Source organism: Myotis daubentonii, chromosome 4 (genome assembly GCF_963259705.1).
Source record: "Myotis daubentonii chromosome 4, mMyoDau2.1, whole genome shotgun sequence".
Lineage (NCBI taxonomy): Eukaryota > Metazoa > Chordata > Mammalia > Chiroptera > Vespertilionidae > Myotis > Myotis daubentonii.
In genome coordinates this window covers 36,407,744-36,479,147 of record NC_081843.1, presented here as the reverse complement: position 1 = coordinate 36,479,147, position 71,404 = coordinate 36,407,744, and the positions used below count along the sequence as shown (strand labels likewise).

The following is a 71,404-nucleotide window of genomic DNA, read 5'->3' as shown; positions in this document are numbered from 1 at the left end:
AACCCTTAGGTCACTGGCTGCACAAAACAAGTGAGTAGCAGGCTGCATGTGGCCCAGTGGCGGAAGTTTGCTGATCCCTATCTTAGACTATCATTGTCGAGAGTTTATGGTTAAAGGCCTCAGAACTTTTCTTGCTCTCACTCCTAGCAGTGCCTCCCAGTGCTCATTTTTGTCCATAAGGATAAGGATTACTGGTTTTGCCGCCCTCATGCAACTTCCAGGACATGCCATGGAAATTTAGACATTTATGAATTGCCTTGGAACGGGGTAGCAGTGATTCCAAGAGCTCCTGCCAAGTTCTACCCTGAGGTGGAACAAGTTGTTGATTGTTCTCTTTCCCTGGCTTTTAACCAAGGTGATAAACGAGTGCAGTGGGAAGAGATCTCTGGGAAAGGTGGGAGCCCAGACTCCCAGGCCTTGCGCTTATCTGAGTGAGAACGTCTGCCTCCTGCAATGAAGATTGTTCTAAGTAGGCCATTACCTGTGTAGTCTCAGTTTTCAAATCATCAGAGAAAACAGTGCAGGGGCAAAACCAGGGTTTGGCAGTAAAAAGAGCTGCTTCTGCCGCTTATTAATGTGTATTTGGGGGGCAAGTCAGCTCTCCTTGCTGAGCCTTGATTTTTTAATCTCTGAAATGGGGATCCCTACCTCATTGGGTACTTATGTGGATTACTAAAATAATATACCCAAAGCCCCTGTCACAATCAGGGGGCTCAACAAATGGCAGGTAGCACAATTCTAATTTGTGTAGACAAGAAAACTCACAGAGCTTAAGGCACCATCCAAAGGGTCACCCACAACTCGTTAGGGGTGGAGGCAGGAATACAATTTGCTGTCTTGATTCTTCAGCTGGCATTCTTTCCTCCATCCTGCACTTCTTAAAGAGGAGGCCTTAGTTCTTTTATTTAAAAAAAATATATTTTTATTGATTTTAGAGAGGAAGGGAGAGGGAGAGATAGGACTATCAATGATGAGAGAGAATCATCGATGAGCTGCCTCCTGCACGCCCCCCACTGAGGATCGAGCCCACAACATGGGCATGTGCCTTTGACCGGAATCGAACCCGGGACCCTCCAGTCCACAGGCCTACGCTCTTTCCACTGAGCCAAACCAGCTAGGATGGCCTTAGTTTTTTTGTTTGTTTAGCCACACCTGAAATGCTAGGTAGGGAAGGGTCAGAGCTGCCGGATATCAGCTCTGTTCTCCCTTTTCTCACACCTTTCTTGGTTTCTGCTGCAGGTGACAGACCCTCTCTTCTCTCACAGTCAGGCACTGGGCAAAGTTAACCTCTCTATAACATATGGCACAGGGGGTACTGGTGGGCACCCCCCCTTTGCTACCGCCTTCTGCCTCCCCATGCAGGCTCTCTTCCTCTGGGCTTGGCTGCTCTGCCTGGACGGTCACAAAGATTCTTTGTAATGTGTTTACACGGAGAGGAGTGAAAGCAGGGGCCTGGCTGTACTCAAACCACATGGGCCCCCCGCCCTGTTTGCATAAGAGGGAAGGAGCCAAGACAGATGACCCTGTTGCTTGGGGCCCGGATGATAAACATAACCCAAGTCCAGAGCCGGGGGCTTGTTTCTGGGTTACACCACACAGAAGCAGCACCGAGGCGCCTCTTTACCCAGGGAGGCTTGTTTGCTAGGCTGGGTGAGAGATGTTTGCACAGGGAGGGCGGGGGGCCGGGCCATCCGGCTCTCCTCTGGCTGTGCAGGGGAGCATTTACAGGTCAGGCACCCATGTGTTCCCAGGCCCGTGGGGGGCAGCTCCCTGACAACAGTCTTACTGAGCTGCTCATCTCATCCTTGAGAGTGAATATGGACAATTTGGGGGAAATTCTTAAAACAGTGCTATTCCCATAATCAAATAAATCATCTAGGATCTTTCCCCCAGTTTTATTTCGCAAGGTGGGGTTTCGGACATTAAAATGCAGTTTTCGACATTAAAAGAATAGTGATGCTTGGCACCTATACGGTACTTTGCAGTTAACCAAGCATTGGCATAGCCACCATTTCATGCGATCTTCAAGACAGCAGGGTAGCAGTGTGGCCAATATCATCCCACTTTTACAGAAGAGAAGCTGACACAGAGAGGTCAAGTTGCTGGTGTGAAACCACACATCCAGCAAGAGGCAGAGGCTGATGACTGTGGAAGGCATGCTCTTTCCGCTCTGTCCCCATGCCTCCCCATTTGGCTGAACAGTGAGGGGTGCAGAGAGCTTGTTCCAACTTGTAATTAATCACCTTGCAGTTGGCTCCCGAAAGACAGCCGTGCATCTCAGGGACATGGTGGAAGCCAAAGCAGTGAGCCACAAGGGCGCTATGCCGGGACCATGAGTCTATCTATGAATGCCACCAACGGGGCATTCCCTGAGCGCCAGATGAAGCCTTATGTGGTCCGACCATGTGAAACTGCATGAAACATATACACTGTTCTACCACCAGCGACATCATGAAGGTGAGGGAGCATGTTACAAAACCAGTGAGTGTCTCCTCCAAGTGCCTTTGGCCCTGTCTCCTCGTGGACTTCGTCTCTTTGCATGCAAACCTGCACATGTCTACCTGAAGCCTCTACCTGAATTCTAATTACTGTCCTAGTTACTTCCCAGGTCTTCATCCTTTTCAGTAGCCCACAGCACCGAACCTACCCAAGAGGTGTCATTCCCAGCTTCCTCCCCTTTCTCTCTCCAGCTGTGTGCCTTCAGTCCAGCTCCGCTGCTCAATCCAAACTGCTCTGACCTGCATAATCAGTTAGAACTTCTCCGCTCTGCTCCTGTCATCCGTAGCCCAGCCCCAGCACCTGACTCAGCCACCAGCCTCACCCGTGGGTCCTTTCTTTCCCATCCCTGTCAAATCCTGCCTCTCCTCTCTTTTCACCAATCTATCCTTCTGTGACCATCTTTCCATAACTAATGTGTTACAGTATTCTGCTTGCAAAATACTTCTGCCTACGTGCATATAGACATATTCATACGGAGTCTCACTTAGAAATTAGCTCCTCCTCCCCAGTGGATCTCCATTCGTCTCTTGCTTAAACTACTAAAACTGTTTTGGGGGTTTTTTTGGCGCTTTTTTTGTTGTTGTTTATTTGTTTTTATATTGTCTTCACGTTGAATGCACCTGAATTCTGCCTGCTAGCATTCTTTTAACTAGACTACATTCCAATCTTTCATTAGCTTCCTCATAAAAAGCTATTATAGCCTGGCTGGTTTGGCTCAGTGGATAGAGCAACAGGCTACAAACTGAAGGGTCCCGGGTTTGATTTCGGTCACGGGTACATGCCTGGGTTGTGGGCTCGATCCCCAGTAGGGGGCATGCAGGAGGCAGCCAATCAGTGATTCCCTCTCATCATTGGTGTTTCTGTCTCTCTCTCCCCTCTCCCTTCCTCTCTGAAATCAATAAAAAAATATTTTTTTAAAAAGCAGCTTTGTTCAGACTACTATGCTGATAGGCTAATGTCCTTTAGAAAATAAAAATAAAAATTTAATCTTTTTAAAAGCTATTATAAATCTTCAAATATTCTTCCTAATATGAAGGACTCACTTCCCTTCCTCCAAATATTTTAATTACTCTCTCCTATGTCCTTCTGTATTCTTTCTCGACATTCAGTGCCTGTCACCTGTTATTAAAATCAGACTGTGACTCCTGGAACCAGAAGCTTTACGGATCATGTGGCCAGTGAATGACAGTTCACCCCATGGCCAGCCACCCCGTGCTGCCTGGATGTGTTTGTACATCTGCATGCGCTTGCTTACACTGTAAGCTCCCTGGAACAAGGTGATCCTCTTCCTTTATAAACTACTCAGATGTTTACAGGAAGCTCTACGATGAGTGCAGCTGCTCTCCAGGTTCCAGTCCAACTCTAAAAAGCCTCCGCATGCCATGCGTTCTCTCTTCTCCGCCATTTGGCCAATATCAGAGCAAAATTGGGGAGGCACTGCTGTAAAGGACCCCCAGTTTGCCTGAGATCGAAACTCCGGTATCAGAGAAGGCTTGGTATTGTGTCCTACGGTTCGATTCCTGAAATGCAAAGAGGGTCATGCAAAATTTGTATATAGTCTGGACAAATGAAGGCAAGACCTGGGAACACAGCTCAATGTTATCATGGTCTTCCCTTTTAAAAAAAATATTTTATTGATTTCAGAGAGAGGAAGGGAGAAGATATAGATAGAAACATTAATGATGAGAGAGAATCACCGATCAGCTGTCCCCCACACGCCCCCCACCTGGGACCAAGCCCGCAACCCGGGCACGTGTCCCTGACCAGAATCAAACCCGGGACCCCTCAGTCCGTGGGCCGATGCTCCATCCATTGAGCCAAACCAGCTAGGGCATCATTGTCTTTTTTACTTTGGATCTCCAAGGATGAGGAAAGGCCACCATGTCCTAGTTGGGTGCCTGTGAGAGCCAATGAAGTTGTACTGAGCTCTCCTATATCTCTGCCACCTTTTTTAAAAAATGTATTTTTTAATTGATTTTAGAGAGAGAGGATGGAAGAAGGAGAGATGGAAACATCAATGAGAGAGAAACATCCATTGGCTGCCTCCTGCACACCCCCTACTGGGGATCAAGCCCACAATCTGGGCATGTGCCCTGACCAGGGATCAAACTAGTGATCTCTTGGTGCATAGGCCAATGCTCAATCCACTGAGCCACACAGGTTAGACTCCCTGCCACCTTTGTGTGTTGCCAACAGAGGCTGCCCTGTCATTGGCACACAGACAACAAAAAGCCCACACATGCAGCTCAAGCCCAAGGGTCAGTCAACAGCCCAGTGCCCTAAACTCATCTTGTGTCCAAGTGAGTCAAAAAATTAGTAATAATAGCTGAAACTGGTTTGGCTCAGTGGATAGAGCGTCGGTCTGTGGACTGAAAGGTCCCAGGTTCGATTCCGGTCAAGGGCATGTACCTGGGTTGCGGGCACATACCCAGTAGGAGATGTGCAGGAGGCAGCTGATCGATGTTTCTCTCATCATCGATGTTTCTAACTCTCTATGTCTCTCCCTTCCTCTCTGTAAAAAATCAATAAAATATATTTTTAAAAAATTAGTAATAATAACAATAGCATTACTAGCTAACTATAATACCTCATAGGGTGTCAGAGTTTTATATGGATCAACTCAGAGCCTCATGACAACCCAATGCTGTTATAATCCCAGTTTTACAGATAGAGAAAGGATCCTAAAGGTAATGTAACTGCACCAAGAATAAGAGGTACAGATGCGATTAGAAACAAGTCTGTCTGAATTCGATGCCCACACATGACATACCTTAGACAGAAAGGATGAACATTTTGGCTTATTTGTTTTGTTTCGATGAGGTACCAGTCTCCTCGTTTAGACCCAGGTGCTTTTGCACTTGTGTGACTGGATGTGGAATGGAATTCTATTGTTATTGACTAGAGTCCAAAGTAAGGGCGGAGAGGTCTAAACTTCTGGAAGACACTCACACCCACAGCACAGTACGTCAAAGATCCCAGATGCCACCCACGTGACAGGCAGGAAAGCTCAGATGCTTTGGTACCTGAGCCAGTTCCCCTACTCCCCAAGTTTAGAGAAAGCTAGCAAGAGATAAAGCGGTGGTTCTCAACCTTCCTAATGCCGCGACCCTTTAATATAGTTCCTCATGTTATGGTGACCCCCAATTTCATTGTTACAAATTGAACATAATTAAAGCATAGTGCTTAATCACAAAGACAATATGTAATTATATATGTGTTTTTGATAGGCGACCCCTGTGAAAGGGTCGTTCGACCCCCAAAGGGGTCACGACCCACAGGTTGAGAACCACTGAGATAAAGGCTTTGTAGAAGTTGAATGTTTCCCACCTCTTAGAAATGCTTCCCTCTCTTGCATAGTGATCCCCACTCCCCGTCACCATGAAGCCAAGTAAAAATGTCTCCAAAAACTGGGGGTGGGGTTGGGAGGAGTGCCAGTAACAGGAGAAGGCTGGCATCTCATTGTCTGCTTGGTCATTATCTTAGACAGGAGTCTTCCTCCCACCCAAGCAGGTGGAGGATGATTCAACAAATCCACTGTCTAAGATGGGAGGGTAGCCAGAGGAGAGCATTGTAAAAGCCCATGTTCATGCCATTTGAGTGGCCAAAGATGCCTGAACTTCCTACAGATCAAGTGAACCCAGAGGAGGGTAGTTGGGCTTCATAGGACCAACTGGGCCCCACCGAAAGGACCCCAGCAAAAAGAGGGTGTAGGATGCCTACAGGATGCCTTGTTGGAGCAGATCGACTAGGACAGGGTAGTGAGCATGCCCCTAAGGGCTCCCTGACGATGTTACCCCTGCACTCCATGAGCCAACTTTTGGGTGTCCGACACACAGACCATTGATAGTGGTGGATGGTATTCTCCAAAAGTGGCCACAGCAATATTGCCCTTCCAGAACCTTTTCACTCCCCATCAAGAGGTGGCATCTATTTCTCCTCCCCTTGGAACTGAGGGTGACTTTATGATGATCTTGAGGAACTGAATGCAGTAAAAGTGATGCTGGGTGACTTCTGAGTCTGGGTGATAAAAGCAACATAACCTCCATCTCTCTCTCTCTCTCTCTCTCTCTCTCTCTCTCTCTCTCTCTCTTTCTCTCTCTCCCTCCCTCCCTCCCTCCCTATCTTTGTGTGTGTATGTGTGTGTCCCTGGATGCTTGTGCTTGGTTCCAAACCACTATCCTGGGAGGAGGCTCAGGCCACATGGAGAGGAGGAGTTATGAGCAACAGCCCCAGCTAAGATCTCAGTTGACTACTAGAGTCATCGGATTTAAGAGTGAGTGAGCTTCCAGATAATTCAACACAGGCTATAAGCCTTCCCAGCTGCACCAAGTGTAGCAGAGATTAGCCAACTATGCTGGTCTTTGCCAAAAAGTGAGGATCTGGGAGCAAAATAAATGTTCTCATTGTTTTAACCCACTAAGTTTTGTGGTAACTTGTTTTGCAGCCTAAGTAACTGGAACACTGTGTTACCTAGGGAGCAGCAACAGTCAACAGAGAGAGTTAAGTAAGAGACCCTTGCACTTTTCCTCTCTCTCCTTTTAGATTAGGAAAGGGGAGGAGGGCTAGTCATCCAGAAGCAGACCACTCACTTCCTCCACTCGGGGTAGAGGGATAGGAGTAAAGCACAGACCACCCTCCCCTTCCCACTGCAGTACCTTGATACAAACTGGGCAATAGTAAGAAAAGGGAACTTTTACACCCGAGATGAAATCAGGGTTTTAACCTGGGCAGAATCTTACGTGAAAGTGACTAGGGTACACAGTTTCCTTCAGGTGCCATTGTAAAACCTGTCACCCAGAGAGACGGGAGATTTGATAACACAGAGGAGGACAATGGGTGGAAAAGAAACTGTTTCATGTGTGTGCCTCTCTGAATTGAGGCTGCTCCGTAAAGTTGATCATATTTGTCAAGTAGTCAAATTTATTCCTACCCAAGGACCAGGTGTGAGCACCATCCCTGGGGCAGTGGGAATGTTTATTTCAGAAGCCAGCTGATATAAGCACACCCTCCCTACCCTGCCTGCCCTCGGACTATGGTGCCCTGGAGCCCCACATCACCGGCCAGATCGTGCAGCTGCAACACTGCAAGCACCAGGCGGCCTAAGTGAACAACCTGGCCAAGGGTGACGTCACAACTCAGACAGCTCTTCAGCCTGCGCTGAAGTTCAACGGTGGGAGGCCATGTCAATCATAGCATTTTCTGGACAAACCTGAGCCCTAATGGTGGTGGAGAACCCAACGGGGAATTGCTGGAAGCCATTAAACGTGGCTTTGGTTCCTTCGCCACGTCTAAGGAGAAGTTGACCACTGTGTCTGCTGGCCTTCAAGGCTCAGGTTGGGGTTGGCTTGGTTTCGATAAGGAACAAGGACGCTTACAGATTGCAGCTTGTTCTAACCAGGATCCCCTTCAAGGAGCAACAGGTCTTATTCCACTCCTGGGGACTGACGTGCGGGAGCATGCTTATTACCTCCAGTATAAAAACATCCGGCCTGACTACCTGGGAGTTGTTTGGAATATAATCAGCGGGGAGAATGTCACTGGGAGATACATAGCTTGCAAAAAGTAAACCGTCAGCTTGACACCGAGCACATAAAGCTCTTTGTGGCTGCTTTTGTGGCAGTGCAGAGTACCTCCGTGTACCTGTAAGCTGCTCTGTCCTCTCTTTATTGAGGAAGGTATTACATATGTGTCTTTATTCCCCCTCACTTGTCACTCCCGCCCCCACACTCTTTGACCATCTTTGACACCGTCCTTTTCTAAGGCAAAGCTTTTCCTTATATTGAGCCAGAATCGGTATTCCTAATAACTCCCACACAGTGGTCTTTGCATTGTCTGCAGGAATTTCAAAAGAGAAATCTATTTCCTTTTCCACGTGAGGAGGCAAGATTCAGGGACTGTTATAGTCTGAATTGTGCCCCCCCCCTCCCCCAGTACTTCAAAATGTAACTGTATTTGGAGATAGGGTCTGCAAAGAGGTAATTAAATTAAAATAAAGTCACATAGGTTGACTCTAATCCAGCATGACCGGTGTCCTTCAAGGAAGAAGAGATTAGGGCACAGACACACACAGGGGAAGGAGGCCATCTATAAGAAAAGGAGAAAGGTCTCAGAAGAAACCAACCCTGCTGACATCTTGACCTTGAACTTCCAGCCTCCAGACCAGAAGACACTAAACATCTTTGTTTAAGCTGCCCAACTGTGGTACTTTGTATGGCAGCCCCAGCAGACTAACACAGCCACCCCCTGCCAAGCCCCCTCCTCAGCCAAAGCAAACACTGTTCTTTTTGCTGAAACTCAGAGAAGCTTCCATTGCTCCTTCCTGTGTTGCTAACTCTCCTCTCCCTGCACTCTGATTTGTTAGGGTGCCCAGAAGGCAAACCCCTGCACCCAGGGAGCCTGACCACTATGGAGAAAGGCATGCCTCTCACTTTATGTTTGGATTCTGTACTGCTGTTCATGGAGCTTAAGATTTGTTTGACTTTTATTGAATCACACTCTTAGCTCACTTTGAGCTTTGTCTCCATGAAGAGCCCCAGGCCTGTTCACTGCTATTGCTGTCAAAAGCCACATCTTCCACTTTCAGTCCTTCCTTACTTATTTTTTCCAGACTGATTTTCCATCTTGGGTGGCAGCCACAGGGATATTTTGTAGGCTTTTCCACCTACATGCAGAACATTGGTCCCTATTACTTTGTCACTCATCCATTCCCTGTTTGTTATTTTTTGTGGGAGGAAGGGAGAAGGAAGAACAAGAATTGCTTTCCACCGAAACCGGTTTGGCTCAGTGGATAGAGCGTCGGGCCTGCGGACTGAAGGGTCCCAGGTTCAATTCCGGTCAAGGGCATGTACCTGGGTTGCGGGCATTTCCCGAGTGGGGGATGTGCAGGAGGCAGCTGATCGATGTTTCCCTCTCATTGATGTTTCTGGCTCGCTATCTCTCTCCCTTCCTCTCTAAAAAATCAATAAAATAGATTTTAAAAAAAAAAGAATTGCTTTCCTACCTTCAACATACTAGTGAATACCATTATCTTTAGGGTCATGCACAAATTTAATTTTATGTCCCCAACACTCTCATATATAACACTGATAAAACAGGAAACAGGTCATATGAAACACATATAAGAGAATCCTATTGTACAGGAAATAACAGGACAGAACCCAGTAGTAGCTGACTCTGGAGACTCCACTCAAAGTTTATGTGAATTTATTAAGATAACTTGGGTCTGGTAATTCAACCAACTAAAAAGTCCATCCAACTCTGCCCTTACCTGCCTGCCATTCATTTCCCAAGGATTCATTGAGGGCCACACTTCTCCAGCTTATCCCACTGGAATGAAATCCGTAAGCTCACTGTCTTATCTATAAAGCAGTATCTAAAGGTCTTCGTCCTTTGTACTCTGCTAGAGCTTCATTCTAATGTTTCAAGATTTTTTTTTTAAATATTTTTTAAATATTTTTACAGAAAGGAAGGGAGAGAGATAGTCAGAAACATCGATGAGAGAGAAACATCGATCAGCTGCCTCCTGCACATCTCCTACTGGGGATATGCCCGCAACCCAGGTACATGCCCTTGACCAGAATCGAACCCGGGACCTTTCAGTCCGCAGGCCGACGCTCCATCCACTGAGCCAAACCGGTTTCGGCGTAATGTTTCAAGATTTAATGATTAAGCCTGTCTTTTCCCCAACCATACCATCGATAATTTTTCAAACTTACATTTCTTAAATATGTATCTCCTGGACTTCTGCTTCTGGCCATATGGCAGACAAGATGGTCAAAGAAACCTTTTCCATACAGCACACTGAAAAATTATGAATTCCATGCAAAAGGCATCCTTTTTTTAATGCGTGAATGAGTTGATAGGGAAGTAAGGGAACTCTTTGGAAGCCAGAAATGACAAGGTTTTGGAGATGCTCATTTGGGGACACTGACAGCTCCCTAAGTGGGAATGGGCACATTTAAAGATGGAAAACGGCCGCTCTCCTGAGCCTGTCCCCTTGGCACTGACATTTCTGTACGACTTCCTAACCTTCCGCAGGGTCCCTGTCACTCCTGCTGGGTGGAGGTCACTGGAGGAGAGAAGCCAGAACTGAAGTGTCTCCAGGAATGTGAGCGATCCTGGGAAATAGGAGAGGACCTGCCAGAGCGGAAACACACCTGACATGTCTCCAAGGAGCAGGGCACCCCTGTCGGTCCCCGGAGAGGGGAGGGGACTCTACACGAGGCGGGGGAGTCCGGGTGAATGTCTATTCAATCAGAGGATTCTCTTTTGCCAAAAAAAGTGTATGTTAATATAACCTTTGAAAAGTGGTGCTGATTAAGAACCAACAAGGATTCACGAAGACCAGGTAACACCAAGTTAATCTCTAAAATTCGTCTCTGTTTTGCTAAGGTCTAGATCCGGGTTTCTCAGCCTTGGCACTGCTGACATCCAGACCTGGTAACTCATTGTTCTGTGGGGGTGCGGGAAGAGGGCTGCCCTGTGCATTGTAGGATGTTGAATTGCACCCTGGCCTCTACCCACTAGATGCCAGTAGGAGAGCTCCCCCAACCCAAACCCCCCCCCACACACACACACACACAGTTGTAACAACCAAGATACTGTCCCCAGACACTGCAATGTCCCCAGGGGAAAGATCTTCCCTGGCTTAGAACACTGTTGTAGCCAAATATCTTTGTACAAAAATCTTCAATTAAATAGTTCATAAAGTAGCCAAATTTTAGAAGTATTCTACATGTCTAGAAATAGAAGAATTATTAAATACTTAATGCTATAGCTGCTCAATGAAATACTATATGGCTATTAAAATGATAATTATCCATTCTGTGTAGCAAAATTTAAAATGTTAATGATACGATATTAAGCGTTTTTAAGTAATACATATGATTATCACTTTGGGCTTTTCCAGGTGGCAAGGAACAAAGTTAGATTCTTTTGCTGGTTTATTCTAAGGACACACAGGGAAGATGAGGAGACAGGGCATAATGGCATCGGCAGCAAAGTCAAACAATGCAGAGAATAAACATCGTTTGGGGCCTGAAGGTTATTCATGCTGTCACCTCCATTATGCTGTGGCCCTAAGTATGACCGACCGCTGGGCTCCTGCTGCGAGCTCTGTTGTGCCATGTGCTGCACCTGTCTTTGTGTCTATAGCTCAGTTTGTTTCCTCTCAAGGCTCTGCTTACTAACGACTTCCATGGCTTCATGGCTTCTGTCAACTAGTGGCTTCTGCTTACTGATTTCTGCTTGCCCCAGTTTTCTGTGTGTCTCACATTTAAACGGCCCAAAGAAAGGGGATCTATTATTCCATTAGTCAGAGCTCTCAAGCCAGGCCACCTCTGTAGATCCGAAGGTTAGCATTCCATAGGTAATTGTTTTTCCATCAGGTGACCAAACCTAATCCAATCAGCTTTTGTCCAAAAAGTGGTCACATAGCATGAATGTGGTAGTTACCACCTATCCAATACAACTATAGTTTTCAACTATGTCTAAAATAATAAATTAAAACTATGTAGTGTAACTATGAAGATAGATAGGAAAGGGATAAAATTAAAGCCATCATACTGGGGTTAGGGTGGAGGGATTACAGATTACTATCTTTCTCCATTTTGCAACTTTCATTTAATGATACTGTAATTGCTTTTTAGTTTTCACGTATTTTTCAGAAAATAATCTCCCCCAAGCAATTTCAGTCATGCCACCAAGCTTCTGAGTTTAGTCTCGCCATGAACTCGTCTTGGAACGGGTAGAGCAAAGTCGCAACCATGAAAGCCAGTGGTCGCCCTTGCACATGAAGTGGAGTAACTTCTGCCAGGTAAAGGTGAAGGCCAGAATTATAGGTTGTAGAGTATCTTGAAGGTAAAAGTGTCTGCTATTACTCTGAAAACTCTCTTACTATGAAAACACCCTTACTATGAAAACTGCTATAATAGCATGTGCCACATAAACAAAACACAGAACCTTCTAACTAACTTGGTTGTGGAAAGGCCTTTGTCCACCCGCCAGGTATTTGAAAATACCAACCACTTAATTGGCAGACATCTCCAGGGGCCACGAGGAGCTACCACGGCAGCTTTGTGAAACCAGCCACCCCTGGCTTCACTTTGATCTTCTCCTGTCTACACCCTTGTTTCAGTTCCTCTGCCACAGACATATAATTAATGCTTGATAATAACTGTAATTATTACAAGGACTACTTGAGATGGAAGAGAGGAGAAACCGAATTTTCATATGAATTGGCATCTGAGCTGAACAGTCTGTTTATATGTCATAAAGCTTGGACACCCTTCTCGTCGGTCCCCAGCTTGAACTCGGGGCGCACGAGCTGACGGCAGGAAACTCCAAGCTGGAGGCTTGATCACCCACCGGAGAACCGGCGTGGAGCCCCGCTTCCCAGGGAACCAAGTAGCCAAATCCTCCCGCGCTCCTAGAGAGGACCCGGAAGCTCGGCGCAATCCCGGAAGACGAGGTGCTGACACACTTCCGGCCTTTGTGACTCATTGTGTCTGTGTCGAGGCGTCGGGAGGGCCTAGCTCCTTGTGCAGCGCCCTTCGGCCGGTCTGAGCCCCAGAGTCGGCTCCCCTTTCTCGCCCAGCGCCCCAAGGCCGCTCCCGGGGCTCACGGTGAGACTTGGGCCGGCCTCTGCGGAGGGCGGGCGGGGCCGCAGGGGGGTGTGCGTGAGGGTGGGCTCCGCCGCTGCGGCCCGGGGTCCCCTCCAGGCGGCCCTGCCGGGATGTAAAGAGTTCCCGTCCCCACCCCCCAGGCCCGGCCTTAGGATGTGCCGTCCCCCAGGAGCCCGCCCTCCCTCCCCTCGGGTCCAGGCGGGGAGGGGGCGAGACCCCAGTGGCCAGGGGTGCTCGGGGACTGGGGAGAAGCCGGCCGCGGACCCTTTCGGGGCCCCTCGCCCACCGTGTCTACGTGGTGCTTTGACGTTTCGGAGAACAGTCTGATTTTCCTGCTCTCCCTTCGTCATCATTTGCTTTGAGTCCAGTGAGATTTTTTTTTTTCTTCTCGGGGTCCTTCAGGACCTTCAGGGGAAAATGCGGCAGGCGGGACATGGGCACGTTTTGCAGTGCAGCCTTCATGTCTCCAGATCGCCGCTCCTCACTCCACCCCTCCCTGATCGGTGGTGACAGAGTAGCTGGAGCCTAGTCCGAGGGGGTGAAGAAGTGACTCGGCTGTAGGAGAGGTGATAGACAGCCCCCTCCTTCCAGCTTTATGGAGTATTTTGATGGCTTTAGAAACCAGCTGTCAGGAAGATTGGGTGTATTTTTCGGTTCGGGGAAGCTACTCTGCTTGACTTGGCGTGAGTGAGAGTGAAGAGAATTGGTGGAGATTTCACCGTGTCATTAGAAGACTGATTACCTGAGTGACCTTGGATAAGACATTTCGCCAACTCTCAGTTTTGTCGTTAATAAAATTAACTAGGTTTTCTTAAAAGATCCTTCCAATTTTGAAATTTCATCCAGTCGATGTAATTGAAAAATTTCAGCCACAATTCACCCTGACTGCGCTCTCCCTCCTACTTCCCTCCCTGCAGTGCCTCCAGTACACAATACCATACTGTCAGTACAGAGAGTGGCTGTTACATGGCCTGAGACCAAAGAAAGCATTTCTTGTGCAGGCCAGTGCTAGGCAGATTTGGAGGTGGTCAATAAATACTTGTTGAATTGTGGAGAATTAATTGTAACCCGATCAACAAAGCTCTGTGACTGTATGTGCTGGCCAAATGAAATAGCTTTATTACGTAGGGAACCCTAAGGACAATGTGCTCCAGGAGGTTTTTTCCAAGTTGTATTGACTCTGAATTGCTATGCAATATTCTTGTTCATTATTTCAGGCAGTTTTCACCAATCTTAAAATACAAACTAGCTACTTAATATCATAGGCTTTTGCTTATTCTCTACTTGATTTAAGCATTTAGATTTTTTTCTAACTTTCTATTGCACTAAATACACAGTGTTAAATCTTACCTTTTCATTCAAAGGTAGTATCACTGTTCTTTGTGTAGCTAGCTGTCTTTTAAAGGTACCTTTTTTATATTTTAAACGGTTTATAGCTCTGTTTTGAAAAATGAGAGGAGGGCAGTTTAAACGTTGACGACTAAAAGACACCCTGAAAAAAAATAATGGCCTGTTTAAAAAATAACCTGTGGAATAAAGTGAACTTGTAACTCCAAGCCCTTTTTGTAAGAAAATCGTTTGTATTTATCCTTGATGAGAACTAGTTGCTGGGGGTAATCTTATCTAAATCGGATAGAATGTCAGAATGTTCTTCAGCTCAGACGGACCCCAGAGGTAGTATTCTCCTCCCAGCTCCCATCTTCCCCCAATTTAACAGATAAGGATACTGGATGCCAGAGATGAAATAACTCAGGGATGCGTAACTTATTTGTGAGAGACTAGAGTTCAGGTGTTTCAACCTGTACTGCTTTCACTATGGGATTTCTCCCATTGCTTAATCTTTTAAGTAGGCTGAAAATTGGAAAGTATAAATTACATCTCTTTAGTTTATTGGAAAAAGTTAAAATACTTCCCTAGTGTCTACTAAATGCCAGACACTCTTTTAAATGCTTTACATGTGTTAACTCATTTAATCCTCACAACTCTATGAAGCAAATACTGTTTATCCCCACTATACAAGTGAAGAAACACACATAGATTAATTTGCTTAAAATCACCAGCTGGTAAGTGGTAGAGCAACTTCATGAAACTTCCAAGTAGCCAATTTGAGGATAACATTGAATTGTGTATGAATGGGCAAAAAAAAAAAAGTAATGTAAATTCAATGAAGTATTTTTTAAAAAAACTAATGCTTGCAAGGAATCTTACTAAGTGGTCTAATAGGTACAAAGAAGCCTGCCCTTAACAGTAGTCCAGTTGAGGACGGAAGGCGTGAAAAATTACAGAAATAAAAACAGCGCCAGGTAGTTAAGAGGAGAAAAGCTGTGTGCTCACATCATCCGGGAAAACTAAAATAAAACCCAGCCCTGCTGCTGTTGTGACTTTTCTCTTGCCCAGAGTAGGAGTAGAAAATGGGAGATAGGGGAGAGGAACTGTTGAAATTGGGGGAAGAGGGGATGTGCCTATGCCCTCATGTCTGTCCCTTTCGGTCTCACTTCTTCAGAGTATCTTCCTGTTAAGTCCCACTGACTCAGACTATCCTCTTTAAAACTCTGGCCCAGGTGTGAATACAAATCAAGATTCCTTTCCTTTATTCTTATCATGGCTAAGACAGAATAGAATTTTCATAAAAAGATTGCTGATTGCTAGGCTAGTTCTGCTCAGTTACCCTGTTGAAGGCCCTACCCACTTGATTTTAGATAATTCCCATTTACATATTCAGTGTCTCCTTAGTTGCACAGCTCTCTAGTGAGAACTGTGGGTATCAAACGAAGCCCATTCCTGAGTGGTCGTCCTTCATAGGCACTTTCAGAATCTGTATGTGCACAGAAGCCCTTCCTCGCCCCATGTTGAGACAGTGAGTTTGGTATGATGATTAGAGTTGTTTTGTTTTTATATACATTTGTATTGATTTCAGAGGAGAGAGAGAGAGAAACAGAGAGTCATTGATCAGCTGCCTCCTGCATGCTCCCTACTGGGGATCGAGCCCACAACTAAGGCATGTGCCCTTGACCGGAATCGAACTTGGGACCCTTTAGTCAGCAGGCCAATGCTCTATCCACTGAGCCAAACTGGCTGATGGTTAGAGTTTGAACTGAGGAGTCCCACAGACCTAATTTCAAATCCTGATTCTCCCTTTCCAATTGCTGTGTGACCTTGGGTATGTTATTTAACAGTAGTTGCCCGGCCAGCATGGCGGTGGTTGAGCATGGACCTATAAACCAGGAGGTTACGGTTTGATTCTCCGTCAGGGCACATGCCCGGGTTGCAGGCTCGATCCCCAGTAGGGAGCATGCAGGAGGCAGCTGATCAATGATTCTCATTGATGTTTCTCAATGTTTCTCTCTCCCTCTCTCCTTTGCTCTCTGAAATCAATAAAATATATATTTTTAAAAAACAGCAGTAAACCTTAATTTTGTCATTATAAAATGAGATGATAATTGTACCCACCTCCTAAGATTGTGTGAAATGCTTAATATAATACCTAGTACCTAGAAAGCACTCGATAAATTATTGGCTCTTACTATTACACCTACTAGTTGGCTTCTTGAATTGGACAGCGATGAGGGGAAAGGGCATTTTAGCTTAGATCTGATGATAAGTAGGCATTGAGTATGATGTGAGGAGAGGATGGCAGTCAAATTACAAGGCATATTTAGGAAAGACTGAATAAACTCATTTTGCTAGACGGAAAAGTTTCATGCAGAGAGGGAGAGAAATGGTTAGGAAATGAAGCTTAAGGGGAAACGGATCAGGTACTGGAAGTTGTTGACTGCAAGGCTATAAGTTTTAGGAAGAATAATCCAGAGGGTAGGAGGTGGGGGAATCATTGGGAGAAAATGAAGTCAGTGAACCAAAGAGAGGATGCTGGATTTCATGGAACTAGTTAGAAAAATAAGTGTGAACAAAGAATTGCTTCCCCTGGTGCTTGGAGACTGAATGCATGTAAGAAGAGAGGAGTCAAGCAAGGTGAGATTCTGAGCCCGAGTGATTAAGATATTAGTAGAATATATGATCATACTTGCCACTAAAGACAATATGAAGATGGCAGGGGGAGCGGTAATAGCTTGAGTAGTTCTTATTTCGTCTATTCAGCTTAACAGAATTCAACTCTGCCAGGTGCGCGAGAAGATGAGTACAAAGAAGACAAGACTCCCTCTTCTGAGGAGCTTAAATTTTAGTTGGGAAGTGGAGATAGGAACTGCAACCCAAATAATGATAATACAAGGAGAAAATAAGTAAGTGCCTTGAATAATAACAAAGAAAGTACTAAGGATGTTCAAAGGAGGAAGATATTTAATTTGGAATGTCAGGAGACATTATACATCTTGCAAGGTGCATAAAAATTTGACCAATAAAGTTGATATGGTAGGAAATTAAAAATCACACCTATGCTTAGGGGACATTAATGGGCCAAAGAGGCTGAAATATAGGGGCTCGCTACTAAGAAAAGTAGTAAGGTAAGAATAGAAAAGTACGATGTGGTGTATCTGAGGGGAAGGAGGTAATGATCAGAAGCATACTCTGGCAGTACTGTGCTGGTCTTGGTATGTTCAAATTGGAACAGGGAGAAACTGAAGCTAGAGAAACTGTATGGGGCTATGGCACTAGACTAGGTAGGAGATAGAGAGCTTGAATTAGGATGGTGGAAAATAATTGTAAGAGACATATAGCAGGAAGATATTCTTTCTTTTGACTTTTCAGAATAAAAAGAAAGAAACTAAGACTTATAGGAATTATTTATCCTCCAGTTGGGTTAAGCTAGCCAAAGGGATGATCTCTTGAACTCCTTACTCTCTGCCTTTTCCTATCCCAGTCTTTTGGGGTCTTGGCTATTCTGATGCCCCCAGCTCCCAGGCGGGTGGGCCTCTTCCTGGAAGCTGCCTTGTTAATGCATCAGTTAAGTTACTTCTCAGGTGCTGGAGCCTCGTTAGAACAGTTAGCACATTCTACTTTGTACTGTAATTATTTGTGTAAAAAGAGGACTAGTGCTTCTCATCCTTCTGTTCTCCTCAGTTTAATAGGACACCTTGAATATTGCAGATAGGCAGAAATGTTTAGGAAACTGAGTAATTATAGCTCTAAGGACTTTATTGGGAAAACTGCTGTGAGGTTGAAAAACACAATATTTACTACAGCAAGGAGGGTGAGGTACAGAACAGGTCTGAAGGTATTAAAGGGAAGGGCTAGAAGAAGGGAAGGTTTACAATAGGACTTTTTACTAGTTTGATGTCATTGGAGAAATGACTTAATTCCCCCACTTCCTTTAAATAGAAAGCCTTTTTTAAAAATATATATTTTAATGATATTTTACAGAGAGGAAGGGAGAGGGATAGAGAGTTAGAAACATCGATGAGAGAGAAACATCGATCAGCTGCCTCCTGCACACCTCTCACTGGGGATGTGCCCGCAACCAAGGTACATGCCCTTGACCGGAATCCAACCTGGGACCCTTGAGTCTGCAGGCTGATGCTCTATCCACTGAGCCAAACCGGTTAGGGCTAGAAAGCCTTTTTTTAATGTAATATTCTTTTTTCTTCTTCTTCTTGTAATATTCTTTATTGTTATTATAGACTGCTAGTTTAATAAGGATTTCTGTTTTTCATTAAGGACAAAAAAATGAGAAACACTAATCTTGTGATCTCAGATTAAAATCATGTTCTTTGTGATTAGAGCAGTCATCTCCAAACTTTTATGATCACACATTCCTACCAATTAAAAACTAAAAATTATATACATGTACTATTACACCAATATTTTGTATAATTAAAAATACATTAAATAGTGCTCTTTAAAAATAACTTGTGCTTTAGATGTACCTTTGCTACCAAAATTACTAATAATTTTTTAATGAGAGCCATGTAATTTAAAATGCTTCATTAGTTTTCAACTCTTGGCTTAAATAATTGTGATACAGAAATTGGATGCTGTCTCTAAAACTTGAATTGATGCTTACTTATGATGGTTGTAGAGGTGAAAAAGATACTTCACAAAGATTTGTCAATTCATATGGAAGGAACACTTTGTCAACTGACTGTTTAGTAATATACCCACCAACCATGCTAAATTTTTGTTGTTGAAATTCAGCTAGTACTTTTCCATTTTCCATGACCTTAAATCATCTGTTCCTACAAACTAATCAAAGGTTTTTTTATATTTTTAACAAACAGGTTTAAGACCTACTAGAATTCCTCATTTGGGAGATTTTTAAACAGATTAGAAAATATTTCCAAGTTTTTTAAATGACTAGGTAATAAGGATAATTAGTCATTATTGGCTGTTAAAATTACATAACAATGTATGTTTTCCAGCATACATCTGTCCTCATAGTAGTTCTTTCCTTATACCCTTTTTTTTAAAGCAGCTGTTTTCTCACTGATTGGTTAACTCCTTGTTTGATTTAGATCGACATTGGTTTTTACCACCTCATCTATCTGAGTAAAACCTTGCTCTAAATAGAAACTTCAGTGGTGCCATTTTCTTGTTTATGTTTGCATCATTAGTATTTCTCATAATTGTGGTTTCTCTGTAAGAACCTTTAAAGCTGCTTCTCTCTTTTTTGAGATATAATTGACATATAACATCATATTAGTTTCAAGTGTACAACATAAAGACTCAGTATTTGTATTTATTGTGAAATGACCACCACAGTAAGTCTCGTTAACATCTGTTCACCATAGTTAAACAAAAATTTTATTGTAATGAGGATTTTTAAGATCTACTCTCAGCAACTTTCAAATATGCAATACAGTATTACTAACTGTAGTCACCATGCTGTACATTACACCCCCAGTTCTGGTTATTTAATTTATAACCAGAACTTTGTACCGTTTGACCCCTTCACATACTTCCCAAGTCCCCATGCTTGTCTCTTTTAAGCTAGGTAAAATAATCCATTATTCTACAAACTGGTGTCAGGTAAACTGGGAAAAATCACAATGTCTAAAAGTGAGCAAGTAAATGAGGGCACCTTAACAGCCCTCTGTGTTGGGGAGAAGGGGGCTCCCACTCTTCCCTGTAGAATGACCACACAGTACCCCCCAAAAAACAATAGAAACAGTTGGATGGTGGATTAGCAATTCTGGGGCTTTGGATTTGGTGTGACTGTTGACTCCACTAGGTAGGTGGCTACTGCTGAGCAAATTAGTTAAATTATCTAAGCCTGAGTCATGTCATCTGTAAATGGTACTAGCAGTTGTTCCTACCTGGTAGGATTTCTGTGGGATGAAATAAGACTGTGTGTGGCCCAGCCAGCATGGCTCAGTGGTTGAACCGGGAGGTCACAGTTCAATTTCCGGTCAGGGTACATGCCTGGGTTGTGGGCTTGATCCCTAGTGTGGGCATGCAGGAGGCAGCCAATCAGTGATTCTCTCTCATCATTGATGTTTCTATCTCCCACTCCCTTCCTCTCTGAAATCAACAAAAATAAAAAATGAAAAAAGATTATGTGTGTACTGCTTGATGTCTCTTGCCTGTACCCTGTTGACATTCAGCTCTCACTGGGTTAAGCACTGTAAAGGTATGATATCATAACCTGCTGTTCTCCTGGAGATAAGATGCTTAGGGTGGAATTTGCCCATTGGAGGCAAATCTTAATGTATAAAGTGGTAGTCAAAACAGTGTGGCTCTGGAAACTTTTTTCATGCCTTGAATGAAGTGTTAGTAGCACAGGCCACTTTTCATAAAGATACTAATCACTTTTTTTAATACTTCAGGAATCATACAGAAACAGATATCAGAGAACATTTTCAAGGACAGAAAGGACAGACTTTATTTGGATCAAGTCAGTTCTCTGAGCCTGAATGATGACTGCTGAATCAAGGGAAGCTACTGGTCTGTCCCCCCAGGCTGCCCAAGAGAAGGATGGTATCGTAATAGTGAAGGTAGAAGAGGAAGATGAGGAGGAACACATGTGGGGGCAGGATTCCAGCCTGCAGGAGACTCCTCCTCCTGACCCAGAGATCTTCCGCCAACGTTTCAGGCACTTCTGTTATCAGAACACTTTTGGGCCTCGAGAGGCTCTGAGTCGACTGAAGGAACTTTGTCATCAGTGGCTTCGACCAGAGATAAACACCAAGGAGCAGATTCTGGAGCTGCTGGTGCTAGAGCAATTTCTTTCCATCCTGCCCAAGGAGCTTCAAGCCTGGCTGCAGGAATACCGTCCCGATAGTGGGGAGGAGGCTGTGACCCTTCTGGAAGATTTGGAGCTTGATTTATCAGGACAGCAGGTGAGAAGAGGTGAAACTTAGGTGTGAGGAACACATGGACTTTGAGACTGGAGCAAAGAGAAAGTTACTGATTTAAAGCTAATATTAGTAGTCTTAGTATTAGACTAGTATTAGTATTAATATACTAGGGGCCCAGCGTGCGAAATTGCATGAGGACCAGGACCCAGAGTCCCCTGGCTCAGCGGGACCCAGAAAGAGTCCTGCGGCCGCCGCTGTGGGAGGCAGGACTCAGAAACCCCTCCGAGCCCAGGCGGGACCCAGAACCCCACCCGTGCCTCTGGTCAAGTCCTCCAGAGTCAAGTCCCTGCCCACCTGCCCCACACCTCACCACACATGCAGCCCCACCCACCCGCGCACTCAGGCTCCTACTGATCGGTCATTACGGCATGATGGCATGATGGCGTGATAACCATAGGCTTTTATATAATAGATAAGATACTAATATATATAATAGGTATATATATCATGTCATATATAGAAAATAAACTAATATACAGGCTACTAATATAAGCTTGTTTAGTAGTCTGTCGTGGTTATTTTCCTTGTTTTGCTTGAATATTAAAAAGTATTCTGGCCTTATCTCCCTTACATCCTGGTATACTTATGTTCTTTTTGCTCATTTAAAGTACTCATTAAAAAGTGATTTACCCTCAAGCCTAACCTGTTTGTTGTCAGGTCCCAGGTCAAGTGCATGGACCTGAGATGCTCGCAAGGGGGATGGTGCCTCTGGATCCTATTCAGGAGTCCTCGAGCTTTGACCTTCATCATGAGGCCACCCAGTCCCATTTCAAGCATTCATCTCGGAAACCCCGCCTCTTACAATCACGGGGTAAGAAACAAGGTTTCTTATGGGGAAAAGAAGCAAACTATTCAGGATGGGTGTGCCCTCTCTGTGTTGCTAAGTGCCTGTAATAAAGAAACATGTTTTTATTATTAAACATTATTGTCATTACTAATATTAGGGGAAATACAATTTACAGACTAATCCCAGGAGTTAAATAATGTTACTAGGGAAGTAGATGAAATGTGCATAATGAACTTGGGTAGATATTACATTGCTTCTTGAATTGTTAGCATTCTGATGTCTAACAGATTTTTTCTTACTGGAAAGTGCTGGGAAGAGATGGTATACTTTCAGCCTGGTTTTGAAACACTATAGTACATCATAAATTATTTTATAAAGAATCAATTTTAAAATTCATTTCATTTAAAAAATGTATAAAAACATTGTATACATTGCTCTTTCTAGGTTACTTTCAGAATTTTCAAACAATAGGAAAAGATGGAAAACATTTCTTTTTCGTGGAGAAACATGAGGAAAAGCATCATTTCAGGGTCATACAAATAAAAATTATTTTAATTATTAGAGCTTAAATAAGTCTTTCCTATGCATTCTGGAGGGTAGCCAGCATTCATATGCTGGAGAAATCCGTGTAAACCAATACACTGTGATATTTAACCCACCATTGTCCACCTATGACCTTCTAGGGCCGTGGTGGGCAAACTGCGGCTCACGAGCCACATGCGGTTCTTTGGCCCCTTGAGTGTGGCTCTTCCTAAGCCTTAGGAGTACCCTAATTAAGTTAATAACAATGTACCTACCTACCTATATAGCTGAAGTTTAAAAAATTTGGCTCTCAAAAGAAATTTCAGTCGCACTGTTGATACTTGGCTCTGCTGACTGATGAGTTTGCCGACCACGTTCCAGGGTGTATAAGGCCTCCACGCTATCCAGGGGCGAAAGCAGGAAATTGAAGAGGGCAGTCATGATTGTAAGTTCCAAATCAGACCTTCAGGCTACCAGAGCAACAGTGCCAGAGGCCCTGGTACACCCAGTTGTTACATAGTAAGTAGTTCTCTAACAAATTGAGGCACACACATTTATTCTCAATTTCTTCTTTGTGCTCTTCATCTTCCAGAGTTTCCTAGCTCCTGGAAGGCTATAGTGCTAGTTATTTAATCTTTCATACATTTTGCTTTAGCTTATTTTATTATTGTACCTCCTGAAAACAAGTTTAATAATTTAGTTTCAAATTCATTTCTCTAATATTACTTGGCAAGGGAGGATTTTAATATTGCAGTTTAAAATTTTTCTAATTGTTTTTACCCATTGAAGTTAGTATGATTATATGACATATTAAATATCTTTTATTAGATGAATGTCAACCCATACCTTTATATACTTATAAATGTCTCATTAATGTTTGAACCATATCTACATTTTATCAAAAAACTGGATAAGTGAGGGAAAAATGTAGAGGGACAAAAAATGGCAAAACTTACCCAGAAGTAGGAAGCCCCTTCCTACCTTGTGTTTTTTTACAACTAAATGGGATTCTGATGTCCTGTTCTTTGTTCCTTGGACTGGAGAAAATAAAAAATAAATAAATAAATTATTTCATAGGTATCTGTTGATTTCAGAGAGGAAAGGAGAGCTAGAAACATCAATGATGTCTGGCCGCTGTGGCTCAGTGGATAGAGCATCGGCCTACGGACTGAAGGGTCCCGGGTTCGATTCCTAGTCAGGGCACATGCCTGAGTTGCAGGCTCCATCCCCAATGTGGGGTGTGCAGGAAGCAGCCAATCAGTGATTCTCTCTCATCAATGATGTTTTTATCTCTCTCCCCTTCTCCCTTCCTCTCAAATTAATAAAAATATATTAAAAAGAAAAGAAAAATGTCAGTGATGAGAGAGAATCGTTGATCAGTTGCCTCCTGCCCACCCACACTGGGCACCAAGCCCACAACCCAGACGTGCCCTGACTGGAAATTGAACCGTGACCTCCTGGTTCATAAGTTGACACTCAACCACTGAGCCATGCCAGCTGGCTGAGAAAATGAAATTTTGAGCTAGGCTTGAATCATGGGCTAAATGTTATTCAGTTCTGTAGCTGAGAGTAGGAACCTGGATTCTAGATCTGGCTCTGACATTCTTAATTGTGTGACTTTAGACAAGTTATTTGACCTCTCAGGGCCTCAGTTTCCCCTTCTTTAAGAGCATAGGGTTGGACCAAGTGATTTTAAGGATACTTTTACATTATTCCTTATCCAGCTTAAGAGTAGAAGTCTTGAGAAAACAGAAGTCATGCTTTTTCTTTTTTAATTCTCTATTCTGTAGTTGAACATTGAACATGCTGGTGCAGGAAAAAGAGAGCCCTGGGCCCAGAGCAGAGCTGGTTTTACTCATAGCTCCTTTTTCCTCCCTCAGCTCTCCCTGCCACCCACGTTCCTGCCCCTCATCACGAGGGGAGTCCCAGAGACCAAACAATGGCTTCTGCACTATTCACGGCAGATTCCCAGGTGAGCCATGGGCCCCTCTGCCCTCCTCTGAGACCCTCATATCTGCCTCTCTTCCCGGAGATCTTTATAACAGTCTCCACCCAGGACACTCAATTCTTGATGTCCTGCCCACAGAGTAGACCCACTCACCCCTCAATCCACCAGAGCCTGGCACCGTCACCTTTTCTTTCCCAGCACCCTGTAGGTTTGTAGTCAGTTCTGTCCCTAACTCCAGGTTTGGGTAGTGGGTCTATCCCTGAGCTTTGGGGGAACTGAGTGTGGGGATCTCATATTTCAGGCGATGGTGAAGATCGAGGACATGGCTGTGTCCCTCATCCTGGAGGAGTGGGGATGTCAGAACCTGGCTCGGAGGAATCTCAATAGGGACAACAGGCAGGAGAATTATGGGAACGTGTTTTCCCAGGGTAAGAATAATGCAGGATTATTGTCTGATAAGCTTGTTTTGCCTCTCTTTGTTAGTTGTGGGATCTCTGACATGTTCAATTGAGTGTTGACAAGGATTTAGAGACTACTGAGCCCATTTCTTCAGACCGGGTAGAGAATGGGAACATTTATGTTCATTTAACTTCAAAGCCTGGTACTGTGACTGACTCCCTGATTACAAGTAGATTTTATTTTTTATTTTTTTTACCTCTACGTCATTTTTGCTGTTTGAAATCAGAAATATTCTTGTGTTCTGAGTCCTCACTTCTTCCATCACTTTGTTACCTGGGAGGATTTTGCTCCACTTCCCTGTGGGTTACAACTTAGGTACCTCTATTGGGGGAGCATCTGTATTTTCTAGTGTAGAGGGCCAAGTGAGAACTGATCTTTGGTTCTAATCCTAACTTGGGACCATGTTCCTAAACCTACCAAGCAAGCATCCTTCTGTGGGCTTTCTGTCTTCTTCATCCTGTGAACCATGCTCTGTGACAGCTTTGCATAATTCTATGAACTTACATCTCTACCTCCCTTTTGATCACGGTTCCCAATTTCCAAACCTAATAGTAATCTATGAAGAGCTCTGGTCCCTAGGTACATAGCAGGGGTGGGGAACTGTTTTTCTGCCAAGGGCAATTTGGATGTTTTTAACATCATTTGCAGGCCATACAAAATTATCAACTTAAAAATTAGCTTGCTATATTTGGTCAAACATTTCATTAACTCACCCCTAATGCCTTGGCAGGGCCAGATCAAATGATTTTCTAGGTCTTAGATGGCCCATGGGTTGGACGTTCCCCACTCCTAGTGTATAGTAAAGACAAAGAAGTTCTAAGGCATCAATCAATATAAGACAAAGAGAAACAGTTGACATACATTCCCATTTGTCTCTGCTGAGAGACAGGACTGCAGAGGAGCTCTCAAATAATTCCTATCATAGGAAGTCCACGTGAGGCTTCTACCCGGGGAGGGCAAATGAGGGGAAACTTCGTGAAGAAAGAATGTTACTATGAAACCTAAACTTTTGTTTTGAACCATCAGGGAAAATGGGTTTATGGTTTCTTGGTACTTACTCTTTGGATTAGGTGAAAATTAAGGCAAAGAACTGATCCATGTTTGTAAGCTGGATATTACCTATTCCAAGATAACTTTTTTTAAAAATTGGGTTCAATCCAGATAGTTGAGGACCTTGGCTTGGAATTCAAAAGAAGAAGTCAGTTTCCTCTTTCTTATGATTGGTTTAGTATTTATGGCAATTTCTTCACTAAAGTCAGGAGTTAAATATTATTCAGCTCTCTCAGGAGTTGCATTCAAGGGCCTGTCTGGGATAGTACAGACCTTCTTGGACAAGTTTCTTAAGGCCAAATAAAAAAGAGTTGGGATATATATAAACATATATAAAATATACCTTTATTGAACAATTTTTAATCTCTACTTAAAACAAAATGAATACAGCAGTCTACAATAAGAATATTCCAATGTCTTCATATGCTGATTGCTAAAGTGAGAGGATCAGCCCTGCATTAATAAAATTTTGTCGTCTTCTGGTGTCTCCTTCATGGGTATCTCTGGAATTGTCTTCATTTTCTTTTCTATTCTCTTTCAGTGAAGGTTTTAATTACATTTACCAATGCCCCAACCAACTTCTTCACCTTCATCTCTGTCTGCTCCATGCTGTTCTCCCTGACGGAGAGAAGCTTATTTCCTGTGTCTGAAGGTCCTTGTAACCTGCCAAGTTGAGAGTTCCTTGTTTTGCCCATTAACCATCTCCTTGTTGGTAAAAAATTTCACAGAATGGAGACGTTTTCACTTTCCGTTATTAATGATGCTCCTTTATTTCTGCTAATACCACTTATTTTCTAGGAAAGACCTGACCATTCTCTTTTTAAGCTCATAAGTTCTTATATTAGAATCAGAACATGATTTTTTTCCATGTATATTTGTTTCTTCAAATTAATTCTCAGGTGACCAAATAATAGAACTGAATTGTTAATGTCTTATGTTCTTTAATTCTTCATCCCTTCTTCCTTAACTGGTTCTGTCCCTCTGTTTGTTGCCCAGTAGATCTGTTCACTCCCATCTTCTCTGTACACTCTCTCTCTTGTCCTTTCCACTCTTCCTGCCCTCTTGTTTCCCAATTCTATTCCCTGTTTTCTATATTTTTTCTTCTATTTTATCTTTGATTAATACTGTGGGGTCATTTTGCAGGTATGTAGGAGCTTCCTGGAAAACAGTGTCATTTGATTAACCTATAGATTAAAAAGAAAAAGGTGTTATTTGTTTTTTCTATTTATTGTGTCAGGTTGTGAAAGCAGGAATGAGAATGAGGAGTCGACCTCCAAGGCTGAAATCACAAAAGACTCAGCATCACGTAGGGAGACAAGAGGAAGAATCCAGAAAGATTTTGGAGAAAAACATGAACAGCAGGGCAGAACAGCAGAAAGGCAGCAGAAGAATCCTGAGGAGAAAACTGGAAAAGAAAAGAAAGATTCAGGGCCAGCTACAGCCAAGGAAAAAAAAACAACCACAGGAGAGAGAGGTCCCAGGGAGAAGGGTAAAGGATTGGGAAGAAGCTTCAGTCTGAGCTCAAACTTTAACACCACTGAAGAAGTTCCAACAGGAACAAAGTCTCATAGGTGTGATGAATGTGGTAAATGCTTCACAAGGAGTTCAAGCCTTATTCGCCATAAAATCATCCACACTGGAGAAAAGCCCTATGAATGCAGTGAATGTGGGAAAGCCTTCAGTCTGAACTCAAACCTTGTCCTGCATCAGAGAATCCACACAGGAGAGAAACCTCATGAATGTAATGAGTGTGGCAAAGCCTTCAGTCATAGTTCAAATCTCATTCTGCATCAGCGAATTCACTCTGGAGAGAAACCTTATGAATGTAACGAGTGTGGGAAGGCCTTCAGCCAGAGCTCAGACCTTACAAAACATCAGAGAATCCACACAGGGGAGAAACCCTATGAATGTAGCGAATGTGGAAAAGCTTTCAACCGAAACTCATACCTTATTTTGCATCGGCGAATTCACACCCGAGAAAAGCCCTATAAGTGCACTAAGTGTGGCAAGGCCTTCACCCGGAGCTCGACTCTCACTCTGCATCACAGAATCCATACCAGAGAGCGAGCCTCTGAGTACAGTCCAGCTTCTCTTGATGCGTTTGGAGCATTCCTGAAAAGCTGTGTGTAAAGTGAGAATTTGCTGACAAGCCATTTCCCCCTTTTGTTTCTAAATTTATTTCAAAGATGTGTGCTCATGGAAGGGAATAAACATCCTCAACAGATTTAAAAACACACACATACTTTTTAAGGATCCTTATAGTTAGATTAGCAGTGTTCTACCTTTGCATAGTCTGTGGGCATATAATTCTTCCATACAGCCCCTGTAGGGAAAAGCTAGTCATATGGATAAGCTACATGATATTTCCTTAAGAGATAAAAGCACACACAGCAAAATGTCACACTTTTCAGTAATGAGGATACCTTTAAGGCGCTATTAGACTCTCAGCAACCATGATACAGAATTGAAAGATTAAAAATGGCTCTCTAAAAATGATCCTTAGGTTAAAAGCTTCTTGCTGCAATCAAGCCCTGGTTGGCCAACATCTTGCTGTACCTTCTTTCTCAAAAAAAGAGGGATAGTTAAAACAAAAACTACATTGGGACCTGCTGCTTGAACTAGTTATATATATAAGATATATATGAACACTGGTAGCCTACCAAAGCTATAGAAATCTAGGACTGTGCTGATCAGTATCAAACCAAAGATTTCTATCTCTTCATGAAAGAGAGGGTATGTGCACCAGTCTCCAGTTCCAAAGGACTGCCACAAATGTAGATGGTTTTATCCTCATCTATGAGATAAATTCTACTGAAATGGCAACAATGATTCAAAATACTTCTCTCCCTTCTGGAAGAAATCCCTAAAGCACTAATCACACTCTGAAATGCATTTCTCCACAAGTTAGCACTTGATTATATACCGTCTTGTAATCTTTTATTGTTTCATGTATGAAATTTTTCATTACCCCCCAAAAGAGATGCTTTGACAAGGGATATATTTATATCCTTACAGCACTGGGCACAGTGCTGAACACATAAGGAGCACTCATTATGCCTGACTTCTAACAGGACTTTTGCACTTATGATAAAGCCCTGTGAATCATGAGTACCTGAAATATGGTAGCCTGGCCCAGCTTTTGAAGAGGACATTCAGAGCCTGAGGCATGCTAAAGCTCCAGGGTCTTAAGCTATTTGTATCCTAAACAAAAGAAAGGCGCCATTTAGCCACCTGTGTAGACTTTCTAAACATGGATTAGTGAGTAAATACCATGGAATGTCAGAAATGACTCCATTATCTCATCTTAAGAAAAAGACAAAAACTTACTAAGGCCATTTTTTGACATCTTTTTATGACAAAGATCTTAGCCAGTATTTTCTTCAGTCAGCTGCTGAACAACCTGATGATTTGGGCACTTTCTGAATCATTTGTAACTTTAAATAATAGTTCAGACTATGTATTTTTTGTTGCTTTTCAGAAAAAGGAAGATGTAGGAAGCATTTTCTCCCACACTTTCCAGAAACTTCACAAAAGCATTTGACATCATTAGCTGGCCATTACTAAATGTGTTAGTTGCTCTGAGAAGTTCACCAAATTGCTAAGATTTGGTTGGTTGTATCAGAGTTGTACTACAGTGTCTTTTCTCTCTCATCACTAAAGACTGAGGTGGGGTTATAAAATTTGGATCTTTTCTATCTGCGAAAGAAGATGCAATTGGCTGCTTGGGAGCCAATGCCAGAGACTTCAGATACAATACAAGAAACCCAAGTATCGGGGGGCTACTACATAGGTAGTCATCAGGGACTCAGGTAAAGATGACTGCTCATGAGAGCATGCAAAAAATTGTAAGCTCTACAGAAACTTAAGACACAGAATAAGAACACACTATCCTCGTAACAGGAGACCCCCAATAGAGATTGAGATTTTCATCAAGAAACAAAACTAAGACACATCATTTTGGTAATCAGCAACTCGAGCCCATGAGACAGCATGGTTTTATGGGGAGCCAATGAGGTGGGGGCAGCTATGGCCTCAGCTCCAGACCAAACTAAAATCTGCATAGCAGTAATTCTTTCGCCTCTCTATACCTTGGACCAACCACAGTTTCTCTGTAGTTTCTAAGCAGTTTCATCAGTGTTGCCTGGGAAACTTCAAAGAAGTCAGCTGGTGACAAGAATATTTCTATCCATTCAACTTAAGAAAAAATAGAAAAGATAACTCCAGAAACGTATACCTGAGGAACGTTTTATAGTAAAGTGAAAGTAGAAGAAATGCTTCTAGGATTTTCTTCACAATGAACCACAGTGATGGTTGCATAGAAAACCGCAGGTGCTTTTGAGCAAAGACTTGCTGCTGGGAAGCAGCTGAAAGCAGTGAGCTGCTTACCTCCAGATACTGATCAAAGCACTGACTACTCTTTAGAGGGAATGAACTTTGATTGGTTCTTCATTGGCTTTTTTTATTAGCCAGAACTACGTGCTGACATAACTCAGCCATGTTTTTTAATGAAAATTAAAGTAACCTGTGCCCCCACATTTAATTCCCGTTTTTCTGGGACATTGACTGTGTGGGCAGCCACTGTGGTTGCTCCAGATCTTCAGCAGACACACGCCTTGAAGCAGCTGCTTAAAGATGTTTCCTAAAGAAAACAGGCTACAGCTGGTGGTTAAAACCATTTGCATTGCATTCATCAGCTGCTCAAAGCAAATTGCAATTGGCGTATGGTCAAAAACGCTTACAACATCTAATAAGTGTTCAGGATAGTCATTCAGAATTCTTGACTGGGTGAAGCCTGTTAATAGTTTAAACAGTAGCATGTAAGTTGACCTATTGGAAGTTTTTGAAGGGCTTCTTAAAACAATACCTTAACTTTGCCAGGAAAAGAAGTAAAGTTCTTCAAGTCGTGGGGTATTTGTTTCTACTCTGGCCTGGCAGGCAAGGCAAAAGCCTGAGAATAGAGATGTATGAGGCATCTTGTTGAATGCACTTAGTATTTTATTAAAGGCATACAAGTGAAACTATGCTAAATATGTACAGAGAGGTTAATATGTTTGTTATGTGAGACAATTCATATCTTATGTACATCAGAGAATTCATTCCAGAAGGAAACCTCTTGAATGTGATAATATGGCAAAGCCTATAATCACATTTCAGCCCTTAGCATCAGAAAGCTTACACTGTAAATAAACTTTATTAATATTATATGTGAGGAAATCTTTCATGTATAGCACTCATTGCTTTGGACAGAAAATGAATTCCATCAGTATGTTCCAATTGTAATGAATTTCAGGAACACTGCAGAGGACACTCAATCTTAACTCCAGAGGATCCACAGAAGAAAAAAATGTGGGGAAATAGCAAAATGTACAACTTCTTACAAAAATTGTCAGTGTTGGGTACTTCTATATATTTTATATGACCTTAATGTCAGTGTCTGTGTTTTGTACCTTCAGCCCCTGTTGCTATTCTGTGTATTCTCTGTAGGCAAAGAATGTATTTTATTTTACTCTGTTTGACAGAACACATTTCAAAAAAAGAGTTTTAGAGTGAATAGTAAAGAAGTTGATGTGATTACAGACAAAAGAAAAAATTCACAGAACTGAGGAGGGGGAATATGAGAAAAAATCTTCATAGTTTAGTGCTTATCAAATCAGAAGAGGAAGTTAGTAGATGCAATAAGAGAGACAAGTTAGCCCGGCCTGTGTGGTTCAGTTGGTTGAGCGTCCCATGCACCAAGAGATCACCGGTTCAATTCCTGGTCAGGGCACTTGCTCAGGTTGTGGGCTCAATCACCAGTAGGGTGCATGCAGGAGACAACTGATTGATGTATCTCTCATCAATGTTTATCTCCCTCTCCCTTCTCTGAAATCAATTTAAAAAAAAAACATAAAAATAAAAAAGAGAGACAGGTTAATGGGGCACTAAAATGAAATAATTCCTATAAACATGCAGCTTCCTGAGAGTTTTCCAAGCCAGAAAGTTGACCTCTTAGCTGGCAGGTCACCGTTTTAAGCAAAGAGAATGGTTTCTCTGAGCTTGTCGGGGAATAAGAGGGTCTTCTCCATGAAATAAGAGTAGGGAGAGTATTAGAAAGGCCAGTTGACTGGGTTCTATAAACCATAGCCCTGCTTCCCCACTAACTTAAATGTTTATGCTTAGATTTGGGGTAGGAAAACACCAAGATGGGCTCTTGCCTAGAAAATAGTGACAGATGCACCCAGTTCCTGGCATTGCAGGAAGTTTTTCTGATAAGCATTTTTGCGGTGTTCCTATTGGCTGTACTGTACCTTTCCTGCTCCTGCTTACTTTCCCTGGTTTATGATGATAAGAGAGAGGGCTTGTGAAGATTTATAGCTGTGAAAGAACTTTTTCCTAATTTTTATCCTAGACCTGATCACCTTTTATTCCAGAGTTTGATCTTGCTGATGTACTCATCTAAAGCTAGCTAACCAGGTTCACTCATCCTACCGTCCTCGTGGAAGATTCGTTGTGTGAGTTGGAGTAGCTATTAAAATGTAGTCAAACAGTGACAGCAATACTTGCCAGAGGAGCCATATTTTTGTGTGTCCCACTCTGAGCAACTTCTCAAAAAATGGGCTGGGGCTCCCCATCTGAGAAACCTAGTGAAGGTCTGCAGGTTGCAAAGTGAAATGTGGAATCAGAAATAGAAATGAGTGGTATAAATAGATCTTTCATAAAAGTAGATTTCTTTCAGCTACTACTGGAGAATTTAATAAGCATTTGAAAAGTTTTCTTAACAGATTTAGGTTTCATTTTTAGAATGGATACATTTAAAAGCAGTTATTTTGCTATTCAAATTAATTTTTTATTATACATGAAAATGAAATTGTTTTACTTTTCAAAGCTTTGTGAAACAAACTTGAAGTTATAGGGAGGTAAGCCATCTCCAACTCTGCAGGTCAAACAAAAGTTTGGGGAGTACTTTGAATATCTCATAATATAGACTGTCTTAACATGAGAACTTCGTTTCATATTATCTGGTTCTATTTCCTAGTGGACACCACAAACCTCATGTTTTTCTCTTATCCTAAAACAGTGGAAGGTAAAGAGTGGGTACTAACTTGACTTCTAAACAGTGGTCCGCTGTTATTTTAACAATTTTTTTTAATCTCTTAAGATTCTCACCATTTACTAAATTATGACTCACTTCAAATTACATAGTAATCAGCAAAGTTAATTGGTCTTAAAATTGTATTTCCTCCCTTCAGCAAGCACTCATTAAGCAGTGAGAATGAGTATTTTAAGATACAAAGAATGAGATCGGTGAGTGATTTAAAGGTGGTTTTGAAACTTGGATTTCATTGCAGTTTCAGATTTAGGGGTTAAGTTCCTTTGATCCAGGGAAGGGACTATGCAGCTGCTATCATTTAGTTTCCCGACAAGGTCAGGTGTGTTGGGAAGGGTTGTAACAGCCCTGCACTCCTGGCCGAGGAGGAGTAATGAGGCGTCTGGTGGAGGGAGAAGAGAATCGTGAGAATGTGCTGAGGTCAGTGCTTGCCTTCCCCCTCACCTCAGCTAGTTAACAGCTTATGGTTCTGGTCTGCCCTGGCAAGAACAAAGCATGTTAGACTGAAAGGTGCTTCTGCAAATAGCAGAGGTTCTTGGAGAAAGACAAATATATGAGGGGGTGGGGTGGGAGGAAGTGGACTATGAATATGTAGGAAAATCTTGTTTTAAAAATATAACTTTAGGGGTAAGGGATAGGATATGCAAGCAAAATCAGTTATTTTAAAATGAACATGTATTTTTATTAACTTTTAGTTAAATATAGATTATTACAACCAGCTCAACATGATAAGCCCAGGTCTGTGGAGAGAGCTAACTCAGGCATTCATTGTCTTGTTGATCTATAGACTGGACAGAACAAACCTTTCCTGTTTTGTCGTTCCTGGTTTCTTAACTTAGAATAAATTAGACAAAAGGAAGACACTTGTCTTTGTATACCTGCAAAATTAAGTTATTGCTGTTAAAACCTGGCCTTTTCACTAGTCTTTGAAGAGTCCAGATGCTTGGTAGGTGTTCAGTAAATTATTTTTAAATTGAATTTGTTCTTTTAAAATCCTCAACATCTCTAGAAAGGCTTCTTTCAGTGAATAATGGAAAGTGGTTGGGTTTTTTTAAGTTAGGGAACTTCTCCATTGAAAATAATTTAAACATGAACTTACTGAAGTTTCAATCATGTGAAATGGGAGCAACGTAAACTGTACACACATTTATAGCCAATGGTCCATTTTGGGAGGCCGGGGGTGTCTGACAAAGAAATTAGAGTAGTGAGGTTTGGGAAGGAAACGGGATTTGTAATAAATATTCTCTTCATGTTGTTTCTCTCCTGGGTCATGGTAAAACAATAAATTATCATCTCTAGGTAACAATGTCTGTGGTATTTTTTTTTTCATCCTTGGTTGCATAAACAATTTCATAGTTAACTGGAACTATGACCCACAAACAACCCAAATGAAATTGTTTTAAGTCATTTCACCAGAACTCCCTATGAAATGCCACCTTAGAGCTCTGGCTCGGTAGCTTCTTGGAAAGGGTGACAAGGGTGAAAAGCCATAGAATAAAGTAGCTTTTTAATCATCCCCCCCCCAAAAAAAATTTCTCATTAGATGGAACCATTAAAATAACCTTTGAGCAACTTATGGCCTGGAAAAATCCTAATGGTGAGTACTGCATGAAATCTGAGTTTAGATCTAAACTGACCTCTAACCTAATAACCTTGTTTTGTTATTACATAATATATTGAAACAAACTGAGTGTGATTTTTTTAAGTAAATAAAAGGTGGCACACATGTGAAGAACTATTTTTATGCAGTTATCTTCGCAAGCAAATCCTGGTTCAGGCGAAGTTCACCCTATCCTGTCCGTCTTAGCCCGCATCCTCCAGAGAGCAGAACCTGAGGTGAGGGCTTGTGTGCCGGTGATTTATTTTAGAAAGTGATTGCAGAGGGCAGAAGTGAGGGACGGTGGACAGCAATGGGAAGAAACCAGTACATTATTGAATATGGTCACTGCTGTGGACAAGGGGCCCCATGAGAGATTCAGGTCCCAAGTTTAAAGGCCTGGGTGTCAAGAGGACCAGAGTCTTACAGTCCCCCCAGGGCAGACAAGAGTCCCAGGAGTCAAAGGTCAAGGTTTACACCTACCAAGACTTCTCAATCTTTCTGTCCAGTCCAGTTCAAACCCCGGACTACCTTCCTCCCCGTCCTCCATTCCTGTGCCTCAGTTACAGAAAGCTGTGGAAGGAAACACGCAGACATGGCCACCTTCATTCTTAAGAGTGTCCCTGCCTTAGTCTTGAATTCACAGTCTGGGTGTCTCCTCTCCCCAAACTCCCATGCCTACCACAGCTTCACCTCACCCTTTCTCGGCAGACACACTTCAGTATTCTTTCCCAAGGGCCTCAGGCCATCAGATGTGCTCCACTTTCTGGAATTGCCTGCCCCGCTGGAGCCTCTTGCCTTGCCGCCTGCCAAGGGATGTGGCCTTGCTCTGGGTCCTCCAGGCTCCTCACCCTTCAAATCTGTTCTATGTTTATTTTTTTAAAAATACATTTTATTGATTTCTTACAGAGAGGAAGGGAGAGGGATAGAGAGTTAGAAACATCGATGAGAGAGAAACCTCAATCAGCCGCCTCCTGCACACCCTCTACTGGGGATGTGCCCACAACCAAGGTACATGCCCTTGACCGGAATCGAACCTGGGACCTTTGAGTCCGCAGGCCGACGCTCTATCCACTGAGCCAAACCGGCCAGGGGTCTGTTCTATGTTTAAATGAGCATAAACCTGTAGCTTTAAGGAGCAAAACCAAATTTTAAGTATCACTTGTTTAACCTTGTCCCTTCCATTGAGCTACCAAATTCCTCTACCAATTGGAGCATAACCACTGTTTTCATCTCTTCACTGTTGATATCCTCCCTCCTCAAGCCTCTGTAACTGAGCTGTTTTCTTTTTTTAAAAAATATATTTTATTGATTTTTTACAGAGAGGAAGGGAGATAGAAAGTTAGAAACATCAATGAGAGAGAAACACCAATCAGCTGCCTCCTGCACATCTCCCACAGGGGATGTGCCCACAACCAAGGTACATGCCCTTGACCGGAATCAAACCTGGTACCCCTCAGTCCACAGGCCGACTCTCTATCCACTGAGCCAAACCGGTTTCGGCTGAGCTGTTTTCTTAACCATTTAAATGGTCACCGGTGTTCTTGACAGTATTTTTTCTTCATTCTTCCTTACATTTCTATAATATTTGACCATTTCCTTGAAACCCTGTCAGTTCACATTACTCTGTCCTTCAACTTCTCTCTTCCTGCACTCATCCTACATAATAAAGAGGTAATTTGCAAATTAGCCCTCATGCCCTCACAAGATGGCTGCTTACAACCAGGCCGGCAGGGGGGTTAGTAGCAGGGGGGTTAGTGAGGGACGACCAAATGACTCAACAAGCAGGCTGTGTGGGGCGACCAGGCCAGCAGGGGGGGAAGTTGGGGGCAACCAGGCCGCCGGGGATGGGGCAGGTAGGGGCGACCAGGCTGACGGGGGGGGGGGGGGGCAGTTAGGGGCGACCAGGCAGGCAGGCAGGTGAGTGATTAGGAACCAGCGGTCCAGGATTGTGAGAGGGGTGTCCGAGGGGTCCCAGATTGGAGAGGGTGCAGGCTGGGCTGAGGGGACATATCCCCCCCCCCCCACGCATGAATTTCATGCACCGGGCCTCTAGTGAATAATAACCATGAATTTTCTCTAATTTACATATCAACTTTGTGAAGACAGTTGCCCCATTTTACAGCTGTGGAAACTAAGGACTGGAAAGTGAAGTGGTTTACCCATTAAGTGGCAGAGCTAGATTTTAAAACCAGATGCATCTGACTCCAGCAACCCAAGTTCTTTCCACCACTTCATTGTCACTTGTCCTTTATGAACTCAGTTATTCTCCCTCCATACATCCATCACCTATGGTTACACACACAGGCATTGGAGCCAGTTCATCTAGGATCAAATTATCTACCGCTTACTTGCTGTGTCTTAGTTTTCTCATCTGCAAAATGGGTATAGAGTTATTATAAGCATTAAGTAAGCCATTACATGTAAAGCACCTACAGCAGTGCCTATCATAAATGTTCCAAAATATTAGCTATTATTATTTCCTCCATGGGCCTCTAGCTCTTCTCTTCCAAATATTCACTCACCCCCAGATCCCTTTATAAGGTGAAACACAGTGGTTGTGTTCTCCATCCCATTAGTCCCTAAAGACCTGGTCATGTGAAATCAGGTCTTTGTGAAAATTGAGGACCCAGACACTGGGCCCATTTTAGTCCCAGATGCTATGGACAGAATTTCACATGATCTCTCTGATTCTCTCAAATTGCCCCAATCCATGCTTCATTCTTTCCCCTGCCCCAGTCCTTCAGCTGATGCAATTCCTTTTGCAATCCCAAATCCTGTGAGGAATCAAATATTCCCTAGAATGATGAAAATTGCTGTACAGGTTTAAGAGGCCTTTCTTGTCCCAAACTACCCATGTTCCTTGCCAGTAGTTACCACCACTGCCTCCAAGTCTCAGGTGTCACCCACTTCAGATTCTTAAACTAAGGAGGTGCTTGGCTGACTCTAAGGCAGCCATGGGCAAACTACGGCCCGCGGGCCGGATCCAGCCCGTTTGAAATGAATAAAACTAAAAAAAAAAAGACTGTACCCTTTTATGTAATGATGTTTACTTTGAATTTATATTAGTTCACACAAACACTCCATCGATGCTTTTGTTCCGGCCCTCTGGTCCAGTTTAAGAACCCATTGTGGCCCTCGAGTCAAAGTTTGCTCACCCCTGCTCTAAGGTTATCTATCACCATGTGCCCTGCATTTGGTTCTGGATTCCACATTTAGAAAGACAGACTAACTGCAGGATGGTAAGAGCAAAACCAGCCCTAGCCAGTTTTGCTTAGTGGATAGAACGTCAGCCTGGGTTCAATTCTGGTCAAGGGCCTGTGCCAGTTGCAGGCTTGATGCCCCACCCTGGTCGGGCACACTCGGGAGGCAACCAATTGATGTGTGTGTCTCACATCGATGTTTCTTTCTATCTCTTCCCCTCCTTCCTGCTCTCTCTAAAAATCAATGGAAAAATATCCTCAAGTGAGGATTAACAGAAAAACAAACAAAAAACCTCATGTGTACAACCAAGGATTTTTCTTGATGAGGAAAAATCTCACTGGGAACTTGGTTTCTGCCCTCAAAGATGTAAAGGCCTGTCATCTTAGAAGAGGATTTCAGTTTGTTCTGCTTGACTCCAAGAAATAGAACTAAATCCCTTTCTACAAACATGATTGTCAGGCATATGCTGTGCATTGGGAATAATAAAAGGAAGGAGATGCAGCAATGAGTAAGGCAGCTTGGTAAAGCCAGCTCTGCCTAGCCACTACCAAGTTTTGGGGCAAATTAAAGAAAGGTACCCCATCTTCAGAAATGTGTCTGCCTTCTGCTGGCAAGTTGTGATAATTATATAACTCCCTGAAAACTCCCCGATAAGATAAATGGTGGCCCCTAGGGTTGTGCAGGGCACAAGTTGCACAATCAGGAGTGACCCTAGTGGAAACCACTGGGAGAAGAAATAACCTTGCTGCAGAGCAGCCAGAGCAGGTGGCTGAATCAGTTTATTCGTGTATGGCTGGAGGACACACAGGGGTCTGGGCAAGAAGGGATCTTGCATGGGGGGTAGGCCTAGGCCAGGAAGCCTTTGTAATCTCCTTGTATTCTGAGTATGCAAATTTTTAAAATATATTTTATTGATTTTTTACAGAGAGGAAGGGAGAGGGAAAGAGAGCTAGAAACATCGATCAGCTGCCTCCTGCACACTCCCCACTGGGTATGTGCTCGCAGCCAAGGTACATGCCCTTGACCGGAATCGAACCCGGGACCCTTGAGTCTGCAGGCCGATGCTCTATCCACTGAGCCAAACTGGTCAGGGCAAGAGAGTATGCAAATTTTTCCTGGGTTCTTCCTCAAGCTAGGGGGAACAAGCCAGTAACGTGTTCTTGTGCAAGTTGTGGCAAGAAAGCACCCTCTCTTATTAAGAAGAAGGCAGGTGGCCCAATCCATAGTGGACAGAATAGAAATATGGATCTGTGATAGGTGGAGCTACATCTATCCCTTGGGGGGAGGGGGGGGGACAAAGAGGGGATCAAAAATAATATTGTGGCCAAGAGTTTTGAAGATTAAAAATCCCTTATTATTGGTATAAGTAGTTACAAAGCTAGTTCACTCTCGCATGATCCAGCACTTTAAAGTTGTCAGAGAAGCCCACTGGCGTTGCTCAGTGGTTGAGTGTCGACCTATGAACCAGGAAGTCATGGTTTGATTCCCGGTCAGTTTATATGCTCAGGTTGTGGGCTTGATCCCCGTATAGGGCATGCTGAAGGCAGCCAATCAATGATTCCCTCTCATCATTGATGTTTCTATCTCTCTTTCCCTCTGAAATCATGTAAAAATATTTTTATTAAAGGAAAAAAATTATCAGAACAAATATTATCATACCATTTTCAGATAATCAAGCAGCATATCCAAATCTCCCAAGGCTCGTTAGCAACAGGGCTTCAGCGCTAAGCCCTGGGGTTGTCTACACCACTCCATTTCTATTCTTGTCATTTTCTTTAGAAAATGTCTTTGCAGCTTCCCAACATGCTATATGTGTGGACTCCTTCAAGGAAGACGGCCGTTTTCAGAGCTGTAATGGGCAAGAAGCTTGCCCAGCCTTGTTCTAAGAGAAATCAAGGTTTGCTCACCCTCTACTGGCCAAGGACAGGGATGGCACAAAAACAGGTGATGGCAGAAGTGAGGAAGATCCAGAAAGCAACCATCTTAGAGAGAGCCATGACCATAATCATGTCTGAAAGTTGCTTCAGAATCTTTTAATATAAATGTCTGAACTGACTGTGGGCCACTCTAAGGGTCCACAGTTCCTCATTTAAAAGACCTCCATACTCTCCCACTTTACTTTCTCTATATACTCAGTTCTCTTTTGTCTTGAAACATTTGGCTTGAAAAGGAAAAAGGATTCCTATTCCCTTTGTAGCAGAAACCTGGAAGGGGAAAAGCTACCAGTGGTTACTGTAAGCCTTGGCTCTCTCCCTCCTTTTCCACAGAGCAATCTTTGGGACAATCGTGATAATTTTCAAATATTTTAAAGGGACAAGAATAACAACTACATGCATTTTGTGAGAGAAAAGACTAGATCAAGACTAAGATCAATGAGTTGAAATTATAAGAATGCAGATTTCTGCTTTAAAGAACTTTTACCAAGTAGAACTCTCCCAAAAGAGGGAATTGTCCTCTAAAGTAGTAAGCTCCCTGCCACAGAAATGGTTAGAAACAGAACTGTCATAGAAAGAATGTTCGTATGTTACAGAAGGCTAGACTGAGATCCCCAAGATGACACATTCATTCAGTCACCACTTATTGGTCTCAACTCTTATCACAACATTTCTGTAATTATTTGATTACATGTCTGCCAAGAACTGTGTGTACTGTTTTAAATATATCTTTATTGATTTCAGAGAGGAAGGGAGGGGGAAAGAGAGATAGTAACATCCATGATGAGAATCACTGATTGCTGCCTCCTGCACGCCCCCTACTGGGATAGAGCCCACAACCCAGGCATGTACCCCTGACCAGAATTGAACCTGGGACCCTTCAGTCCACAGGCTGACACTCTATCCACTGAGCCAAACCAGCTAGGACTGTATTTTTCATTTACCCTTGTGCCTTAACACAATATCTGACACACTGTAGGTTCTTGGTGTTTGTGGAATGAATTCATTGGAAGAGTATGAGGTTCCTAGAAATCAAAACCATTCTAAAGAGGAAATGCAGGTAACCCATCACAGTGAGCCACCAGAAATTTGACTAACTTTTCCTTTGTTCTCTTGTGGTCTTTTCATATGGTCATGGTTATATTAATGGAAGAAAATAATGGATTGTTCTAGGTTAACTTGTTTTAATACCATATGATTTGGATGAATGATATCCTTAAAAATCTGTTGAGACATAGTAATGACACCCATTGAATTAGAGAATCAGAATTCTACTCTAAGCTTTGCTACTATTTAGCTAACTAGTGTGCCTTGGATCTGACTTCTCTAAGCATTGGCTTCTTCATCTAAAAACAAGAGCTTTACCAGATTGTCCTTACGGTTTCTTTTGGTATAAATATTTTGCAACTCTAGGCCCCTTCTTCAAGCCCCTGCATCACAACTCACTGGTTACACGAGTAGGCAAAGATCCTTTGACTAAGTGACTGGTTAGAGTGCTGCCAAAGCATCAACACACGTGTGGCTAATAGAACAGATACAGGTTTCCTGGTTTTCCCCTCAGTCCTAGTGATTCTGTTCCCTTTAACCATTTATTCCTTTTCCAGCCGATGCAGAGGAATTATAGAGCTTAAAAACATAGGCTTTGGGTCTTAGCTGGTTTGGCTCAGTGGATAGAGCATCGGACTGCGGACCAAAGGGTCCTGGGTTGGAGCCTGGTCAAGGGCAAGTACCTCAGTTGCAGGCTCCTCCCCAGGGCCTGCAGGCTCTTCCCCCACCCGAGCCAGGTCAGGGCGCAACAAATCGATGCGTTTCTCCCACATCAATATTTCTCTCTGTCTTTCCCTCTCTCTTCCACTCCCTCTAAAAAATTCAATGGAAAAATATTCTAGGGTGAGGATTAAAAAAAAAAAAAAAAAAAAAGCATAGGCTTTGGAGAAAGAGAGCCAAGTCTGAATCTTGACTTCCCACATATCGGTTGTATGACACTGGAAAAGTTACTTAGTTTTCTGAGCCCAAGTTTCTTGATCTATAAAATAGAAATTTTACTATTTCACAGGGGTAAGTATTCTCAGGATTACAGTATTTCAAAGATTGATATAATGAAGATACATGTGTGTAGTAGATTGTTTCCAAAGATAATCACATTATCTCCCATCCTACATACTCTTGCAGTGTGACCAAGAGATAGAATCTGTTTTTCTTCCACTTGAGTTTGGCCCAGTGACCTGTTTTAACAAAAGGTGGTGAAAATGATACTATTTAACTTCCAAGGCTGGGCCCTAAACATCTGCAAGTTCCACCTTGACCTCTTACTAGGTGTACCGGTTAATGATGCAGATTTTTTTCAATAGGTGGGGGTTCCACATATGTTGATATGTATGTGCTTTGATGTGTATGCTATTTTGTTGTATTGACAACAAGCTTCAAAACTTATGTCAAATTTTCTGCAGGTGTTAACATCTTAGATATTTTTACGCTTAAAAATGGTAACGTAAAAAAACCACTGAAACCTGTAAAGAATTTTTGTGAGTTTATTTGAGCCAAACTGTTGACATATGCCAGGAAGCAGAACCTCAATGAATTGAGATATTGCTCCAGAGAATGGGGAGTTCATATCTTGTTTTTATAAATTTATCATCAAAAGGAAAATACGGAAGTGGGTTACATGAAATCCATTGGTGACAGATTAAGGAGGTGGGACAAAGCAAAGCAGGGAAACCTCTGGGATAGGGTAAAAAGTGAAGTAACGGACATGTGCTGCTTTTACATAGATGGATAAAGGAGAGTTTAACATAGTTAACAATTGATTATTAACTTGATAACAATAACAATGAGGGTATGTCCTGGTGCCATTTATTGTGCCCTGAGGGGTCTGGGAAAAAAGAGAAGTTACAAGTTACCCAGACATTTCACCAATATGTTATCTTAGAGGCAAAAAGACAAATGGGCTCAGTAAAGATCTATGTTGATCTTTTTCAGGGAAAATACTGGCCTAGGACATGAGTACCCACTGTAACCTGTTTATAGTTAAATATTTAATTTTCAGACCATCTTTTGTGGTTATTTTAGGTCTTTGAGTTTGCACAACCGCCATGCAGGCCTTCCCTGAACTAGTCAGGTTAACATATGGCCCCTTTTGTCCACAAAAATGTCAAATTTCGTGCCCCCAAAAAAGAGCATTTGCAGGAAGTTTTAATTCATTATTTTGAAGAAAAGTGCTAGCGATGGACATTACTTTGAAGAAAGCACTTTTGATGTTTCTCTTGAAATTATCACAAAACCCACATTACTAACCGGTCAATGATTAATCCGAATTACTAACCGGTTAACAATTAATCTGAATTACTAGCCAGTTAGTAATGCGGATTTTGTGATCAAAGAAAACATGATAATTTCAAGAGAAACATCAAAAGTGCTTTATTCAAAGTAATGTCCATGGCTAGCACTTTTCTTCAAAATAATGAAGTAAAACTTCCCGCGAATGCTCTTTTTTTTGCATAAAATTCGACATTTTTAAGCAAAAAAATATCTATGATGTTAACACTTTCAGAAAACTTGACATAGGAAGTTTTGAAGCTTGTTGTCAATACAACAAAATTACGTATCAGCCCTAGCTGGTTTGGCTCAGTGGATAGAGCGTCGGCCTGCGGACTCAAGGGTCCCGGGTCCGATTCCGGTCAAGGGCATGCACCTGGGTTGTGGGCACATCCCCAGTAGGAGATGTGCAGGAGGCAGCTGATCGATGTTTCTCTCTCATCGATGTTTCTAACTCTCTATCCCTCTCCCTTCCTCTCTGTAAAAAATTAATAAAATATATTTTTTAAAAAATTACATATCAAATCGCATATATATCAACATATGTGTAACCCCATCTATTGAAAAAAATCCGCATTATTAACGGGTACACCTAGTAAAATGCTCCTCTTGGGGAATCCAATCATCCTGCGGAGAAAGCCCAAGCAGCCACGCCCACAGACAGACATGAAGAACATGGAGGCCCCAGGCCAGCGTCCCGGCTGACCTCCCAGCTGTGGACCAGCACCAATTGCCAGCCATCCCAGCTCCTCCGTGGATACCACGGAAGCAGGGCAACCAGCCAGTCCGCAGATTTGTGAGATCATGTAATCAATGATAAATGCTGTGTTAAGGCACGAAGTGTGGGGTAGCGTTTTACGCCGCAATAAAAAACTGAAACCAAGAACACAACACGGTGCCTGGCCCATAGCAAGCACTCAAAGGCGGTGTGTGGAGGGAGTGGTGATGGCGAAGGAGTGTTACAAGTTCCCCCGTTTTAAAGGGGGAAACTAGGCGCCTACGGAGCTGTAGGAAGGTGTTAAAGGTTGTGTAACCCACAAAATTCACCCTGCGAACCTCCTGTCCGTCCCATCCCCAGGCCTCTCCTAATGCTTCAAAACGGCACAAGATGATACAGGAGGTGGCCATTCTTGTTAGTTTGGCTTGTTTTTTGTGAATCTTCACCCGAGGACATATTTCCCGCTGATTTTCAGAGAGTGGGGACCCTGACGGGCCTAGAATGGAGCCGCGGCCCAGGTGTGCGCCCTGGACCAGGGACCCCGGCCTCGCGCCTTCGGGGCAGGGAGGACGCTCATCAGACACCCGAGCAGGTGGCCATTTCTGAGCGACTCCTCCTCAAGACAGCCCTTCCTGGCACTGAACTCTCTCACTTCCATCCACTGGTCTTCTGGTCCCATAATGCAAACTTCTTTCTCAAATGACAACACTTCACATATTGGAAAACTAGACCGCTTTGTCCCTCATTCTCCCCGTCTTTCCACCAAAGGTAAGAAGTTTCTCGATTCTCTTAGGTCGAACCGCATGGTGTCTCCCTAGTTGCTCCTTTCCGGCCGAAGCCGCCGCCTTTAGGCCGGGACTTTTTTTTAGTAAAAAACCGACGGGGAGACGAGATCCCGCCAGTTCACGTTGGAGGAGCCGCGATCTACCGAGCCGCCGAGATTTCCCGAGTTCCTAGAGGGGCCACTGCGGCCGCGCAAAACGGCCCGCGGTCGGGCTGTGACGTACTTCCGGCTGCGCCCGCCGCGGAGCGCGTCCAGGTGCCCAGCGCCAGCAGCGACTCTGACTCACGGCGAGCCCGCTGGTCCCGGTGAGCTCGGCGGGCGGAGGAGGGAGCGCGGTCGCGAGGATTGGGAGCGGGAGCCGCGGGCGCGGGGCTGTGGCCTCCGCGGGTCCCCAGTCGGGCCCGGAAGGGCTGGGGGTGGAGCCCGTGTCCCTGCCCAGCCCTGGGGGCGCTTGCTCCTGGGAAGCCTTTCCTCCTCCCGAGGCTTTAACAAATGAAACTTCGGTTCGCAGTTTCAGAGCCGTTTTTGCGCGCTCCTTGAGCAGAGCAGGGGCTACCAAGTTTCTTCCCAACCCCAACCCCACCCCCCCCCTCCCCCGGGCCCTCGAAGGGAGGCCCGAACTCAGGGCTAATTGATGAAACGCCCCAGGGGGTTGCGGGCCTTCTGAGAAAGCGAACCTCTTTAGAAGGCCTGTTCCGAGGAAGTGAAAAGTCTCGTTGGTCTTTGTTCAGGTTGGAAAGTGTACGGGGCCCTGGATGGGTAGCTCATTTGGTTAGAGCGCCCGCCCCATACGCAAAGGTTTCGGGGTCCATCTCGGGTCGGGGCACATACAAGAAGCAACCCGTGAAGGCATGAGTAACTGCAACAGATCTCTCCCCCTGCTCCCCTTCTCTCCCCCCCCCCCTTTGTCTCTCTCTCTAAGGTCAATACATTTTTTTTAAAAAAAGCATCGTGCCCTTGTCGATTTGGCTCAGTGGATAGAGCGTAGGCCTATGGACTGAAGGGTCGCGGGTTCGATTCCCGTCAAGGGCACATGCCTGGGTTTCGGGCTCAGTGGTCAGTGTGGGGTGTGCAGGAGGCAGCCGATCAATGAGTTTCTCACATCATTGATGTTTCTATCTCCCTCTCTGAAATCAATCAATATATATATACATATATATATTAATTAAAAGGAAGCATTTAAATAACAGGGATCTGCTCAAGTTTGGAAACGCGGTATTACAGGACCATTTGTAAAGGGTTTGTCAAAAGAAAGGTCATCTGGTAGGTGAGGTGCTTGGAAACATGTTATTTGAGGAGCAGTTGAAACAAGTGGCTAGAAAGACAGTTAAGAGGCAAGATAATTGTTTTCAGGCATTTTAAGGCTACTATGGAGAAAGTAAGTGTTGGTCTAGGACTGAACTAGGATCTTGAAGATGGAAGATAAAATATTATGCACAATTTAGTTGGGTTGGGTTTGGCTTAAAGAAAAGCTTGGAAACAAAAACTCTTAACAGAATTCTGTGCCTGAAAAATGATCAAATTTGCCTGGTTGGGAGTTTTCAGGAACAGACTTTGAGTGTGTTAAAGGCATTTTAGCATTAAATTGTCAGAATCTGTGATAATTTTATTATTTATGCCTCATCTTGCTCCAGAATGGCTGTGGGGCTCTTTTATAAGGAGATACATGCTTTGGGAAACAGGCATAAAGGAGGGGAAGGAAAAAAACTTGGAACAGAACAAAAGCCACCTGCTTTCAGTAGACCATGAACTTTTGCTTAATGGACCCCTTTAAAGCTTTTTTTCTTTTTCCTCATTATTTTAGAGAGAGGGGCAGGGAGAGAGAAAAAAACAAACATCAATCTGTTGTTCCACTTAATGCATTTATTGATTGATTCTTGTATGTGCCCTAACCAGGGAACCTGCAACCATGGGTATCAGGACGACATTCTAACCATCTGAGCTGCCTGGCCAGGGCACTGATGGATCTCGTTAGCTGAAATTCTAGATAGCCTAAAAAAACAGTTCACTGTGCTTGGAGCCTGTACAGGGTGAGTTAGTAAGGAAGCCCCCGTTTCCTGTCCACATGCTTTTTTACTTTATGAGCACTTTACTAAAAAAAATCCAGAAGCCATGACCTGTAGGGCATCCCTAACTCAGCATGACCAAATGTGAAATTGCTGGCTTTCCTCGGGTGAAAAACGAAACATCAATGCAGAGCATTATCAGATTTGTTTTTTAATATTTGCCAATCTGAGAGGTGGGAGCATATTTTATTATAACTAAGGTTGAGCATCTTTTCATGGATTAGTTACTGAGCTGAGACTTGAACGACCAGTTGAAGCCTGCCGTAAGAATTGGGCATTGAGTGAGCATAGGGAAAAGTGATGACTGAAAGGGGAGGCAGAGGCAGCTTGGCATTTGTTTACCATGCAAAAAGTTCTCTGAACTCGGGAAATCTCGGCGGCGCGGTAGATTGCGGCTCCTCCAACGTGACCCGTAGGGATCTCATCTCCCCATCGGTTTTTTACTAAAAAAAGTTCCGACCTAAAGGTGGCGGCTTCGGCCAGAAAGGCACATACCCGATTGTGGACTCGATTCCCAATGGGGGGCGTGCTGGAGGCGGCCAATCAATGTTTCTCTCTCATCGATGTTCTCTATCCCTCTCCCTTTCTTTCTAAAATTAATTAAAACATTTTTTTTTAAAAAATCGTAAAAGAAAAAGGCTTCACAACTTTTTTAAATGTTTTATTAACTCTAAAAATGGCCTGCTTCACCGTCATAAGTATTGATGTTAACAACCACATTTCTCTTTACCACCCCATAATAGAACAGCATTTACTAAAGCTGCTTGTTTGCCCCAACACCCCATATTTTGTGTTTAAATAATTTTAGGATAGTTTTAGATTTATAGGAAACCTCAAAGATAGTACAATGAGTCCCCATCACCTCTCACCAGTTTCCCTTGTTAACATCTTACGATCAGCTGCCTCCTGCACACCCCCTACTGGGGATGTGCCCGAAACCAAGGTACATGCCCTTGACTGGAATCGAACCTGGGACCCTTCAGTCCGCAGGCCGACGCTCTATCCACTGAGCCAAACCGGTTAGGGCTTTCACTAGTTTTAATGCCCTTTTTCTGTTCCAGGATCCCAACTAGGATACCACGTTACATTAGTCTTCATGCCTGCTTCGTGTCCTTTGGTCAGTGACAGTTTCTTAGTCTTTCCTTGTTTTTTATTAACTTGACAGTTTTGAGGACTACTGGTCAGTTGTTTTTGTACAATGTCCCTCAATTTGGTTTGTCTGATGTATTTCTTATGATTAGGCTGCGGTTATGGGTTTTGAAGAGGAAGACCACAGAAGTGAAGTGCTCTTCTCATATGTCAAAGCACATGACTTATCACTGATGATATTAATCTTTTTTTAAAAATGTGTTTTTCCTGAGATAGCATTGGTTAGTAACATAAATCTCAGGTGTGCAACATGGTAGTTCGATATCTATATCATGCTCCCACACCAAAAGTCTAGTTTCCATTCATTACCATGTATTTTGATCCCCTTTACCAATTTTGCTCTCCCCCTTCTGCTAACTACCATTATGCCTGTATGTCTGGATCTCTGAGTTTGTGGTTTGTTTTGTTTTGCTTTGTTTGTTCATTTGGTACTTTTTTCTTCTTTTAGTTCCACATGTGAGTGAAATTATATGGTTCTTGTCCTTTTCTGACTAATTTACTTAATATAATTTGCTCAAGCTCCGGGCATGTTGTCATAGATGGCAGTATTTCATTTTTTATGACTGAGTGGTATTGCATTGTGTGTGTGTGCGTGTAGATACATAGAGACCATGATGATGTTAATTTTGATCACTGGCTGAGGTAGTAGTTTGTCAGATTTCTTCACTGTAGTTACTTTCCCCCAGCAAGTCAGTAAGTGTAGCCTGTATTCAAGAGGTGGAGCTCCACCTTCTTGAGGGAAGTATCTACATACATTTTTTGGGAGATTTGTCTTTTCTCCTCTGTTTATTTATTCAGCCAACCTTTGTAACATCAGTACAGGCTTACGGATATTGATATTACACTAATGGTTATAATCTAGTACTACACCATTTATTTTGTTTTTCAAATTGTATCAGCTGTGACTATTGGGAGCTTTTCTGTGTCCCTTTAACATGCCTCACTGTGGTTGTTTAATACTTTCTCACATTACAAGGTGGCTCCAGGCTCAGCTTGTATATTCCCCAACCTAGAATCAACCACTTCTCCATCTCTAGTTCCTTTTATTGGAGAATGATATTTAGAGACCAGGATTTGAGCACTGGGTCTGCTTATTCCTACCAGGACGTCATTGCTTCTGGACCTTCACAGCAGACAGAGCTAGGAAATAAATGTCTCCATAGTAACCCATGTACACACATTATCTAATTCTGTATCAACCTCTGTCTATAATACAATAAACACGGATTCTTACTGCCATATTTTTAAATTTTAAATTTGTATTGATATTTTTAAACCCAATTTTACAGTTTTTACTCCTTAGAAGTAGACCCAAAGATCCATGCATTGCATTCTTTCCACAGATATTTGAGTACCTGCAAAGTACTAGGTATATTTTAGATGTTTGAAATATAGCAGTGAACAAAATAGATGAAAGTCTCCGCCCTCAAGAATTGATTGTCAAGGATGGAGACAGTTTAAAAAATAAAAGTAAAATATATAGCATTTGTATGGTGGTAAGTGATATGGAGGAAAAGAATAGGAGGATAAGGAGTTCTGAGGTGAGGGAGGATAGTGTACAGTTTAAAACAGAGTGGCTCAGTGGTTGAGCATCGACCTATGAACCAGGAGGTCACGGTTCGATTTCCGGTCAGGACACATGCCTAGGTTGTGGGCTTGATCCCCAGTGTAGGATGCAGAAGGCAGCCTATTAACGATTCTCATTATTGATGTTTCTACCTCTACATTCCTCTCCGAAATCAGTAAAAAAAGTTTTTTAAATAAATAAAACAGGGTGGTCAGAGGGGCGGGAGCCAAGCATGCATAATCTGGAAGAAGCATGTGATCTGCAGGAAGAGTTAAAGGGAGCAGCCGGGACAAAGGCTCTGAGGTGGGAGTGTGCCGCACAAGTCCAGGGAGCTGCCTGGGGAGGAGTGAACAGAGAAGTACAAGGTGAGGTCAGAGACAACAGGGAGGCCTTCTTGGCCATTGGATGCCTTTGGCTTTTACTCTGTGTGACACAAAGCCTGAGAGGTGTGAGCAGAGGAACAGGAGATCTCTGGCTGCTGTGTTGAGAATGGACTGAGGTAAGAGTGGAAGCTGCTGGTGGTGGACTGGGATGGCAGTGTTGAAGGTTGAACTCTGTATCTCTTGGATGTAGAGCTGACAGGATTGACTTAGGAATTATATGCAGAATGTAAACAGGAGAGGAATCAGGGATGACCACGTTTTTTTTGGTCCATGAAAACAGAGCAGTAGAGCTGCCATTAACTGAGATGAGCAGCTTTGGGGGGAAGATGGGAAGTGCAGTTTGGGACATGTTAGGCTTGAGATGACTTTGGACAGGCTGGTGGCAGTGTCAGGTGGGTAGTTGGTCAGATAAGTCTAACCTTCAAAAGAGAGGTCCAGGCTGGAGGTAAACTGGCAGTTGTATTTGGATCCAGAAGCCAAGAAGCCCAAACAGGTTCTGATGTCTTTCCTGTTGTTGGACTGCCCTCCTCTGGCTGGAGTGTGAAATTTTGTAACCAAGTATGTAGTTGTTCAACACTGAAGTCGACTTTTAAGCATACCTAAGAAATGCTGCCAGCACTGCTACCTCTGTCGTCTTCGGTGCCAGAGCCTTTATTTTAGGAGGCTAATGGCAGTGTTTCTTCCCTGGCTCAATTTTCAGGTAATACTGAACTGGGCTCCAGCAGCGAATTGGGTGTGTAGGACAGCATTAGGGAGTGAGTGGATGGTGCTGTCTGGCTCACCCTGTCAGGACACCTGCCGACATCTCATAGAATGCTTCCGCATTGGTACAGTGGAGGGGAGTCCAAGTACTGACATCCCTAGAATTCTGATAATTACTGAATTTTTCATAAAAGCAAGGTTACATACTGAGGTTTAGTTACCAAAATCCCATTTCACATTTTTTTTAAATTGCAAAAGTTGATCACAAAAATAAATGAAGGGGAACAGGCATATATAAAATGCATGTTTTTAAATACGTATTCACTAAATGTGTGAATCTAAACACCTAATTTAAAGCTATGACATAAATGTACATTTCTGGCCAGCAATAGCCTGTTGAAACCTCAGCAGTTCTAAGAGCCTAAAAAAAGTTTTCAGAGCAGTTAATGTAAATTTAATTTTTAAATTATGCCAAGTGCACTTTGGGGGGGGGGGCGGGGGGGTAATCCTCACCTAAAATATTCTTTCCTTTTTTCTGAGAGAAATACTGATGTGAGAGAGACACATCAATTGGTCCTGCACACCCCCTACTGTGGATCAAGCCCACAACCCAGGCATGTGCCTGACTGGGAACTGAATCCTGCACTGAGCCACACCAGCTGGGCCACAGTGCTTTTTTTTTTTTTTTTTTTTTTAATACATTTTATTGATTTTTTACAGAGAGGAAGGGAGAGAGATCGAGAGTTAGAAACATCGATGAGAGAGGAACATCAATCAGCTGCCTCCTGCACATCTCCTACTGGGGATGTGCCCACAACCCAGGTACATGCCCTTGACCGGAATCGAACCTGGGACCCTTCAGTCCACAGGCCGACGCTCTATCCACTGAGCCAAACTGGTTTCGGCACAGTGTGCTTTTTTGAAAGTAAAATCAAAGTAGGAAATTCTGAGCTAACTCCAGAGAGATTTGAATAGTAATTTTTACATGGTAGTATTATAGTGGCTATAATTTCCACAATTTCTTGTGCTGAAAGTGTAACTGTAAGACCAAAACTTAAAAATACGTATTTTGGTAATTTTATGGTAACCATTTTTTCTTAGGTTGAGCCTGTAGTCCTGAAGAACCAGAAACTCAAAGGAACCAATATTCCTTCTACAAGAGCCCATCTTTAGTGAGGCCATATGATGACCAAGGTCCTGGGCGTGGCCGGCGGCCTGGGCCGAGGGCCTCTGCAGGAGCAGGCGGGGCCTGTGGTTGTGAAAGTTGAGGAGGAGGAGAAGGAGAAGTGCTTTCCCAGCCTGGAGATGTTCCGCCAGCGCTTCAGGCAGTTTGGATACCACGACACACCTGGACCCCGGGAGGCCCTGAGCCAGCTCCGGGTGCTCTGCTGTGAGTGGCTGAGGCCCGAGATCCACACCAAGGAGCAGATCCTGGAGCTGCTGGTGCTGGAGCAGTTCCTGACCATCCTGCCCCGGGAGCTGCAGGCCTGGGTACAGGAGCACTGTCCAGAGAGTGCTGAAGAGGCTGTCACTCTCCTGGAAGACCTGGAGCAAGAACTGGATGAACCAAGGCAGCAGGTAAGGGGGGGGGGGGCGTTTCTACTGATTTAGACCATGTTTCCTCCTCTTTTTCCTACTATCCTACACTAGCTTTAGCCTTGAGAATTGAATGGGAGGGTGTTTCTCTTTTCTCTTTCCTAGAGATTCTACGTAGCTCTCCTGAGATTTTCTTTCATTTTAGTTCTAAAGTGAGCTGTGGCCCTAACTGGTTTGGCTCAGTGGATAGAGCGTTGGCCTGTGGACTGAAGGGTCCCAGGTTCAATTCCGGTCAAAGGCATGTACCTTGGTTGCGGGCACATACCCAGTATGGGGTGTACAGGAGGCAGCTGATGGATGTTTCTCTCTCCTCGATGTTTCTAACTCTATCCCTCTCCCTTCCTCTCTGTAAAAAATCAATAAAATATATTTTTTTTAAAAAAGAAGTACCATTAAAGAAACAGTTGCATGTGTACATAGAGTCACACTCAAGAGATTCACTGCAACTGTTATAAAAAATAATAAAGTGAGCTGTGGACAAATCCAGCCATTCCTAATTGTCTAGGTTTCACCTCCTCCAAATGAACAGAAACAGGCATGGGAGATGTCCTCTTCAGGAACAGCAAAGGAATCTCTGAGCAGCAGCCGGCCACAGTCTGTGGAAACAAGTCCCAAATATGAATCCTGGGGACCCCTGTACATCCAGGAGACTGGTGAAGAGCAGGATTTCACTCCAGAGCTAAGACAGAATCAAGGTAGGAACCATTCATTTGTTAATGATTTAGTGAGCCTGTTATATATATAATCAGCTTTGGATTAGGCAGAAATGATCCCTGGTAAATTTATTCAACTTCTGCCCCGGGCTATTTAAAATTTTTAACTTTTAAGTTAACTTATTTCCTACACATAGTTCATGGCAACTTGAAGGGTAGCCTGTATGAGTAGCCACGTGATTGCTCCTCATGGAGCGTGAGAGAGATTTTAGCTCCCACTGCTGCAGACAGTGAGTTAAGGGGTGAGCCTGGAAGCAGCTGAGTGGTTACTGCTGACAGAGGAAGGAAATAGATGGTCAGGAGACAGAGACAGAGGGATAAGGAAAAGGGGACTAGAGGGAGGTACCTTTGTCAAGTGGGACTTTTGTACCCATGGAGGGAAAACTGTGCTTAAGAGGAGCCCATTTTGCCCTAGCCCAGTGATGGCGAACCTGTGACACGCGAACTCATTTTTTTGGTTGATTTTTCTTTGTTAAATGGCATTTAAATATATAAAATAAATATCAAAAATATAAGTCTTTGTTTTACTATGGTTGCAAATTTCTATATGTGACATGGCACCAGAGTTAAGTTAGGGTTTTTCAAAATGCTGACACGCCGAGCTCAAAAGGTTCGCCATCACTGCCCTAGCCGGTTTGGCTCAGTGGATAGAGCATCAGCCTATGGACTGAAGGATCCCAGGTTCGACTCTGGTTGGGGGCACATGCCTGGGTTGCGGGCTTGATCCCCTGTGTGGGGTGTGCAGGAGGCAGGCGATCAATGATTCTCCTTGTTGATGTTTTTCTCTCTTTCTCTCCCTTCCTCTCTGAAATCAATAAAAATATATTAAAAAAAAAAAAAAAAGAGGAGTCCATTTTTCAGAGGAAACTTCTATTACTCCCCTTTCCGTGTGTGTGGATGAGTAGATGGACTTTTAGCAGTGTGACTGCCTAGTGAAATGCTCTTAAAAGATGTACTGCTTCAATCTGATTTCAACAGTGATACTTTATAATTAAAAGAATAACAAGACCTAGCTGATGTAGATTAAATTATAAGAGTTGAACCCTGGTGGGAGTTAAGTACTTTCACTTAAATTAAGAAGGATCTGGGCCTGGCTAGTGTGGCTCAGTTGGTTAAGCTTCATCCCATGCATTAAGAGTTCACTGGTTCGATTCCCAGTCAGGGCATACGCCCAGGTTGTGGGCTCAATTCCCAGTAGGGGGTGTGCAGAAGGCAACCAATCAATGTTTCTCTTTCCCTCTCCCTTCTTCTCACTCTAAAAAAAATCAATAAAAACATATTGAAGTTGGAGGAGGAGGATCTGGGACTAGAATGATTATAAATGGACTGAATGTTCTCTTTTATTGCTTTTACTAGTGGTCTGGTGCACAAATTCATGCATTTTGAAAGGAAATTAATTAGAAGAAATATTTTAATATTGCTATTCACCCTTTCTCTATAATAGAAGTGTCAACTGAATTCACGATCGACAATGACAGATGGAAACACATGCATGTGATTGGCACCAGCGAGAACTTTATGTATCATGCATGCACAAGTCAACTTAGCCTTTTATATATATAGATATTTAGCTTCTATGCGCATATAGGTTTTTTGAGTTTGCCACTAGTCTCTTCTCCCTTAATTATTATTTTATTTTCCTTAATCAGATTGACCCTTCAGCAATATTTCTAACTTGTTTCATTCTGCCCAAGCATCTCCTATCTTCCTTTGCTGCTATATGCTTGGCTTTGCCTTATTGCCCTTTATATATGAAGTTCTCCTCCTAGCAGAAAAAGCCATGTACTCTTCATACCATCATAGCTTTTGGTAGGCAGCTTGTGTGAAAGTCTGATATTGTAAACTAGATTTGATGATGACTTATTTGTATAATTGTGATATTGTGAACTCTCATAAAGCAATATTTGGTTACCCTTAAAAATCTATCAATGTCATTCGATGATTCTCTTTGTCCTTTAACAGTTTCTTCTCAGAACAGGAAACAATTCACATGTCCTTATTCTACTTATTGTTTCAGATTGTAAATCGAACACCCAGAATGAGGAATCAACAGATATGCAGAAAAGTTCTGAAGAGTCTCATGGAGAAGAATTCAAAAAGGATATTACTCCCATGGTTATTGCCAATAAATTTGAGGCCAGGTTAGAAAGGCAATGGGTAAACCTTGAAAAAGAAAGAGGAAAAAAAACCTCTCTCCTAGACAAAGGTTCCAAGAAAGGTAGAGAATTAATGTCCACTAAACCTGCCCCAGGAGAGAGACGTTACATATGTGCTGAGTGTGGAAAAGCCTTTAGCAATAGCTCAAATCTTACTAAACACCGGAGAACACACACTGGGGAAAAACCCTATGTATGCACCAAATGTGGAAAAGCCTTCAGCCACAGCTCAAACCTTACCCTTCATTACAGAACACACTTGGTGGACCGGCCCTATGACTGTAAGTGTGGAAAAGCCTTCGGTCAGAGCTCAGATCTCCTTAAACATCAGCGCATGCACACCGAAGAGGCACCATATCAGTGTAAAGATTGTGGGAAAGCTTTCAGTGGTAAAGGCAGCCTCATTCGACACTATCGAATACACACTGGAGAGAAACCTTATCAGTGTAATGAATGTGGGAAGAGCTTTAGTCAGCATGCAGGTCTTAGTTCTCATCAGAGACTCCACACTGGAGAAAAGCCATATAAATGTAAGGAGTGTGGAAAAGCTTTCAACCACAGCTCCAATTTTAATAAACATCATAGAATCCATACTGGGGAAAAGCCCTATTGGTGTAATAATTGTGGGAAAACCTTCTGTAGTAAGTCAAATCTTTCCAAACATCAGAGAGTCCACACTGGAGAGGGAGAAGTGCTTTAACTGTCAAGTAGGCTCTCGGTGTTATTGTGTGTGTGTGTGTTTGTAACTAGAACGTGGATGCTAGGGAGAAGTCAGATAATTGTAATATAGACTTAAGTGCTAGGTTTTGTTTCATTCAACATCAAGAGACCCTGGAGGAGTGAGAGAATGGTACAGTAGGAAGGAAGGGGATTCCTCACCAGCTTAACTGAAGCCGATCCCCTCACCACACTTCAGGTCCCAGTAACCATGCCGGCATTGCCTTTTGTATAGTTAAAGTGATGTGTATCAAGTATAGTTATGGAGAAAGCATTATGACTGTTTAACTTTTAACATACATTAAAGAATTATGATTTGTGAAGAATTGAGCCATTTGAACATAATCTAATCTGATTCAGAATAAATTTATAACATCTTGTAATACTTCAGGACTGTTACAATAAATGGTATGTTGTTTATTGAACACTATTTAGAAAGAAAAAGTATTCCTACTGGTTTATCTTTTGGGGAAATTTGGATTTGGGGTAAATAGAATATATAGTACTTGTGAATGAATGTGTATATTAGGAAATTGCAGTAGTGTGTAGAATAGTTGCATTTTGGTCTGTGCTTTTTCCCCCCTACATACTGAATACATTTTTTTCATCACTGGGAACATTTTGTCAGCCTCTTGTGCATTTTGGTTGTGTATGCTCTTGTCTCTGCCACAGTCTGTGAAAAACTGATTCTCCCTCAGAAGCTTCATTCTTCTAAACTCCAGAAGTCAATAATACCCGATTTGATTAACTTAAACCCATCCCATCTTTCCTTTCTGACTGCAGTCTCTTTTATTTCTTAAGATATTTTTCTACCTTATAAAAAATCTTTTGGCCAGTAGGTAAGTCTTCCTGTTACCTAGAAACCAACTACTTCACTCCTTCCTCCTATCACTTGCTTATCTTGTTGTTCTGAGTTTTTTTCACGTCTTACTAATAGTCACTAAAATATTTTGTCTACTGCTGCAGCCATAGTGTTCAACAAACCTGATATGCCAGGATTAGGGACAACAAGAAAGTGTCATGTCTAGTACCAGTTCTGATCTCTGGAAACTGCCGGTATGCCACCCTGGGATCAGATTAAACTACAGGTAGCAAGTCTTTATGCACCAGCCAAATGTATTAGTCATTACTTTAAAAAAAAAAATGAATTGTGCTGGAAATCTGAAATGTTTTTACTGTTCCAGTAGCTTGCTGATGACCTGATGTCCTGCCAGCACCCTAGCTCAGTACCTTTAATGTGAGCTCTCCCATTTATATATTAACCATGATGAAGGCCCACACAGAACTCAGTGATTAGAAGCAGCTGATTATCTGTAGGCTCCTGGAGCTGCTCCAGGTGAAGGAAATGAAGGTAGAGCTGCTAAGCCTCAAGACCTGCCTCACCCTCCTTTGGTGAGAGGTGAATGGATCCCTATCTGTACTGCCCCTTATTTTCCTGAAACCTGTGCAGTGGGTACTTTCTGAGGGGCATTGATTAATGACACAAAGATCTACACACTTTGTTTCAGCCCCCTTTGGTCCATCTGTCCTTAAGCTGAAATCTTCCTCAGATCCTGTCCCCAGACTTTCAACCTTATTCTTTGCAGGCCCGTTATCTAGACAGGCTGTTTGCCACAGCCCAGGAGGCCATGGAATCTACCTCAGGCTACTTCTTCCTCCAAACAAAGTTGGTGCCAGATAGCCTGCCTGCAGCTCTGCCCACCAAATTTCACTCCCGAGGAAGCACACGGAATTAACAATGCCTTCTTGATTCATGCTAACATTGAGCTGGCTGTGAAACAGACCGCAGGTTTATTCCACCAACAAGTCTAAGGGAGCCTTCCATGAGTTCACAGGTATGAGCAGAGGGAGGTATCGGTTCAGCAAAGGCAGGTGACACAGGTGAGGAAGCTTATATAACCTGTGACTGGACCTGCTCATGCCTGATCGCAAATGTGACATTTCTTCCATATAATGGGTGGTTGTGTCCACCTGATTTAATGAATCAGAGCATACTCAGCTGTGATCAACAGCTCCAGTTACATGATCAGCAGTTACAGGAGCTGCTCTTCAAACTGAATAGTTCTTTGCTGTAGAAGGCATGGCCTTGCTCTAGAATTCTATTGGCAAGCTCCTACTAGGGCTTATGAGACCTCTACACGTTTTTCTCTAACACCATCTGAATCTGCCAGTCACATGGCACTTGGGCTCTATGACTCTGGGCCACACTTGAAAGTGTATGTTACTTCCAAAATCCAAAGAGGCTCTTCAAACACTGCCTTTTTCTTAGTAGTGAGGGCAAGATGCAATAATTTGTTCCTTAGAATTTCCCAGCATGCCTCAGATATTTGGACCCTTAAAAACTTCACTGAGCCCAGCCAGTGTGACTCAGTGGTTGAACATTGACCCATGAACCAGGAGGTCGTCAGTTCAATTCCTAATTAGAGCACATGCCAGGTTGGGAGCTCGATCCCCAATGCGGTGTGCAGGAGGCAGCCAATCAATGATGTTTTTCTCTCATCCATCTCTGTCCCTCTCTTTAAAATCAAAAACATTAAGAAAAAATAAATTTTAAAAAAACTTAATTGATATAAAAGACCCTTGAATCTTTATAAGGTTTACCTCCCATGCTCTGGTACATGTGTGTTTTACTGAGGGAACCAATACACTTGCTACTTCCTTTTCACCAAATCTGATTATTATGATGTCATCACTAGAATAATGTTCCACAGAATGTCCAGGAAATCAAGGTCTCTTTGTGAAATAGGAGGGTTGATCAGGCCCTGGAGTCAAGAAATTAAGCATTTTCTGTTCTTCCCTCTTAATTGTGAACTGCCTTTAATCCTCTTTATTGATGAGGATGGGAAGATCACTAGGTGCATACCAAGAGCCATAGACCATGTTGATCTGTTACAGTAAAAATACTGCAGCCCTGCCCTAACCGGTTTGGTTCAGTGGATAGAGAGTCGGCCTGCGGACTCACGGGTCCCAGGTTTGATTCCGGCCAAGGGCATGTACCTTGGTTGCGGGCACATCCCCAGTGGGGAGTGTGCAGGAGGCAGCTGATCGATGTTTCTCTCTCGTCGATGTTTCTAACTCTCTATCCCGCTCCCTTTCTCTCTGTAAAAAAATCAATAAAATATATTAAAAAGAAAATACTGCAGCCCTAGCTAGTTTGGTTCAGATAGAGCATCAACCTGCGGACTGAAGGGTCCCGGGTTTGATTCTGGTCAAGGGCACATGCCCGGGGTTGCAGGTTTGATCCCCAGTGTGGGGCTTGCAGGAGGCAGCCAATGATTCTCATCATTGATGTTTCTATCTCTCCCTCTCCCTTCCTTCCTCTCTGAAATCAATAAAAATATATTTTAAAAGAATAGTACAGCCAAAACCGGTTTGGCTCAGTGGATAGAGCGTTGGCCTGCGGACTGAAGGGTCCCAGGTTCGATTCCGGTCAAGGGCATGTACCAGGGTTGCGGGCACATCCCCAGTAGGAGATGTGCAGGAGGCAGCTGGTCGATGTTTCTCTCTCATCGATGTTTCTAACCCTCTATCTCTCTCCTTTCCTCTCTGTAAAAAAAAAAAAAAAAAAAAAAAAGAATAGTACAGCAGCCCAGCCAGCATGGCTCAGTGGTTGAGCATCATCCTATCAACCAGGAGATCACGGTTCAGTTCCTCATCAGGGCACATGCCCAGGTTATGGGCTCGATCCCTAGTGGGTGGTGTGCAGGAAGCATCCAATTAATGATATTCTCTCATCATTGATGTTTCTACCTCTCCCTTCCTCTCTGAAATCAATATGTTTTTTAAAAAGTAAAAGAGGTGCTGGGAAAGAAAATTGGACAGATATATGCAAAAAAAATGAAACGACCACCAACTTACTCCATACACAAGAATAAACTCAAAATGGATAAAAGACTTAAATGTAAATCATGAAATCATAAAAATCCTAGAAGAAACAGGCAGCAAAATCTGACATCTCTTGTAGCAATGTGTTTATAGACACATCTAGTGCAAAGGAAACTAAGGAGAAAAGAAACAAATGGGACTACATCAAAATAAAAAGCTGCACAGCAAAAGAAAGCAACAAAACAAAAAGAGCCAACTGTATGGGAGAACATATTTAGCAATGATACATCTGATAAAGTGTTAATATCCAAAATATATAAGGAGCCCTGGCCAGTTTGGTTCAGTGGGTAGAGTGTTGGCCTGTGGACTGAAGGGTTTGGGTTCAATTCCAGTCAAGGGCACATGCCCAGGTTTGGGCTTGATCCCCAGTAGGGGGCATGCAGGAGGCAGCCAATCAATGATTCTCATCATTGATGTTTGTATCTCTCTCCTTTCCTCTCTGAAATCAATAAAAATATTTTAAAATATATCCTATGTAATAAAAACCCAATGTGCTAAGTGTCTGGTCATCTATTCAATGAATCAAAGCATGATATGCCAAGGCCGTGCAACCGCTCGCTATGACGTGCACTGACCACCAGGGGGCAGATAGTCAACCAGTAGACCAGTCTCTATGATGTGCACTGACCACCAGGGGGCAGATACTCCAACTGGTAGGTTAGCTTGCTGCTGGGTCCAGCTGATCAGGACTGAGCAAGAAGGGCCAGACATGCCCTGGAGCCCTCCCATGGTCCCTCCCTGGCTGGCTAACCTGCACTCCTCCCCAGCCCTGTTTGTACACTGGTGGGGTCCCTTGGGCTGGCCTGCACCCTCTCGCAATCTGGGACCTGTTGGGGGATGTCGGAGAGCCGGTTTCGGCCCAATCCCGCAGGCCAGGCCGAGGGACCCCACTGGTGCACAAATTTGTGTACCAGGCCTCTAGTATATATATAAGGAACTCATACAACTTAACAAAAGACAATCAATTAAAAAATGGGCTAAGGACCTAGACGCTTTTCTAAAGAGGACATACAAATGACCAAGAGACATGAAAAAATGCTCAAAGTCACTAATCATCTCGGAGATACAAAATAAAATGACAATGAGGTACCATCTCAAACCTGTCAGAATAGCTACCATCAACAAATCAACAAATGACAAGTGTTGACGAGGATGTGGAGAAAAGAGAACCCTAGTACACTGCTGGTGGGAATGCAGACTGATGCAATCATTATGGAAAACCATATGGAGTTTCCTCAAAAAATTAATATTGGATTTGCCACTTGATCCAGTGATCCCACTTCTAGGAATATATCCTAAGAAACCCAAAGCACCAATCAGAAAGATCGTATGCACCCCTGTGTTCATAGCACAATTGACAATAGCTAAGATCTGAAAACAGTCCAAGTGCCCATCAGTAGATGAGTGGATAAAAAAAACTGGTACATTATACCATGGAATACTATACAGCAGTAAAAAAGAAGAATCTCTTACCCTTTGAGAAAGCATGGAGGGACCTGGAGAGTATGATGCTAAGTGAAATAAGTCAGTCAGAGAAAGACAAGTATCACATGATCACATTCATATGTGGAATCTATGTAACAAAATAAATATGAACAGAGTGGATCCAGACACTCGAAGCATGGAACAGAGTGTGGAATCTCAGAGGGAAAGACGGGGGAGGGTGGGTGGGTGGGAGGTAATCAACCAAAGACCTTGTATGCATATATGCATAACCCATGGACACAGACAACAGGGTGCTGAAGATCTGAGGAGAGGTGGGCAAAGGGGTGTCAATGGGGGGGGGGACATATATAATACTTTCAACAATTAAAGAATAATATTTTTTAAAAAGTAAAAGAGTGAATGAGGATCCCTGGTAGACTGAAAAGGACATGTTCCCAGGGGATCTGAGGTTGGCTTGGTCTGAAGATGCTTGTGAGCATCCCCCCCATATCACATACAGACACCCATGTTCACACACACACATACACTGGACCCCTGGCTAGGGCTGCCAGATTTAGCAAATAAAGCACAAGACTTAATTACATTTGAATTCCAGGTAAACAATATTTGGAACATACTTCTTATACTAAAAATGTTATTCAATGTTTATATGAAATTCAAATTTAACTGGATATCCTGTACCTTACCTGGCAATCCTACCCCTAGTATGAGTGGGCAGCAATGCCTCCACCCCTTTGTCTTTCCAAACATGGTGGTCTGATGAATTGAGGAAACTTAGTTACTCCAGCAAAATATATATTTGCTGATGAGGTAGCGGCTTTGTGCATCCCAGGAAACACACTGACTTTATAAGTTCTTATAGAATAACCTCGAAGTGCTGGAAGTGTGAGGATTAAAGAGGGCAGCAGCACTTTCCTTGTAGGCCACCTCCAGAACTCTCTTTGGTGGAGACTCAGCTACTCGGAGATAGGGGGGTCTGATCTATCTTGAGATGACAGGAAAAAATGCAAACAGCTGTCTCCATAATTTTAAATAATGGCTTAAATTCATCCCATCTAGTCTAGCCACAATGACTTAAAATAGTTCAAGTATATGACTCAAACAAGATTCTAGATGAATTTCTTAATAGTATTACTCCTTTGGGAATGCCATTTCATAAATTAAAAATAGGTGCAATCATCATGCTACTGAGAAATCTTAATAGTAAATGGGGTCTTTGTAATGGTGCTAGATTTATTATCAAAAGATTGCGACCTAACATAATTGAAGCTGAAGTATTAACAGGATCTGCGGAAGGAGAGGTTGTTCTGATTCCAAGAATTGATTTGTCCCCGTCTAACACTAGCCTCCCATTTAAATTAATTCGAAGATAGTTTCCTGTGATTCCAGCATTTGCAATGACTATTAATAAATCACAAGGACAAACTCTAGACAGAGTAGGAATATTCCTACCTGAACCCGTTTTCAGACATGGCCAGTTATATGTTGCTTTCTGTCGAGTTCAAAGAGCATGTGACGTTAAAGTTGTAAATACTTCATCACAAGGGAAATTAGTCAAGCACTCTGAAACTGTTTTTACTCTTAATGTGATATGCAGGGAGATGTTAGAATACGTTTAATCAATTTATTGGTCATTGTTTTTATCAATGTTTTTATATCATGTCTCTGTTGTTATATTGTTATTGTTCATTTATTAATTTATATATTATTTTCATATACATTTTACTAATTTTCTTTCATCTCTGACACTTCTATTATAGAGAAAGGGTTAATAGCGATATTAAAATATTTCTTCTAATTAATTTCCTTTCAATGTGCATGAATCCGTTCACCAGGCCACTAGTAATAATATAAAGTGATATAAAAATAGCAAATAGCCCTGGCTGGTTTGGCTCAGTGGATAGAGCATCAGCCTGCAGACTGAAGGGTCCCAGGTTCGATTCCAGTCAAAGGCACATGCCTGGGTTGCGAGCTTGATTCCCCAGTGGGGGACGTGCAGGAGGCAGCCAATCAATGATTCTTTCTCATCGTTGATGTTTCTATCTCTCTTTCCCTCTCCCTTCCTCTCTGAAAGAAAAAAATAGCAAATAAAGTTTCAAAACATACAATGGAGAACTGAAATGCATAAATATGTCACAATATATATTTAAATATGATATGTGAGGCCCTTGGAACCATAATAGGTGCAAAAAATTCAGTTAATAACTTTTTCGAATTGCCCCCCCTTAAAAATCAAATTGCCCCACTGTGGGGTGTGTGCCCCACGTTGAGAACCACTGATCTAAAGGGAAACATTGAAAGAGCCTGTAAGCACAGTTAGGATTTTAAATATACATACATATTTTTATTGATTTCAGAGAAGAAGGGAGAGGAAGAGAGAGAAAGAAATATCGATGAGAATCATTGATCGGCTGCCTCCTGCATGCCCCACACTGAGGATCGAGCCCACAACCCAGGAATGTGCCCGGACCGGGAATCAAACTGTGACCTCCAGGTTCATAGGCCGATGCTTAACCATTGAGCCACGCCAGCCAGACGCACTGTGAGGATTTTATCTCATATATAGTCTATATGTTATGTCAGGCCGCTTTTTAAAATTAAAATATTCATTTTTATAGAAAGAGGAGGAGAAAAAAGGAAACATTGATGTGAGAGCAAAACATCGATCAGTTGTCCTCTACCAGGGATGGAGCATGCAACCCAGGCATGTGTCCTGACTGGGAATCAAACCAGCAACCCTTCAGGTGCACAGGACTATGCTCAACAATCGAGCCACACCGGCCAGGACTATATCAGGTTATCATTTAGAATCTCTGCACCAGAGAGAGGCCCTATAATTGTTATAAAATGTGAGGATTCCTACATCATGCATATACAGTTATCCAAACTCATACTTCAGGAAAACCTTGTAAGTTTGATGTATCAAAAAGACTCCAACATTATAAACGTACTTAATGCCACTGAATTATATACTTAAAGTGGTCAAAAATGGTAAAATTTATGTACATTTTACTATAATTTTTAAAATCACCAAAAAAGTATACTTGGTATATGCAATAAATACTATTTTTTACCAGAAAGAAAAAAACAAACAAAAGCAAAAGGCTTGAATCATATTCTGTAACTGTGGAATCCATCTTTTGAGAAAATTTCGATTCCACACTATGTTAAAGACAGAAGATATTTTGTGGTAGTTCAAAAATATATCTAAACTCAAAATTGCTCTTATAATAAACAGGATATTAGTCTGAGAGTTTTTAAACACTCTTTAAAAATTATTTGAGGGCCCTAGCCGGTTTGGCCCAGTGGATAGAGTATCGGCCTGCTAACTGAAGGGTCCTGGGTTCGGTTCTGGTCAAGGGCACGGAGGCAACCAATCAATGTGTTTCTCTCTCATTGATATTTCTCTTTGTCTTTCCCTTTCTCTTCCACTCTCTAAAAATCAATGGAAAAATATCCTCCCTAACCGGGTTGGCTCAGTGGATAGAGCGTCAGCCTGCGGACTCAAGGGTCCCGGGTTCGATTCCGGTCAAGGGCACGTACCTTGGTTGCAGGCACATCCCCAGTAGGAGGTGTGCAGGAGGCAGCTGATCAATGTTTCTCTCTCATCGATGTTTCTAACTCTCTATCCCTCTCCCTTCCTGTCTGTAAAAAATCAATAAAACATATTAAAAATATATATATCCTTAGGTGAGGATTAAAAAAACAAATAAATTATTTGAGGTTTGTCAGTACTGTCTAGAAAGACACCATGGGATGCCCTAGCCAGTTGGGCTCAGTGGCTAGCGCTGTGGCTAGAAAGGCAATAGGGACTCAGTGTTTGGGACATAAGGGTCACGGGTTCGATTCTGGTCAAGGGCACATGCCTGGGTTGCAGCTTGATCCCCAGTAGGGGATGTGCAGGAGGCAGCCGATCAATGATTCTCTCTCATCATTGATGTTTCTATCTCTCTCCTCCCTTCCTCTCTGAAATAAAAAAAAAAGACACCATGAGACCTGTATGGCATCTCCCTAAGTCCAGTGGCCAGCAAACTGCGGCTCTCGAGCCACATGTGGCTCTTTGGACCCTTGAGTGTGGCTCTTCCACAAAATACCAACTTTTGCACATGGGCCACGAAGTTTCAATCGCACTGTACATGTGCGCCTGCACGTGGTATTTTGTGGAAGAGCCACACTCAAGGGGCCAAAGAGCCGCATGTGGCTCGAGAGCCGCAGTTTGCCAACCACTGCCCTAACCCCTGAATTGCTCCTGGTGGGTCCTCCTACTGGCATAAATGATTAGTAATGTCTCCTGAGCATATCCCTTGCACAGTCTCTGTGTAAGCACTTTACTGGCAAGCTCTCAGTTAAGCTTCACAACTCTCTATAAAGCAACTACTGTTTGTAAAAGTGAAAACTGAGGCTTAGAGAAGGTGAGTAATTTGCCAAAGGGTCACTCACAGCAAGTCAAGGGCAAAGCGAAGAACATCTGAGTCCATAACCCACCATGTTTGCTCCATATATATGGACCGTCTCTTTATAAAACAAGTTTCAACAACAGTTTAGGAACCATCAGAGAGTTTGTTTAGGTTTGTGGTAAGACAGCAAATTGAAAACAGACTGTGAAGTCAAGAGAAAGCAATGACTTGATAGGTAATGCCCGTGAGATCAAGGATCTGATCTGACTAGTTCATCTCAGTGCCACTAGGACAGCGGTTCTCAACCTGTGGGTCGCGACCCCTTTGGCGGTCGAACGACCCTTTCACAGGGGTCGCCTAAGACCATCCTGCATATCAGATATTTACATTACGATTCATAACAGTAGCAACATTACAGTTATGAAGTAGCAACGAAAATAATTTTATGGTTGGGTCACAACATGAGGAACTGTAGTTAAAGGGCCAGAAGGTTGAGAACCACTGCACTAGGACCTGATCACATTTTGAGTTCATTATACTATTGGCTGACTCAAATAATTACAAACACTGAGTCCCTATTGCCTTTCCAGCCACAGCTAAGTGACAACCACCTTTAGGGCACATCAATTTCATTCCTAGGCCAGACCTTTCCTTTGTGCTCTCCAACATGACTCCTTGGTGCCAGAGTGAGCCCTTGTCAATGGAAGTAAGACCATGGCCACTCTACTTAAGCCCTCCCGTGACTCCCAGCTCACTCAGGGAACAGGTCTAACTCCCCACAGTGGCTGACTTTGCCTTACATAACACACCCCACTACGTCAGAGGAAAGAGATAGACTAAGAGGTTTATTGCAAGGAAGCAGCGTAGTTGATTATCCGGCAGGCCATCAGGAAGACAGGCTGCAGCTCTCTTGCTCAAGCTGAAACTGTTACCAACAGGAGACTTTCTTCTGCGAAAGATCTCTTAAGGCCTTTCAACTGATTGAATCAGCCCCGCCCAGATTACCTAGGATGATCTCATTGACTTAAAGTCAAGTCTCTCCTACACCTATATTAGTGTTTGAATGTCAAGGGATTGTAGTCTGGCCAGATTGACACATGAAACCATCACATCCCCTTACCTCTTTGACCTTACTTCCTACCACTTCACCTCCTCTTTGCTTACCTATTATTTTTGTTCCCACTTGAACAGAGGCGCCAGACACTGTTTTGTTCCCTGCTGTACCTGCAAGCCTAGAATGGTAGCTGGACAGCTGCTCAATAAATATTCATTGAGTAAGTGAATGTGCAACCTTTCATATGATGCTTGAATGTCTGGTCTAACACCCAGTCTCTTTTTCAACATTCCTGGACTCCTGAGCCCCAGGGCCCAATGACAGGGATGACCTCTCTGGATTCATGCCTTTACCTTCAGACAATCTGATCATTGGACCAAACCTCTCTCACTGAAGCTGCCCCTCCCTGGTCCTTGACCCTGTCCAGCCCTCAACTCTCTTCTGGCATAGCCTTTACCAGTTTTTCTTAAGCACTCTCATGCCTCCGCTAACTGCCAACTCTAATGCCCTCTGAGACTGGTGGTCAAACCAAGCATGATTCTCCACGTGTTCCTCCTGCCTTCTATCTATACTCTCAGACTCCTGTGGCTTTGTTGTCAGACACATTGTACGGTGGGACTCAGCTACAACTAAGCACCCTCAGGTTTTTCACTGAATCAACATGCTTACAAAACCTCCCTTGACTTCCTGGTACTGCAGGAAAGAGACCAGTTCTTAGCTTGCCATATAAGGCCTTTTCTAATCTGACCTTCAACAGGGCCATCTACCTCTTTTCTTGGGAGACCCTCTCCTCTCCCACCAGCCTCTTTCCCAGACCTGCTCCAGCTGCCCTTCTCCAAACGGGGATACGCACACCTGACTGTTTTCCACCATGAAACAGAATCCCTCATCTCTCTTCACCCTTCAACCCCATCTCCTCTGAGAGGTTTCCAGCGTGGCCAGAACCATTCTTACTGCTCTGGTAAATTTACTGCAGTGGTTGGAAGTCCCACTGTTCTAGGTAGTGAATGCTCTTATCCTAAGCTGTGCCCCCACACCTGGCCTAGTACATGCACTTAAGTCAGCTTGTCTGGTGAGGAGGTGATGGGTTTAGAGCAGGAGCTCCGGGTCTCTGGCTGCTGGGATTCAGGGAGTTCGTATGTTCTACAAGGGGCTGCATGTTATAGCCAGCATGCAAGCATGATGTGAAAGGCATGGATTTGCAGACCAGGAAAGTAAGGGGATTGTTCCTTTCTACTTCCATCCAGGCATCCACCTAGAGCATTGCCATTTGCCCAGAAAGAAGATCCAAGTCCCAGGTTCCTAAACCGACCATGCACTTAAATCACCTGGGAAGTTCACACTGCAGGCCTCGCTCCCAACTACCTGATTCTTAACTCAGGAAGTGTTGGTGTCCTCGCACTCTGGAAACCTGGACACCTGCAAGTTCAGGTGCCACAGTGCGGCAGGGTTTGGGCAGAGCCAGAGGAGCTGACACCGCGGTTTTCCCAATGAGTTGCTCATTGCCCGCTCCGAGGGGCACCCGAATACAGGCTCCCTCCTAAGGGGCCCATCACAGGTGCACAGACCAAGTGTGGCAGGTAAGTGGGAGTCGTGTCTAGGGATTCAAAGGCCCCAGGCCAGGGTCGAGCTGCAGACTCCTCCCAGATCAACCATCTCAGCACAGGGTCATATGTGGACTCCCAAGGACTTAGTTACCGGCTCATCTCCCTTCTGATCAGCCCCTCCGAGAACCCCCAAACCATCTTCCCTGCGGATCAATCAGCCCCGCCTTTAACACACTATGTTCTCTGAGCCATAGCCCACAGTTTTTTCCTGTCTGACCAAATCAACTACACCAATTAACATCAAGGACACAAGTGCACTGTTTCCTGTACTGGACATATCCATGAGGCAGACATTTTTAAATTTTTTAAAATTATCCTGCAGCTTAGCTGAAGTGGCTTAGTGCACTGAAAGGTTGTCAGGTAAACAAAGAGGAGAGGGCATTCAGAAAGAAATAGTATGTGTAAAGGCACAGAGGTATGTAACAATATTTGTGCCTGTCACTGTAGTTCTGCATCACTCCAGCATAAAACGTGTGGGGAAGTTGGAATGAGAAGGGAGGTAGGATGGGAAAGTAGGCAGGGCTAGGAAATGAAAAGCCCTGTGTCATGACAAAGAATTTGAACTTTGACCTAGGGGATAAGGTGGGGCCACTGAAAGGTTTTGAGGTGCTGTCATCCTGCATAGGTATGAAGAATGGATTGAAAAAAAAAAAAAAAAGAATGGACTGGAGAAGACTTTAGAAACAAAAAGACCTACTCTCAGGCTGGTGTCCAAGTCCTGGATAGAGTTAAGGATGGCCTAGGCCAAAGTATAAGACACAAGAATGGGCAAGACAGGATATTGACAGACAAGCTGTATAGGTGAGAGATGGAGAAAATGCATCCAGAACAATTCCCAGGTTTCTGGCTTGGCTGACTAACAAGTTGATGGTGTCAGCAACCAAAGCAGAGAATACACGGAAAAAAAGAAGGGAAAACAAACTGCATGGGAGAACCAAGATGGCGGCATAGGTTAACGCCGGAGTTTGCTGCTTTGAACAACTACTTCAAAAGTGAAACCAAAAAACGGAAGGGACATCACCCAGAACCACAGGAACGCTGGCTGAGTGGAAGTCCTACAACTAGGAGGAAAGAGAAACCCATACGGATACTCAGAGGAGGCGCAGTGCTGAAGTCAAATTCTGAGGTGTGGAGTGCGCGGAGCGGGCTGGCGGCGGAGGGCGCGGTTGGCGTTTTCAATCGGGAGGGAGTCGCAGACTCTGAGCTCCAGATCCGGGCGAGTCTTCAGGGACCCAGACTCAAACGGGAGAAACGGGACTGTCTGGCTTCGGTCAGAGCGAGTGCAGCTTTCTCTCCCAGCTTTGCAGCGGGTGCTGGGACTCAGAGAGGCAGAGCCCCTTGGGACAGGACTGAGAGCCGCCATAACTGCTCTCTCCGGCCCACCCTGTTGATCCTGTGCGACCCGCCCCGCCCAAGCCCTGCACAGAGGCATTTGCCGGATAGCCTCAGGCAAAGGCATTTGCCGGATAGCCTCAGGCAAAGGCTAGATTAGCACCTCCCTAGAGGACAGAAGTTCTCTCACTGCTGACCCAGCTGATTCTCATAGCCACTTGGCCTGGAGGTCAAACCCTCCCTGGAATTAGCTACAACAATCAAGATTTATCTATAAGACTGCGAACAAAGACCACTAGGGGGTGCACCAAGGAAGCATAACAAAATGCGGAGACAAAGAAACAGGACAAAATTGTCAATGGAAGAAATAGAGTTCAGAACCACACTTTTAAGGTCTCTCAAGAACTGTTTAGAAGCTGCCGATAAACTTAATGAGATCTACACGAAAACTAATAAGACCCTCGATCTTATATTGGGGAACCAACTAGAAATTAAGCACACACAGACTGAAATAACGAATATTATACAGACGCCCGACAACAGACCAGAGGAGCGCAAGAATCAAGTCAATGATTTGAAATGCGAGGAAGCAAAAAACATCCAACCGGAAAAGCAAAATGAAAAAAGAATCCAAAAATGCGAGGATAGTGTAAGGAGCCTCTGGGACAGCTTCAAGCGTACCAACATCAGAATTATAGGGGTGCCAGAAGATGAGAGAGAGAGCAAGATATTGAAAACCTATTTGAAGAAATAATGACAGAAAACTTCCCCCACCTGGTGAAAGAAATGGACTTACAGGTCCAAGAAGCTCGGAGAACCCCAAACAAAAGGAATCCAAAGAGGACCACACCAAGACACATCATAATTAAAATGCCAAGAGCAAAAGATAAAGAGAGAATCTTAAAAACAGCAAGAGAAAGAAACTCAGTTACCTACAAGGGAATACCCATACGACTGTCAGCTGATTTCTCAACAGAAACTTTGCAGGCCAGAAGGGAGTGGCAAGAAATATTCAAAGTGATGAATACCAAGAACCTACAACCAAGATTACTTTATCCAGCAAAGCTATCATTCAGAATTGAAGGTCAGATAAAGAGCTTCACAGATAAGGAAAAGCTAAAGGAGTTCATCACCACCAAACCAGGATTATATGAAATGCTGAAAGGTATCCTTTAAGAAGAGGAAGAGGAAGAAAAAGGTAAAGATACAAATTATGAACAACAAATATGCATCTATCAACAAGTGAATCTAAGAATCAAGTGAATAAATAATCTGATGAACAGAATGAACTGTTGATTATAATAGAATCAGGGACATAGAAAGGGAATGGACTGACTATTCTTGGGGGGGAAAGGGGTGTGGGAGATGTGGGAAGAGACTGGACAAAAATCGTGCACCTATGGATGAGGACAGTGGGTGGGGAGTGAGGGCGGAGGGTGGGGCGGGAACTGGGAGGAGGGGAGTTATGGGGGGAAAAAAAAGGAACAAATGTAATAATCTGAACAATAAAGATTTAATTAAAAAAAAAAAAAACAAAGCAGAGAATACACAAGAAAAAAATATGCCTGTGGAGGAAGAATCCTTTATCATTCCTGGAGAAACCACTCTCTGACCATATTTCTTCTCTTTGTATGTAGAAAATAGCTCACGCCCTAACCGGTTTGGCTCAGTGGATGGAGCCTCGGTCTGTGGGCTGAAAGGTCCCAGGTTCGATTCTGGCTAAGGGCATGTACCTTGGTTGCGGGCACATCCCCAGTAGGAGGTGTGCAGGAGGCAGCTGATCGATGTTTCTCTCTCATCGATGTTTCTAACTCTCTATCCCTCTCCCTTCCTCTCTGTAAAAAATCAATAAAATATATTTT

At 43.3% G+C, this 71,404-nt stretch overlaps 2 protein-coding genes and 1 pseudogene across 6 annotated transcripts; all 3 read left to right on the top strand.

Moving 5' to 3' along the window:
• The first annotated feature begins 2,451 nt into the window (after positions 1–2,451).
• On the top strand, positions 2,452–8,164 carry LOC132232600 (superoxide dismutase [Mn], mitochondrial-like; annotated as a pseudogene).
• Positions 8,165–12,971: 4,807 nt separating this feature from the next.
• ZKSCAN1 (zinc finger with KRAB and SCAN domains 1) lies at positions 12,972–34,526 on the top strand. Of its 2 annotated transcripts, XM_059691727.1 has the most exons (6): positions 12,972–13,121; positions 20,837–21,349; positions 22,025–22,178; positions 24,557–24,648; positions 24,926–25,052; positions 27,371–34,526. In XM_059691727.1, exons 2-6 carry the CDS (start codon positions 20,924–20,926, stop codon positions 28,261–28,263), a joined length of 1,692 nt encoding a protein of 563 aa, XP_059547710.1. In that variant the 5' UTR covers positions 12,972–13,121; positions 20,837–20,923; the 3' UTR covers positions 28,264–34,526. The 2 variants fall into 2 exon arrangements, with proteins under 2 accessions (XP_059547710.1, XP_059547712.1); XM_059691729.1 differs by lacking the exons at positions 24,557–24,648; positions 24,926–25,052.
• Positions 34,527–44,928: 10,402 nt separating this feature from the next.
• ZSCAN21 (zinc finger and SCAN domain containing 21) lies at positions 44,929–56,438 on the top strand. 4 transcript variants are annotated; one of them, XM_059691755.1, is made up of 4 exons: positions 44,929–45,059; positions 51,741–52,217; positions 52,741–52,930; positions 54,966–56,438. In XM_059691755.1, exons 2-4 carry the CDS (start codon positions 51,822–51,824, stop codon positions 55,802–55,804), a joined length of 1,425 nt encoding a protein of 474 aa, XP_059547738.1. In that variant the 5' UTR covers positions 44,929–45,059; positions 51,741–51,821; the 3' UTR covers positions 55,805–56,438. The 4 variants fall into 4 exon arrangements, with proteins under 4 accessions (XP_059547738.1, XP_059547741.1, XP_059547737.1 ...); XM_059691758.1 differs by having other exon boundaries at positions 44,990–45,077; positions 52,765–52,930; XM_059691754.1 differs by having other exon boundaries at positions 44,991–45,077.
• The last annotated feature ends 14,966 nt before the right edge of the window (positions 56,439–71,404 follow it).

Excerpts from the sequence above, each read along its gene's own strand:
- ZSCAN21 (XM_059691755.1), top strand. The coding sequence starts at position 51,822 with ATGATGACCAAGGTCCTGGGCGTGGCCGGCGGCCTGGGCCGAGGGCCT. Across the intron at positions 52,218-52,740 it reads TGGATGAACCAAGGCAGCAG|GTTTCACCTCCTCCAAATGA; the intron begins GTAAGGGGGGGG and ends CTAATTGTCTAG. Across the intron at positions 52,931-54,965 it reads AGAGCTAAGACAGAATCAAG|ATTGTAAATCGAACACCCAG; the intron begins GTAGGAACCATT and ends TTATTGTTTCAG.
- ZKSCAN1 (XM_059691727.1), top strand. The coding sequence starts at position 20,924 with ATGATGACTGCTGAATCAAGGGAAGCTACTGGTCTGTCCCCCCAGGCT. Across the intron at positions 21,350-22,024 it reads TTGATTTATCAGGACAGCAG|GTCCCAGGTCAAGTGCATGG; the intron begins GTGAGAAGAGGT and ends GTTTGTTGTCAG. Across the intron at positions 22,179-24,556 it reads CCGCCTCTTACAATCACGGG|CTCTCCCTGCCACCCACGTT; the intron begins GTAAGAAACAAG and ends TTCCTCCCTCAG.